We start from the raw sequence: 72,089 nt of genomic DNA on the forward strand, positions 1-72,089 counted from the left end.
CTATGATTTTGACATGAAAACGTTTCAGAGCCACGCACTGAATGAACAATGTCGCCCTCTCGCGGCCACTGCCCCGTGGTGCAGGAAGGAAGGAGTGGTGGTAGCAATGGTTTAATTTCTACCAAGTGAAAGCAAAACCTCGAAATACTGCTGTCAACTTATAAAAGTGTATACCAAGGTAACCTCTCCTATATGGACGTATCACTATTTCTGACAGAAAATGCACACTTTTTATAGTGTAAGGTAGTCTTCCCTCAAAGCTGCAATGTAACACAGCTCTGTTTACACTTTTATTTTATTCCTATTTATATTCAATATTTATTTGTACATACCAGTGCTGTGAAGTAACTAAGTACATTTACTCAAGTACTGTACTTAAGTACAATTTCGAGGTACTTTTACTTTAGGCTACTGGAGTATTTCCAATTGTCTATACTTTTACTTCTACTCCACTACTAGCCCCTACGGAACCTCTCCCTCCGCTATGTAGCTCCGAGATGAGGTCCCTCTTTAGTTTCTGCCGTATGTTGTTGGCCTTGTCGCACATTTTACACTTTACATGTTTCTTACCCCTTTCTGCACATCGTATCCAAAAAGTAAAGCATTTGCGCCACTCTCTCAGATGTTTTAAATTTTAGCTGGCAATAAAATCTATCCAACGAGTTGAAGAAAGTATTTAATTTGCCTCGGTTTTCATCCGGTTCCATGTTTTTAAGACATTGCGCAAGAGTTGTGCCCGTAGAGATAACATTACTGATTCCCCTACTGGTCAAATGTTGAATTGCATCTTCTAATGCAAAATATTTTGGAACCGGATGAAAACCGAGGCAAATTAAATACTTTCTTCAACTCGTTAGATAGATTTTATTGCCAGCTAAAATTTAAAACATCTGAGAGAGTGGCGCAAATGCTTTACTTTTTGGATACGATGTGCAGAAAGGGGTAAGAAACATGTAAAGTGGAAAATGTGCGACAAGGCCTACAGCATACGGCAGAAACTAAAGAGGGACCTCATCTCGGAGCTACATAGCGGAGGGAGAGGTTCCGTAGGGGCTACTCCACTACATACATCTCAGAGGCAAATATTGTAACTTTTACTCCACTACAATTATTTGAAAAGTTTAGTTACTAGTTACTTTGCAGAAATAAAATTATTACATTATAAAACATACATTAACCACTTTAGCTCTGCTTTATACCTAGGCTATTTGAAAATAGCCGATCTACAAGCCCATTGTGGGCTTGAAATCTAACAACGTTGCCCTCTCGCGGCCACTGCCCCGCAGTGCAGGAAGGAAAGGAAAGGGCAGAGCCACAGATTGGAACGACGTCGCCCTCTCGCGGCCACTGCCCCGTGGTGCAGCCAGGAAGGGAGGAGTGGCGGCCGTTGGCTCTGGTTGTTATGGTGAAGCTTTTCCCCTGAGGGAACAGAACAGCACTCAGCCAGCAGCTGATTCAGTTTCACACTGAGGCAGCAGACCTGCTGACACTCCGGCCAACACAACACCGACTCAACAGGTAAGAGCAAACAGAAAAAAAGACATGTTTGTTGTTTCATGTATTCCTTCGTCCCTCCATGGACCCTGTTTTTGCTCTGTCTCCATGTTCCTATGAGTTAAATGAATACATATTTCATCCGCTTATAAATAACATCGCCAACTCTCGCCTCTTATGTGGAATAAAAGCCTATATACATCGTCAAGCCAACGTCACAGAAAGCTAACTTAGCTGGTAGCGCCTGTCTGTAGGACATTATGGTTTATATTATACCTGAACGGTGTTAAGATGATTTTAATGTGTTAAATGTGTTTTATGAATGAATGGAAGCGGGTGGTTGACGTGTTTTAAACCACCTGTTGAGCGTGCGGTTGGCAGAGCGCTGGTTAATCTATCTGCTGCGTTCAGGCCAGAATAATAATCCTATGACACTAAATTATACAGAGTGTTATTTTGATGCAGCTCATTCTATTGCTGATTTATTTTTTACCCGACTGTCACTGCGAAGAAACACATCTCACGAATGCAGTGGTGGAAAGTAACTAAGTACATGTACTCAAGTACTGTATTTAACTTAAGTAAACATTTTTAGGTATTTTTTACTTTTACTTGAGTATGTCCAATATTCAATACTTTTACTTCTACTCCACTACATCTAAGAGGCAAATATTGTACTTTTTACTCCACAACAATTATTTGACAACTTTAGTTACTAGTTGCTTTCTAGATTTGAATTATTGTTACAAAACATACATTAACTACTTCAGCCCTGGCTATATATGGCTATTTGAAAATATACAAGCTCACAATTTTGAGCTTGTAGATCTGCTATTTTCAAAAGATGTACATTTCTTATACATAATGAAACTTGAGAAAAACTTGAGACATTCTGCATAATGAGTACTTTTACTTTTGGTACTTTATGTACATTTTGATGCCAATACTTTTGTACTCTTACTTAACTCAAGTATTTTTTTAACACCAGACTTTTACTTTTACTGTCTGTAACTGAGGATTTCTTCATTGTGGTATTGAAACTTTTACTTAAGTAACAAAAAAGTGAGTACCTTTCCCACCATTGCAGGAATGGGAAGTTGTTTATTTGACAGGTCAACTTGTATGGCCATGTGTTCATCGTTTTCACAATTTATAGCCCTCTATAAAATGTTGACATTTCCATTGAAGATGCCCGTTAACTAGGGCAGTGGTTCTCAAACTTTTTCATGTCAAGGACCCCCAAAATGATATGTATTTGACTCCGGACCCCCCATCTCAAAATGTGCCAAAATGTTTCAAAAATAGCAGATCTACAAGCTCATAGTGCGGCACTCGGTGCCACGCTATCTCAAAGTGGGGTCCGGGACCCCCAGGGGTCCTTGGGGGGTTCCAGGGGGTCCGCAGCAAAAGTAGTTAACATAGCATCACAATCATTTTAACCACTTTAACCTTTTATACGTTGGCTATTAAAAAATAGCAGATATACAAGCTCATAGAGCTTGTATATGAGCTTGTATATCTGCTATTTTTTCAAAAATCTTGAACATTAATGAACATTTTGAACACAAATCTTTGCTTCTGGGGGTCCCTGACCCTGGTACAACATATTTTCAGATGGGGGTCTTATCAATTTGGGGGTCCTTGACGTTTGAGAACCACTGATATAAAGGACCACTGTGGATCCCTGGCCTGGACCTCACAAAACCTCTGAACTAGTGGACATCAGAACTCAGTAGAGATTACAAATCATTGATTAGCAATGTCACGTGCACATTTGTAGCTGTATAGTCCATATAAAGGTCCTTGAGATTATCATAAAAACCTAGATTATACATTGCAACATTGTAGCCTATACTGTATGCACATTGTTGTTCACTGTAACCTTGTGATCTTTACAGGAATCCAAATCTGTGACGTCATCCTTAACAATAGAGACAATGTTTTCTGAACCCTGTACATCTTATTATTATTTTATTTTATTGAGGTTTAGTAAAAGTGCAAAGACCATAAACAATAGTCCAACCATATTAGGCTAATCAGTACAGAGAAGATTTCTTCCATATTTGAGATTCAATTCTCTCAGGGTTTTGGTCTCCTATAATCACTTGAACCCCAGCATCCATATTCGGGGCGGGGGGGGGGGGGGCATTAGCCAAAAATAGCTGATCTACAAGCTCACAACGCATCGTAAACTTGTAGATTTAGCAAGCTTTCTATGTTTTGGAAAGAGAGCTGGTGTAGAGGGATAAAAGAAGTCCAAGTCCAGAGCCAACTCAGGTGAAAACTTTGCTTTGTGCATCATAAATAAACTTCATTACACACTGAGCGCAGATTAAAATATATTCTTTATTTATATATATGTTATAAAATTATATTCAAATTGATTTCAGACACAGAGGGTTCATAGAGTACATACAAATCATCATACATCAAATGAAACAATAAAACAATAAAAAACATAAAATCAATATCACTTCAGATTAGAATCATAATGTGTTTATTGGACAGCCGTACCTCTCCAATAAACACAATGATTTGAATCTAAAGTGATATATTAATATGTTCAGTGGTGGACAAAGGACGTATAGAGACTCCTGATCAAATGTTACTCAACTACAAATTGAAAGTTGCTACAGTATTTCAAATTTGTACTTGAGTTACAGTACTGGAGTACTTGCTTTAAAAAAATTACTAGGGTATTCAAAAGTACAAATTACAAAGTACATTTAATTTTTTATATCAATGCATTACTGTATTGAAATTTTCCAAAAATATAAATAATAGTGAAAATAGCAGATCTACAAGTCTACGTGGGTGAGTTCCCAGTGAGTTAACCATTCAAACCCTCTATTAGTAAAACAGACCTGAGTTGCAACTTTGCCAGAAATAGACGATCTGCTATTTTTGCCGGATGTTCCCCACAGAATAGGGCAAGTTCAAGTGGTTAAATGAACTTATAAACCACCTTGGAACTCTGCCAAGTTGTTGTCATTTCATAAAGACTTGTATACGTCCATCATGCCAGAACTTCACCAAAGCAGTCTATATTTGGTGTTGTTTGTTTCTGTATTTGTGAAGTGCTGAGTCATGAATGAGCTGTCAAATTCCTATGTCCACTAAAAACTCATTTTAACCATCTCAGTGCTACCCTGTACCATTGTGCACAATATATCAGACAAAGCGTAGAGAGTAGGGCTGTAACTATTCATTATTGTTTGCTGCGATTATTCTGTTGATTATTCTGTAAAGCGTGTTTAATCATAATATTTATATATCAATTTACCACTTATGCGTTATTTTATACTTTGAACTGGGGACCCCCCACCCTGACAAGCACTTGGAATTGTAGGAGTTGAGGCATTACATTTAGTTTGACTCGGTTCCACAGATAAATATTTTGAAAATAGCCGATCCACAAGCTCACAACGCCTCGCAGCGCCAGGCGTTGTGAGCTTGTAGATCGGCTATTTTCACAATGTTTGCTTCTTTCTTATATAATTTGACAGTTTGGCCAATGTTCATTTGGTTCCATTTGTAAGCTCTCAGAGTTGCAGACGCACAAGGCTCCATTTGGTTCTTTACTGAAACATTTAATGGGGACTCCCTGGAACCCCTTCAAGGACCCCTGGGGGATCCTGCTCCAGACCAGGGGTTCTCAACCTTTTCAGGCCGCGACCCCCAAAATAATGATATTATTTCCCGCGACCCCCCGCGTGCGGTCCCGTTCGCGCGCGCGAAGGTTATTTAATTATAATAGGTTATTTGATAATTGTTTATTATCAAAACATTTTTGCAAAAAGTGGGTAAATTGAGTAAATTAACTGATAAAACATGAATTAATGATAACATAAAAAAAATATTTTGTAAAAAAAAAAAAAAGACTTGTATACGTCCATCATGCCAGAACTTCACCAAAGCAGTCTATATTTGGTGTTGTTTGTTTCTGTATTTGTGAAGTGCTGAGTCATGAATGAGCTGTCAAATTCCTATGTCCACTAAAAACTCATTTTAACCATCTCAGTGCTACCCTGTACCATTGTGCACAATATATCAGACAAAGCGTAGAGAGTAGGGCTGTAACTATTCATTATTGTTTGCTGCGATTATTCTGTTGATTATTCTGTAAAGCGTGTTTAATCATAATATTTATATATCAATTTACCACTTATGCGTTATTTTATACTTTGTCGATGCAACACGTTGTGAGTTTAAAAAAAAAAAGCTTTGACCTATTAGGCCTAAATCTTTTATATAATCCATTAAATCAATTAGTTCAATTTACTGTTGCAGCCCTAATCGTGTGTGTGTGTGTGTGTGTGTGTGTGTGTGTGTGTGTGTGTGTGTGTGTGTGTGTGTGTGTGTGTGTGTGTGTGTGTGTGTGTGTGTGTGTGTGTGTGTGTGTGTGTGTGTGTGTGTGTGTGTGTGTGTGTGTGTGTGTGTGTGTGTGAGAAAGAATGCGTTATCCTCCTGTTCCCAAATTACTTGCCAAATGAGTCTTATTAACTATGGGGTTGTGTAAGTATTTAAGCTGTGTGTGTATATACAGTATGTGGGAGTGTGTGTATATGTGTGATTGCGCATGCATGCATGTACATTATTATGAATGAAAGGAGGATGTTAATGTTAATATTCGCCACTCTACTCTACGGGCATTGTTTATGTATATTTGCATTTTCCCTGCATGTCTCTTCCTGCTCTGTGTTTCCTGAACGTGTCCCCCCCCCCCCCCACACACACACACACACACACACACACACACACACACACACACACACACACACACACACACACACACACACACACACACACACACACACACACACACACACACACTTCCTGGGTAGAGGCAGTGAGGGGAGTTCATGCAGGCTACAGCCTCTCCGTCTCCTCCTCATCCTTCCTTCTCTTACTCATTATTCCTCTCTCTCTCCTTTCCTCTCTTTCCTCCAGGCCTGTATCCTCTTGCTCTTCCTGTCCTCTGCAAGGTTTTCTTTTTTTTGGGGGGGGGGGGGGTTATGTCAAGGACCCCCCATAACTCTGAGAGTGTAACAAACTGAACCAAATCGACCCCATAAGGGTCCATTTGGTTCCATTTGTTACACTCTCAAGAGTTACAGACCTGCAAGGGTCCATTTGGAGCTACCTCAGGAACCCTGAGGGTCCATGAACCCCACTTTGAGAAACACTGGTCTCTATACAGTAGGTTAATGGCTAATTTATACTTTGTCGTCCGACCGCAGCGCACGGCGAAAATAGCTAATATTCAGCTGAAATTATGTTAAAGATCGATCTTTTTCGACAAGCAACGTGGCCGGATGACGAAGTATGAATTTGGCTTTACTCTCGTCTGATGTCAATTCTGTCCTGCTCTCCCTGATGATGGTCTCTCTCTCTCGCTCTCTCTCTCTCTCTATCTCTCTATCTCTCTCTCTCTCTCTCTGTCTGTATGTCTCTCTCTCTCTGTATGTATCTCTCTCAGCATGTAAAATCACAAATAAAATAGATTTTGAACATACAACATACATTAACCCCCCCCCCTCTCTCCTTATGTGGTCTTACTGAGATTGTTGAGTGATTATATAGGCCTTTACACATGACAGGACTTAGGAAGTACAACCCCTGCTCCTCTAAATCAACCCGCTAACCCCCCCCCCCTCCCTCCCTCCCTCCCTCCCACATCATTTAGTACTTTCCAGTAAATTAGTCTGCAGGGCCAATGGTTCAGATAATATGGATGGAGGATCATTCCAGAAAGCACCAAACTCAACTGTTGTTTGTTTCAGTGAATGCAGGGGCCACGTGTGTCAGACTGCAGCCATAGGTCAAACTGCTTTGTTAGGCCGGCGATACTAAACAGCTTTTATATAAAATGTTCTCACTCATGCTGCCAAAACAAGCTCTCGACTCGCAACTCTGAATGTTTTTGCCAAGTGTGAGGTTCATAGAAGGAAATAGCTTTGGCATTTGGTGCAGAGACAACTCGACTTTTTATATTGCAGGCTTACCAATGATATTATAGGCTGTATGATATATACATAGACAGTTAGACACCCGTTCAGTAATTTGTCTTCCATTTCACGATGTAGTTATAAATTGTATTATTGTATGGCTGTGTATGACAGTGGTTCTCAAAGTGAAGTCCAGGGACCCTCAGGGGTCCTTGAGGGGGTTCCAGTGGGTCCCCAGCAAAATGGGGGTTCCCAGCAAAATGAGGAACAGTTTAATGCCCCATTTTATACTTTGGCTATTCGAAAATGGCTGTGACAAGTTGTGAGCTTGTAGATCTGCTATTTTGGGAACATTTAGAAGTCTTGAAACATTTTGAAAAATGAACACAAATCTTCTCTTTATGTGGGTCCCTGGCACAAAATATTTTCATTTTCAAATGACTGCAGTTTTGTATGCTTAAGTAACTCACAAGTTGTAAGTTCAGTTTTCCTTCTAGGTACAGTAGGTACCACCCAGATTGTGTGTGTGTGTGTGTGTGTGTGTGTGTGTGTGTGTGTGTGTGTGTGTGTGTGTGTGTGTGTGTGTGTGTGTGTGTGTGTGTGTGTGTGTGTGTGTGTGTGTGTGTGTGTGTGTGTGTGTGTGTGTGTGTGTGTGTGTGTGTGTGTGTGTTCTCATAGAGGTCTTATTCATTCCAGTTGTTTGGGGAATGTTTATTTTCCACGGCAGCTAGGGAGCACTTCCTGTTATGTCATTAGGAAGGGTGCAGAGGGACAATAAAGGCTCATTTATTTAGTGCCCAATAAAGATAATGTTTTATATCAAGCGATGTTTTACAAAGGGTCATGCGGCAAAGTATAAATGAACCTTAACGCCCACAGATGGATAATAAAATATAAGATCCTTAAATCTCCTGTAACAATTCCTTTCACACGTTTATCCACTTAAACCCTCTAGACCTCAGTGAACTGGACCTGAATTACAACTGTAGATCTGCTATTTTTGGCTAATCTAATGTTTCCCAACTTCCCCCCAGAATATGGATGCTGGGGTTCAGGTGGTTGAAAAAAGGTAGCTTTTATAGATTTCTAAATGTGGATGTCTGAGTTGGTATGATTCCACACGGTCGGTCACACTTCCTCTTTTCTCAGTCTGGCTGCATGCATGGGCCAGACTAGGTCTTGTAGACAGTATATTTTGCCACCAACCAATTACGCTGTGTGTCTGCCAGACACGTGCATTTTGTAAAAGATGTAGGAGGTTGGAACTCACTGGCACACGTCTCTGCTTCTGCTGCCCACCACTGTCACTAATAACAAGGACAGAATGTTAGATATTCACAGCCAAGTATAAATGTTTTCACTAAATATGGGTATGTCACTTGTCTTTTAAAGTAGCCCATTGAGCTGCTATACCTCACAGGATTATACGGCAACAGTAGCACTTTTAAGACAAATTCACACCCCGTTGAATTATAGTACCTTGCTGTTTGACAGGACAAAAAGGCCATATTTTCTGCGTCTAGACATTTTTTTTGGGGTATAAATTAACCATTACTCCAGGTTTCCTGTTAATGAGTCAGGAAGGCTGCGCGGTGCCAGACAGCAGAATGACACTGAATGGAGCTGACACAGAGTCACACACACAGGCTACCCTGGCAGCACCTAGCCTGCCAGGCTAATGGTGCTCTCACTCAGGTTCTCATCCTGCTCCAGACCAGTGATTCATTTCAAGGACCCCCCCCCCCCCAGTGGCCAGTGGTTCTCAACCTTTTCAGGCCGCGCCCCCCCAAAATAATCCTATTTGAACTGGGGACCCCCCACCCTGACAAGCACTTGGAATTGTAGGAGTTGAGGCATTACATTTAGTTTGACTCGGTTCCACAGATAAATATTTTGAAAATAGCCGATCCACAAGCTCACAACGCCTCGCAGCGCCAGGCGTTGTGAGCTTGTAGATCGGCTATTTTCACAATGTTTGCTTCTTTCTTATATAATTTGACAGTTTGGCCAATGTTCATTTGGTTCCATTTGTAAGCTCTCAGAGTTGCAGACGCACAAGGCTCCATTTGGTTCTTTACTGAAACATTTAATGGGGACTCCCTGGAACCCCTTCAAGGACCCCTGGGGGATCCTGCTCCAGACCAGGGGTTCTCAACCTTTTCAGGCCGCGACCCCCAAAATAATGATATTATTTCCCGCGACCCCCCGCGTGCGGTCCCGTTCGCGCGCGCGAAGGTTATTTAATTATAATAGGTTATTTGATAATTGTTTATTATCAAAACATTTTTGCAAAAAGTGGGTAAATTGAGTAAATTAACTGATAAAACATGAATTAATGATAACATAAAAAAAATATTTTGTAAAAAAAAAAAAAAAAAAAAACTTTTTTTTTCTTTTTTTTTCAAATTCACCCAAAAATCTGGCGACCCCCCCAAATTATTTGGCGACCCCCCTAGGGGTTGCGACCCCCAGGTTGAGAACCACTGCTCCAGACTACAGTGTTGGCTTCATTACACAGTAAAGTCCTCAGCGTTTGATTGATTGATTGCATTTTTTATTAGGCAAAAGAATGTTAAACAACACAGTTACATTTATAATACTTTTGTCTAAAAGTATTATAAATGTCCTTGCGGACTTGTTTCCGTTGGGGTCCTTGCTAATCGTCCTTGCTAATCGTTAACCATGAGAGTCTAAGAATGGACCCAAATGGACCCTTATAAGTTCTTAATTTAGCTCAATCTGCAAAAGTGGACCCAAATGGACAGGTCCATTTTTACACTCAAGAGTTCAAATTATACTTAGGAGGATTGTACTATGTTTGACCAAAGAATGGTCCTGCCCAGACCCACAGTGAGGAACTGCTTTCAGAAGCTGAATTGTCATAACGTTGAGGTTTAACCACACAAACCCTAGCGTCCATATTCTGGGCATGTCCTATCAAAATAGGAGAACATCAAGGTGGAAAATAGGCAACTCACATTACATTGGCACACATTGTTGTGAGCTTGTCGATCAGCTGTTTTCAGCAAAGAGATTCAGCTGTTTTCAGCAAAGAGATTTGGTCTAGGGGGGGGAGTTGGGGCCCAAGTATAGATCCCTGGGGGACCCCGGTCAACAACATATAATTAAGTGGTTGTGGTTCAAAATGTAGGAAAATGCATCACTGCACTCCAGCACAAGTCTGTTTAAAGTCACCGATGTCCCCAGTAACAATATATCAGAAAGGCCTCGGTCTGTAACTTAGCTATGTGTGTATGTGTACATTTGGGTGTGTTCTTGGAGCCAAAAAAAAAACGTTTAACTGTCAGTGTATGGTCATGTATACCAGTAACCAGACTAAACTTCAAAGCCTATCCGCTCCATTCCGTGTGTTAATGGCTATTAGCAGAATGACCTGGAGGTCGTAGGTGGTAGATATATCAGGTCTGACATAATGTACATGCAACACAGCCAAGGTCAGGTGGAGCCCTTTGCTCTGAGGCGGGTTGGCAAACAGAGGAAACCGGTTTTAAATAAAAAGTGGTCACCACTGATGTGTGATTCAGATCACAAGAGACTCACATCCAGGATGTCAGCAGATCTCTCCTTTGTTTGAACTATTTTCTTTTTTTTTATGGAAGGATGCTCATTCATTTGTAATGAGAGATTGCTATGCAAAATAAGGTAAAAATAAAATTGCATCAAACAATAACGAGTAAGAAATGTGTCTGTGATTAGACTTGGATTGATACAAAATGTGGGTTTCTTTATCCCTAGCAGTAACCTGTAGGGTACTTTAAACGCAAGTATAGATAATACAAGAATGACAAAGTCATATTATAGCCTACCAGCTTGTGCCAAGCTAAAATCCTTAAAGTACTGACTCTTGCATCTTACTAAACAAAATCTTAAACTCAAGAGTTAAATTTAGCTCCCTTTCACATCTAAAGTTGACTTAAAAGGTCCAGAGCAAGAACCAAATTGTTCAATTATTAGATCATTATAGAAACTCTGCAGCTGCAATGAAGTGCTCAGGTCAGAATTATATTAGATAAGAATTAATAGATTAATAAGAATGACATTTGCTATGTCTCTGTGATTTGCTATACTGCTGTTTTTATTAGAAGCCTAGTAGTGCTACGTTCTTTTTGTTTATGTTTACAGTTAGATGGTGGATTGTTTGTGCCTGTAAGAGTGCATGAATGTTGCCCTTTTGCCCGCTATTTTTAGTTCATTTCCCTTGCTTTAGTTTGCGTGAAAAACGTATTGAATCATTTAAACGCTTGCCAGCGGGTGAAGAGTAGCGTGTGTCTGTGTCTACTGTAAGTTGGCGACGGTAAATTAGCGAGTGTTGCGCTGAATTCTGTGACCAGAGCTCTTACACCCGTTCAGAGTATGAGAAAGCATGGTGTACTGGCTTAAAGGACAGCCAATGAGGAGAACGTCATGAAAAAGTCCCGACTAGTGCAGCGACTGAATATGACTAACAAGGCCAGGGCAATGCTATGGTCTAGCTTTAAATACAGTAATGATAACATAGCAATGTTACAAGTTGCTGCAAAAGGGAACAAAGCAGACCGCTGTAACAAAGGGAAGTCTAGCAATGCCAGCTCCAGTAAATGCTCATTCAGGACAGACAATGCATAAAAGACCATGTAAAAATGGACCAAAACATTGAATAAGAAAGTCCATGCAACAGTTCAGTGACTTTCTACTAGCCCATTAAACTGAAGCCAAAAGGGCAACTGCTAGCCTGCTCAGCAGAATTTAAAAAGCATACTGGATCCCATACCATGCTAATTAACAATACACCACTCATATAGCATAATATCACCAATAGCAGCTTATCAGTTCATAAAAAAGTTTGTCACAGTTTTGAGCTTCACTACTCAAACATTAACATTCCAGCGTTTCTTCCAGCATTCTTTCTGATGCTGTGTAAGTGTAAAGACATTATCCCTCTAATACAACAGCTAAAGTTCCTAAGGGATTGCTGCAAGTCTCCTTCCCTTTCACCCTTCAAAGCCCCACAAAACGCCCAAATCATGTTTCCCTTTTCATTTGTTCACTGTGGTTGAAAAGTCTCTTCAGAGAGGAGATTAGCTTAGCGACACCGTGACTTAACCCCACCTGTTCTTCACTGAGTGCTTTGTCGATTGCAGGAGGCAAAGTCTAACCGTTACAAACCTTTCCTTTTGCCCTTTAAGAAAAGATGTAGATTAGAACTTGCTGGTCTTATATAAGGAAGATAAGGTTTTCAGGTTATCAGCACATGAAATGAATATGTTCATACCTATATCTGGCTCTCTGGTGTGTGGTGTAAACTCTTGTTTATCTTGGTCAATTTTATTTGAGTAATCTTTGTCGCTGGCCACCAATTCATGGGTCTATGGGGAAATGATAACATATTGCCTGAATCTAAGGAAATCCTTACATTGTTGGCACTGACAAAAGAAAGGCTAAGCACATAAAAATAGTCAAATGACACCAAGTCTGTCTGTCCCCGGAGCAGGTCTAATACATACATCATTATGATATTTATTTTAAAATAACTTAATGATTTTGAGTTTTTGCGTTGAACCTTCAACTCCTTTAGACTTCGCTCTATGTCTTGTCATCAATGCCAGTGTTTATGTGCCGGCTTGTCTTAATTAGTGACCTCAGCCAAAATTAATGCCACTTGACCTGCTGACACTATACAGTATCAGGCTTGTTTTATGCACCACTAGTCACATTGTCAGTCCAACAGTCGATCTGGGTGCCTTCAGTTTCAAGGTGTTCACACATTGAAAGGTCTATAAAGAGGCCTGTAACAGAACAAAGCCTTTCCTGCAGGTGCACAAGTGAAGATTTAGCAAGTCCAACAACATTTTTGATTGTACAAACGCATTCTGATCTGATAGTAGTCTGATAGTGTTGGCGAGCAAAAACAAGAAATGTAGCATGTGGACATAAACACAGACGGTGTTAGTCATGGTTTTTGCTGCAGGTGCAGTAGTCATGGAAAAAGTTGATTTGAATTTTATTGGCAAGAAATCTGGGAAACCTGTGTCTCAGACCCTCATGATATTTCACCCATTCTGTAGCACCAACCTGCATAAACGGCCGTCCACACCAAGCACTAACTCTAAATCGTTCACTACTGTAGTCATTATAGTTGTGGAATATTTACTAGATATAGTTTTAAAACTGTCTTTATGGTTACAGTTATAGTGCTTGGTGTGGACGGCCCTTAAAGCCTGATTTATACTTAGTTGTGTGAAAGTAAAATAAATAAAAAATGCGATGCGTTCATTGCGTTGTGAGGTTGTTGATCTGCTATTTTTGGTGTGTGATACAATGTACAACCAAATATAAATCAGGCAGAACACCTTTTTATGAGGAATCCTTGTAACCTAACCTAGCTATTACAAGTTCCCCATTGGTCTGTTTGCCTTTGTGTCAGGTGATTTACGGCGAGCTAGGGTCGTCTCGATACCAAGACGCCCCTTTTTGCATATGGAGTTAGGTTATGCGCGTTAATCCAGCCTACCTCTGCCACTGCCTTGTCAATTGTAAATTCACTCTCCCTATCTCTCTGAGTGTGTCTAGTTGACCTTCCTCTCAGCGCTCGCAGGCCCGGGACCTAAATAATGGATGAAGTACCTGGAAAGAGCGGAGCATGCAAGCCCCGTTGCAACCTGCCTGGCAGCAAGAGGGAGGGAGTGAGATAGAGGGGGAGGGAGGGGGGGGGCTCGCGCGACGGGAGGGTGTCGCGGTTAGAGAACTTTGCACCGAACTGTGGGCGCATGCTAACCGTTAAACCCACTTCCTCATAACGTGCCGGTGTCTCTCAAGTCCTGCCCAGCCAGCCAGCCAGCGCGCATGCCGGCGGCAACGCTGCACCACCTCTTACTGCAGGGCACGTCAATCATTAATGAAAAGCCTCCCACCGTCTCCGGTTTCCTCCAGGAGAGGAGTGGGAGAGGAGGGAGTTGGGAGGAGGGGGGTTGTAGGGGTTAAAGATAACAGGATTGGTAGCACGGTGTGTGTACATTATACTGTAACTGAAACACAGCACTCTCATTCTCTCTCTTTATCTTTTCTCTCTCTCCTTCCCAGGTGTGAAATTAAAACAAAAAGAGAATAAAAACCAAAGGGATGAATGAATCCGTGAGAACCCAAGTTGTTTTTGCACCAAGCCCTCTTCTTCTCCCGGAGACACGTCAACGGAGTTGAGAGAAACTTCTGTACAACAACAAGCTGCCTTATGGAATAACCCTGTAACCCCTGCGTCACTGAATCGAGCCTTGTGCGTCCCGGTGAATGTTCCCTTTTTGTAGCCCCGTTCCTGGTGGAGTTACACCTCTGCAGTCTCCGTAAGAAAGTGTGAGCTGGATCTTCCTGGCTCAAGAGGTAGCAGTTACTGTAGGATGTATACACTGTACACGCAGACATTCAACTGTGTCATGTCTGAGGATGTGTTCTCCTAGGTTCAGTGTTCTTTCGGATCTAAGTCGTGGAGATGTTTAAGCACCACTATGGATTGGACGGTGGTTCAGTCCTGGACTGAGGAGCAAGTAATGTCTCTCTGTGTCTCACTCCAGTCCAGTGGATTATAGGCCCAGATACCTACAGATGACATGGATGGGAGGAACGAGAGACGGTTTCACTCCACACCTTGGATGGCTTTGGCTAAGACTCGTACCCATCTTCTTATCTCGAGAGAGAGATAAGGGGACGTTGTCGGTACCTTTATTCTTGTTTTACAGGAAGAGAACTGAGTTTGTGGAACATGGAGACGAGAAGCTTACACTATTCTTCTTGCCGCTTATCTCTGGAACCATGGAGATATTTGTGACATGACCTTGTAACATTCATGTCATGCTTTGGATTGGTTTTATATTGCTTTGAAAATTATCGCAGTTTTTATTTCGACCACAGTTTTGAGTTGGACATAATTGGTACCCGATTGGTACCCACTCTCAGTTTTTGGCCTAACACAAGGACCCAGTTTAGGGGAACCGGGGTAGACGTGGAAAAGAGGGGAAGTGGAGGAGTTCGGTTAGGAGAGCACTGAGCGGCGGCGGCGGACTCGGTGCGGGCCATGGCGGCAGAGCACGGCGAGCTGCTGGCCGAGATGGCCACCGTGGGCCGTCTGAGCGCCACCGACCGGCTGAAGCATGCGCAGAAGCGGCGCACTCAGCAGCTGAAGGGCTGGAACCAGATGGAGAAGGACTCCGCCCGGGGCTCCAGAGCCAAGGCGGACAAGAAGAAGCCTCGCACCTCCAGAGTAAAGTTCCCCAACGCCATCACCCTGCTGGAGGCTGCCTCACGCAACGACCTGGAGGAGGGTGAGAGGCGCACACACACATACACACACACACACACACACACACACACACACACACACACACACACACACACACACACACACACACACACACACACACACACACACACACACACACACACACACACACACACACACACACACACACACACACACACACACACACACACACACACACACACACAGAGAGAGAGATTTGGGGTTTTGCTGGATGTTAAACTCTTTACTGTGCCACCATGTGAAACCCAACCTAACACTGCCACTTTAACCAAGCTAAAGCCTCTGAGGAGAACCCTGTGAACTGTTCAGCTCGGGCATTAGGCCTATAGATGATATTTAGTGAGAGATGCAGTAAAACTCTTGAGGTTGACCCACTAAAGGTATTAATGTGGTATGGCTTTAACCAGTTTCAATCTGGCGCTCCTATTTTGGACATGGCATAGGCTTAGAAGAAAAGGGTTCTTTTGCACACCTACTTGACGAGGAAATGAAGGGGGAGTACAGCACACTGTCTTCACTTATAAAAATGTATGAATAGAGATGCAACGTTTCGGTCACTCGGACCTTCATCAGGCAAATCCGAGTGACCGAAACATTGTATCTCTATTAATACATTTTTGTAAGTGAAGGCAGTAAAAATTGCCGTGCTCAGAACTTGAAGCGACACGTTGTGAGCTTCTAGATGGGCTATTTCCGCTGCATGACACCATTGTACGACAAGTGTGAAATAGGGCCACTTAAAACAAATGTCGCTAAAACTCAGATTCCAAATGAAGTGATGCATCATACAGATACAACATCGCTTTCAAACTTATCAGGTCAGGGCGTTTGGCTTTCAATGGCTTTATTGTCTGCTGTGGGATGAAGGCGTGTGCACTCATGCACATGTGCACACACAGATGCATGGATACACACAGCCAAACCCACATGATAAACTTAACTAGTATCTTGTTATGGCCGTTGAATATGTGCCAAGTATAATTTATGTTTATGAAGAAGAGTCTCTGCCCAGTGAGTCAAAGGAGTGTGTCTTTTGTTTTACAACCCACTAGCTACGACCAAAGATTTCCATACTAACCCTTTTCTGGCCCTCATCAGAAAAGGGTCATTTCGATGGTTAAGAAAGATTTTTAGGGCCGAACTGCTAGCTGAAAGGTTAGTGTGTGCATACCACAGGCTCTAATCATTAGAGCCTGTGGCTGTGGCTGTCAGACAGTAGAGTCTAATGTCTGACAGCGGGGCCCCAGTTCGATTCCCGGCCAGCCGGACCATTAGCTGCATGTCACTCCCCTACGCTCCTTCCGTGTTTGCTGTGCCTGCACCAGGGGTCAGCAACCTTTTTGACATGAAGCGCTTTTATTTTCTTAATAGTCAGTGTGCCATATCAACATTAACCCATTGATACCTGGAACGCATCTGTGTCACTTTAGATGTCTTTGGCTATTCAAAAATAGCAGATATACAAGCTCATAGCGCGGCACCGAGTGCCGCGCTACGAGCTTGTATATCTGCTATTTTTGAAAAATCATGAAAATTATTTTTTAAATATTTTTTTCCAATTTTTTTTTAGGATTTAATTTTTTTTAGACGCGGCCATTTAAAAAAAACATTTCCTTTCACATGACAGGACATTGTAATGGTCATTTGACTCAGAGCAATAACTTCTCCTAGCTCTTATTCATCAGAGTTCAGAGTTCGCATACCTGGACATAGAGCTGCGCGGTTGATTGATTGACGTCGCCTTGTCCGCTTGATCTTTGCAAGACCCCTCATGTTTACTTTAAGTGGCGCTTAACACTGGACGTTCAAACAACATTTCCAAGACCTAAACATATAACAAAATCGTATTTGTCTGTCCATGTGGGCTGGAATGCCAAACATCTATTTTAGCTTACTTTGTCATTTTTTCCATTGTTCTCTGAGCCTTCATTGCGAGCAGGCATGTGACTTACTGTAAGCCACAGGTTTTGAGGTGTAAAACTAAATATAATAGGCTGTGTGAATAGGATGAAGGATTGCGTGCAGGAGGTAAGAGGTAATTCGCTTGCCGACGCATTGGGAACCTAAATGAATGGAATACATTTAATTCATTGAATTCATTATTTAAAAAAGAGGGGGGAAATCTTCTCTCTCTCTCTCTCTCTCTCACACTCCAGTGATTACCCTCTCCCGTGCCAATGGTGGCACCTGTGCCTACGGTTGCATACTCTTGCTCTACACTGTACCTGTCAGAAATAAAGGCTCCAATAGAAGCCTGAAAAGTAATGTGTAAAAAACAACAAAAGATTGAGGTTGGGGTTAGAATTAAACATTTGTATTTTGGGTTTGGGTGAGAGGTTAAAGTTAAGGTTACTTTTTAGGGATATGGATTTTGAGATTAGTTGTGGTGGTTAGCCATAGCTTTAGCCAGCAGGTTGAGTAAAAATGGAAATTCTAATGAAGCATTGCCCGTGAAGACGCAAAGTAAACGTGTGCATGTGTTCTTTATAGTGAGGCAGCTGCTTAACAGTGGAGTCAGCCCAGACCTGTACAACGAGGATGGACTCACAGCCCTGCATCAGGTATACACACACACACACACACACACACACACACACACACACACACACACACACACACACACACACACACACACACACACACACACACATTTGTATTACTATACTTATGAGGATATCAATATTGACCTCTTAAGCCATTTTTCACCCTAACCCTTAAAGGAGAATTTTGGACTAAAGTTTTATTACCTTTTCTATGATGTTATGATATCTTAGGATGAATGGTACAGTAGAAAAATTTCATAACTCCACCCCTGGTCCGCCAGAGCTTAAAAGCCCTCTAAGCTGCCTCATTCACTTGAATGGGGAATCTCACTTACAGTTGAAGCGGATACGCCTTAGGTTAGATCACATATTTTAACACATTAACCGCGAAGAACGTAGTCCTACGGTCCGTTAAATCCAACTGTTAAGATCCGAAACCGTAGTCCTACGGTGCGGGTGTTTTTTCCTTTTTTTCGATTTTTTTTTTTTTTTCAATTTTCTAGGGGGACCATTTTCAGTGTAACACCACCGGAAGTGACCTGGAAGTAATTTCCTGTTTTTTGTTTCCCGTCGGCCTTCATTCTAAGTGGCACCACTAAAACCATTATAAAACCAGTGTAGTTTTTCCTCCTCGCATTTCCCATGTTAACATAAACGGTGAGAACTCAAACATGGCGGCTCCGCTTGACACGCCGTCTCGACGAGTACACAAAGGGACATGTGGAGGTTGTTTACAAACAGTGGATCGCGCAATCTAAAGGATTTTAACGGGGCCTATGGCGACTTGAAAAAAACAAAAAACAACAATAAAACCTTGGCAGTGGTGAGTACATTATGAGATTAGCCCTTGGCGGTGGATGTGTTAATAGCTTTTTTTTTTTTTTTTTTGGTGAGATCTGATGTTCATAGTGACAGAACACTATGCAACCAAAAAAAAAAAAAAAAAACAGAAGTCTCGCTAGACGAAATTGAAATCTCGTCTAGCGAGACTTCTGTTTTTTTTTTGGACAGTTCTGTCACTATGAACGTCAGATCTTTCACAAAAAAAACAAAAAAAAAGCTATTGAAATATGTGATCTAACCTAAGGCCTATTCGCGCACCTTTTTAAGCTGTGGCTGACCACGGGTGGAGTTATGAATTTTTTCTACTGTACCATTCATCCTAAGATATCATAACATCATAGAAAAGGTAATAAAACTTTAGTCCAAAATTCTCCTTTAAGCCTGAGTTATATTTCCAATAGTTGCATGCCGGTGTCATGCACCAAAAATAGTCGATCTACAAGCTCACAATGCGTCACGTGGTGAGCTTGTAATTTAATCGGCTATTTTTGGTACGCAACACTGGCACGCAACTAAGTATAAATCAGGCATAACTCCAACCCCAACCCCTAAACCTAACCTCTAAATGTCTAATCCTAATCCTAACCCCAACCAGAATCTTTTCCTAATGATAAAGCTAACTCCCCAAATCGTTTTAAACCATAAAACCCCAATTTATCTTGTGAGGACCAGAACAATATTTCTCAAATTCGACTACACACACACACACACACACACACACACACACACACACACACACACACACACACACACACACACACACACACACACACACACACACACACACACACACACACACACACACACACACACACACATCAGAAGTTGGCATTTACACTCTTGACTCTCAGTATCAAATGTACACAAATGCACCATTCATGCATCAAACGCATACATGCGGGACGCCGCTACCCGCACAGTTTAACGGTAACAATAGTGACTGAGGGAGGCAGGTCACCTTTTGTGCAGCGTGTGTTTATGTTGTGAGGCGGTCATGGCTTTGAGCACACTAAGTGCTGTTTGCCCTTTTTATTTTGTCTCGGCCTTGTACTTATCTGAAGTGCGTTCACATGAACACACAGATGCATTCCCACAATGTTAGTCAGAGGGCCAGGCCAGGCCGGCTGCCTGCTTACATTCCTGTTCTCTGGTCTGAAGGCAGATTTAGAGGGAACCCCTTCACAGCACTACCATGTTGAATGTATTAACCCATTGAGACCTGAAGCCGATTCTAAATCGATCTCCTAAATCTCAACAGTTTTCTGAAAAACGTTTGTTTCTATATCAGTGGTGCTCAATCTTTTTCATGTCAAGGACCCCCAAAATTATATGTATTTGGCCACGGACCCCCATCAAAATATTTTGTTCCAGGGACCCCCAGAAGCAAAGATTTGAGTTAAAAATGTTCGCTTTAAAAATATATATATTCAAAGATTTGCACACATTTTAACGATTTTTCAAAAATAGCAGATATACAAGCTCGCTATGAGCTTGTATATCTGCTATTTTTGAATAGCCCAAAGTGTAAAATAAGGCTTTTTAGCTCAAATCTAAAAATGACACAGTTCCAGACCTTAATTTATTAACCCATTCAATCCGGGAACACATCTACAAATGGGTTTCTGAAAAACGCATGTTGCTATAATATCAGTGGTGCTCAAACTTTTTCATGTCAAGGACCACCCAAAATTATATGTATTTGGCCACGACCCCCATCTCAAAATATTTAGTTCCAGGGACCCCCACCAGAAGCAAAGATTTGAGTTACGAATGTTTGCTTTAAAAAATTTATATTCAAAGATTTGAATCTCTTGCTCAGCAGCCTCTTTTATTCAAATTGACAATGTGTCAATTTGAATAAAAGAGGCTGCTGAGAAAGAGCAGTGTGCAAGACTTTTTGTTCATGAGAATATTTTTTCATGCTTGCTTCAGTTTTCACTGTCCAACTCACCTGCATCTGAAGTGGATTTGCGAATACTTCCTTTACATATAGCTAAAATCTAAAATGATGATGTTCTCAGATTGAATGGGTTAAAGGGATAGTTCCGTTTTTTAAGGGGGGGGGATTGATATGCACATAACAAGGTTGTTGTCCAGTACATCTACTGGTTAGCTGACCCCATTCATTATGCCATTAGCATCACCACAACATTTTTTGACAAGATTCCAGTGGACATTTCTCAGTAACCGTAATGGGGTGAAAAAACGGTTTTCAACTATTTGACAAGAATCTCTGGCATGTATGATATCAAACTCAAATATATAAAAAAACGGAACGCTCCCTTTTAAGGACGTCTTAACGCCTGATGTTTAACACCTTAACTGCCAAAGGAACAATACTGTTAGAGTTAGCAACACTCACACAAACGTGGTGCTTCGAAGCAGTGGACTTTTCCCTATGAAAACTCATGTTTCCACGGCAAAGGGCTGGATGTGTGATGCATTTAGCACAGTGGTTCTCAAAGTTGGGTCTGGGGACCCCCAGGGTTCCTTGTGGGGGTTCCAGGGGGTCCCCTGCAAAATGTGTTAATATAGTATAAAAATCCGTTAAACCACTTTAACCCTACGTATCACTCACAACACTCACAACGCATCGCAATTGAGTTGTGAGCTTGTAGATCTACTATTTTCAATAGTCTGTCTGCCTCATCTGTACGTATATGAACATTACATGTGCACTGCAGTCACATATGTCTTTCTCTGGTCAGTGCTGTATTGATGACTTTGTGGAGGTGGTGCAGTGCCTGCTGGATGCAGGTGCCACTGTCAATGCCTGTGACAGTGAGCTGTGGACACCGCTGCATGCTGCTGCCACCTGTGGACACACAGGGCTAGTGCAGCTCCTCGTGCAAGCGTGAGTGTTCATCAACTTCATACAGTTCTTTCTTGAACCTTCTTTCTTTCTTTCTTGCTTTCTTTCTTTTTCTTTCCGCTGTAAACGGGGAGTCTTTTTGGAGTATCTAGTTTACATACACAATGCAAATGTGGCTGCAATTTGACTTTCAAAATGTCTTGTGAGGAATATACATTACTGCTACTGCTTGAGTACTACCCTAATAGTGTGTGTGTGTGTGTGTGTGTGTGTGTGTGTGTGTGTGTGTGTGTGTGTGTGTGTGTGTGTGTGTGTGTGTGTGTGTGTGTGTGTGTGTGTGTGTGTGTGTGTGTGTGTGTGTGTGTGTGTGTGTGTTCTCAGTGGGGCTGACCTGCTGGCTGTCAATGCCGATGGCAACATGCCGTATGACCTCTGTGAGGACGAGGCCACTCTGGAGCTGTTGGAGATAGTTATGGCTGAACAGGGTCAGTAAAACAGGCTGTACCCTCGCTAAGGCTGTGTGTTTTTTTCCCAGCTGAAAACGCCAAGGCATTCGCCGAAAAACGCTTCCAAACACTGAGTGTAAAGTATTTCAGCGCGCAAAACAGACGTTCAGCGCCTCATCACACCGCTGGAGTTCCAACAAACGTGGTGCTTCCGTTATAACAATTAAAAACATACACTGTGCTCAGGGGGGAAAAAAAACGTCTTGGTGGACAACACGGCCCCTAAATACGCTTCGCCGTTCTGAACCACATGCCAACATGTCTAAAACACATACAGTACATCGCCAGTATTCTCAATAGGAATACATCCACATTATGCCTGAATATGTAGCAGGTGTGCTTCCTCTGTTTGCCTCCTTGGCCGTACTTACTCGGCTACAGTCAATACTACACTGAAAAAAAAACACAGAGGTGGAAATAGCGGCACTCCAAATGTAAATAAACTTGCAAGACGGTTGGCTCAAGTACGCATTTCTTTATTAGTCTTCCTGCCACTAATGGGTTTTGGCCAGAGCCTTCATCAGGGCAGATTAAAAGTCGGAGCAATAAAGGTACTTGAGCCAAATGTCTTGCATGTTTATGTACTTACTCTGTGGTTTCTTAAAACATCCACGTCATTTTATCGCTCCATGCCCACTCGACTGCCAGGCAGAGCTGCACTACTTCCCTGGAACAAACACTTTAGATTTATGATAGTTGTGAAGGCGCAAAACAACCCAGTAACCAGAGTTCACCACACATACCCACAGCTACATTTAGTAGAAAAGTATCCGTAAGGATATCTGCCTTCTTGCACTAGTCTTTCCTCAAAAGTGTCCAATTGAATGAATAAAACCATGCCTACACTCGTGTTATAACCAACCTTATGAATTGGACCAATTACTGAAAGGGGGACGTTGGAGAACAAGAAAGGCAAAAGACAATGTTTCATGTGGGGGTCTGTGCACACCTCCCAGTGAGAAGGCACAACACTGGCTTGTTGCTCCACAGTGATCCAGAAATAAATCCTAGGATGAGCCGGTGGACTAAGATCAGACTTAAAGGGGTAGTTCACCCCCAAAATGACATTCTTTATATCGATTAGTCACCCCATGGAGCTTGCAATATCCTCACGGCCCACCCATGGCTTAGGAATGCGACAAAAACAAGAAAATATCCATGAATTCAAGTGTCCATGGGGTGACTAATCAATAGGAAAAAAACGTTTGGGTGAACTATCCCTTTAACACAGTGAGGACTTTTTGATTGACTGATTGATTTGACTTTGTTAACAGTTTGCAAATGGTACAGAGGTACAGTTATACCATAATGCTAAAAGGATAACACAAAAAGCCCTGAGGCCTTGTTTCCATTGTGGTCCTGTGTATTCAATTAATCAAGACATAACTATAAAGAGTTCATCAATACTAGGAGCAGTAAAAGTATATTCACAGAAAACATTGGGCGGTCATTTCTTTTGGCAAGCTAGAACACTTGTCTACGTCCATTTGCAAATGGCAGACCGGTGCTCTTTTATAGTGGTTTTGAAGGAGGGTAGGGAGTTACACTTTTTGATGGCTGGTGGTATAACTTTAGAATGAATTCATCCCCATGTTTGTGCCGAATCTGGGGGGAATGAGATCAGTGGCGCTCCCTCTGGCGTTGTGCCCGTGGACATTTCTCACTTTTTTAAAGTAGTCAAACAGGTACATGGGCACTGGTCCCTTGAGTATCTTGAAGACCAGGCCCATTGCAAGTTCCTGTACTCTGTCCTCTACCCTGAGCCATCCCAAATACCATCGAGTAGAATAGCAAAAATGAAGCATGGAAACAAAGGCTGGTGGCATCTTGCGGCCAGAGTATTAACTTTGTGCGTGTGTGTGTGTGTGTTCTGTCTTTCTGTCTGTGTAGGGATAACGCAGGACCGTATAGATGAGTGCCGTGGGGCTAAAGAGACGGAGATGTTAACAGATATCGGGGCTCAGGTTGAGAGTGGAGCGGACGTAAATGCTCAGGACAATAACGGAGCATCTCTGGTGAGTAGAGGCACAAGGGAATGCATTGTATTTGTAAACAACAGGCAGCATCAAATGCATCCGGTATCATCAACAAGTATTTTAACTCTTGATTGTATTGTAAGGATTCGTATATATTCAGTCGTATTTGTGTGCGTGCACGTGCACATGTCTTGTCCAGCTCCACATAGCAGCGGCTAACGGCTACACGACTGTGGCGGAGCTCCTGCTGGAGCACAAGGGCGAAGTGGAGGTGAAGGACGCTGATGGCTGGACGCCTCTGCACGCCGCAGCCTGCTGGGGACAGGTTAGTTCGACATTCAACTTGTTGTCCCTAAGAGCAGTATGCCAGGGAACCCCATAAGAGAAGATTTGTGTTAAAAGGAATTCTACATTATTCCACATTTTCCCCCCCAAAAAAAGAGCTTGTAGATCGTATGAAATGACCTAAATATGAAATAGGGTGAAACCGATTGTTGATGCTATATTAACTAACATTGCTGGGGACCCCGTAGAAGGGACCCCACTTTTGGAACCCGTGCCTTAGATTTTGAATATCCATGTACCTGTAAGCAGGTCTGTGTCTGTGCATGAGGATTTTGAAAATGTGTCTGTTGTGCAGCAGAAACAGAAATGAGACAATCAGGTTGTTGCCAGTGGTTCTTCACGGAGAGAAACTCATTTAGTTAGTTTGTTTTATTTGATATTGGTGTCCAAATAACAGAGCGGCACCATACAAGTACGCACAAGCACCATTGTATTCAGTGTTTGTAAATAAACACCAATTTACACCATCTATCCATACATAGGAGGTTTTTTTTAAATATAAAAGAAAAGATAATTATTGGAATAAAGAATGAAAGAAAGTTTTATTTGTCACTACTCATACAGGTACAAGGTTGTTATGTTTATTCTGTGACCAGTGTTTCCAATGGTGCAAGACTAAACACGATATGACCACAATATGGTCCATATTGTGTTTAAAATATTGGTGTTCTTACTGTACATAACCAGTCCATGACATTGTTGTATTTTTTGTGTAGATCCAGATGGTGGAGCTGTTGGTTGCTCATGGGGCCAGTCTCAACACCAAGTCTGTCCTGGAGGAGACTCCTCTAGGTAGGTCTGACACCCCTGCTATATAGTATTTAGAGACCTAAACCCACTTTAGCCTCATTTGTGTAAGTGTACACCTAAAGGCCCAAATACAGCAGGAGGATGACAGCAGGGTTCCCGAGCGCTGGGGGTCGTATACTAGATGTATACGACCCCCAGCGCATTTTCAAAACATTTGGATGTTGATATCATCATCAAATTGCATAAGCTTAATAATACACTGATTGTACATGCTAGTGTACAAAACTATAATAGGTCTATATTCAAGTGAAAACACAGGCTTATTTCCAACGAAAATAGCTATTTGATTGTTGTTATCAATGAAATAATTTAAGACTTTGTATCATAATAAATCCCTACCAGGAGAGTTGCAGGATGTTTGTACTGTATGTCTCTCACACACACACACACACACGCACACACACACACACACACACACACACACACACACACACACACACACACACACACACACACACACACACACACACACACACACACACACACACACACTGTGCTCTTATGGTGTTCGTCTTATAACACTGTTTCAAATTCAGCAAAGAGATACAGTTATCGGCCTTGAACATGCAGCGAGAGAATCAAGGTTCTAGGTTTTCTATTATCACATTGTTGTCCAAAACGGTTATTTTACAGGATTCAAATTCAAAAATAGCAAAAATAGCCAATCATACAAGCTCAAAACACATCACATCGTGAATTCATTATGCGTTTTGAGCTTGTAGATGGACTATTTTTGCTACATTTGTGTGCCACTGTAGTATGACAAAGTAGGGTATTAAATAACGAAAAAACATAAAAAGTTAAAATATAGAGATAAGAAGTTTCTGCCCGACAGCGACGACATGCACTTACAATACAGCTGTGTTAACACTGCAGTGAAATTCTCTCTAAGTACATGAATTCTACTGCCTGCAATGTTGGCACAGCTGTACTGTAAGTGCATGTGACAATTAAAAAACAACAACTTTGGCAACACTTTTCAGATCCAGGGCAGGAAAGAAATGTAAATAAATGTGAGACGACAGTAACTTTTCTGTTCTACCCCAGATTTAAACCCGGGTCTCGTGTGCAAATGCTGAATTCTTACCACTGAGCTCTAATACTGTAGAGCCTGCTATGGGGAGAAATATTTTTTTTACCTCCGGGTCAAAAATCATGTGGAACCAGAAACAGGATTGTGTCAAAGGTTGTGTCAAACCAGACACAATTTCTAGCAAAATTACATCCAAAACGCACACTCAGCACAACCTATCCTCATCCCTTACAGGATCTATTCACACGCATTTTTTTCTTTTTTTTAAAGTTTTTTTTATTTTATATTTTCACATACAAGTCAATAACAAAAGGCATACAAAAACAGTGAATGTATGTTACCCCTCCCACCCCCCAAAGTTCACGCTCCGAAAGAGCCACAACCCTGGTATCTTATTGTACCATTAACACAAAGGACAATACAAACAAATAAGACACAATTGCAATGAAAAATGAAAACAAGTCAAAAAAATTAAATTAAATAAAGTATACACAGTAGAATATATGTATTATTAAAGAAATATTTAAAATGAATTAAAAAATACACAAAAAATATTATTCACACGCATTTTAAAGAAGAATCTTCTTCTAGTGCCATCACGCTGACACCAAACAACAGCAAACCAAATAAACATCAACAATGTGTCGTTGTGATTTGCTCATCAGATGTGTGCGCTGACGAGGAGGTGAGAGCCAGACTGATGGACCTGAAGCACAAACACGATGCCATTATGAAGAGCCAGGACCGACAGAAAGGAACCCTGCAGAGACGAGCCTCTAGTGCCGGAAGCCGAGGGTGAGGAGGAGGGACAGGGCAATTGTTTTTGGTAGACCTTATTAAATTCGGTTTCAGCTTCACCTACTGTAGCTGATGGCTGCTCAGATGGTCATGATGAGTAGTTTGTGGGGGAGTATTTAGGCGCCATGTCCACTGAGAACGCCTTTTGAGCTGAGGAGCGCTTTGGATATCATGTCCATAGTGTTCGCACACAGCTCGATGCCCGCACTGTTCCAACCTGTCAACCATTGAAGTGTTATTAGCACAAATAGCTTTGCTGAAACAAAGTAAACATGGACTCGTGGTTGTAGTAATGATTCAACCTCAGGTTTTAAATTACCGGGTTGTTGCATAGAATCAGGAGGATGAAATGACCGGCGCTCCTTTCCAAAAGTTGAAGTATTTCCAGCTTCAACGCCCAGGGCACTGCACCAAAAAACGCTGGGCTGAAGCGTGATGGTCTGTGCTGGGAAGAGGAGTGCACCAGCGTGTCTTTACCTTAGAAATACATGGAAGACTGGCACTGCCAACTCAAAAGGAGTTCTATGTGGGCACGGCCCCTTAGCCTAAGGGTTAAGTGTCTTGCTCAGGGACACTTCAAGTGGGTGAGGAGAGACGTGGGTGAGGATAGACGTCACCAGTGTTTTTTAACATTTGGTTCCATCGATATAGTTCAGCGATTCCCAACCTGTGATCCGGGGCCTACTGGTGGGCCGTGAGGATATTGCAAGTGGGTGCCCAAATCATTGGCGAAACACTAAGATGTTAATGATAATATTATTAACATAAAAAAAGCAATGTCAAAAATAATTTCATGGTATTTTTTTATTTGAAAGCTTGACAAATTAGTTTTCATTATGATGCAAATGACTTGGAAGTATACCACATTAGTTCCATTGATCCAAGCCGGAACACAATTGATCGTTTGATCATTAAATTAAACACGCTCTGAAAATGCACATGACTCATCCATCTGACCACTTCTGACCACTTAAGACGGCAGCCGAAAGCTACCGTCAGAAGTGATCAGATGGGTGGGTCGTGTGGGCTGCGAACGCTTTCCAGATTTTCAAGTGGGCCCTGATCCAGAAAAGGTTGGGAACCACTTTTTCTTTTACAATTGTAAGTATCAGTTGCCTCCTCATGTCCCTGATGATAACAACAGCATGTCTCTAATGCATTATGCAGTAAGGTGGTGCGGCGTGTGAGCGTCAACGAGCGCTCCAGTCTGTACCGGCGGGAGCATCACAAGGAGGCCATGGTGTGGAAGGAGCGCGGCCGGCAGCCCGAGCCACAGGACGACGACGAGGACAGACAGACGGACAACGAGCTGCACCAGCACGCCACCATGGTCAGTGTGTGACACAGTGACACCACGACACAGCCTCCCTGAATGTTCCAACCTTTGAACGTCTGGTTTAGAACTGTTGCCCTGTAGACAAAATATTGAAAAGTCTTCGCTATAAGTTAGCTATTATTATTATTATAGCCCTTATTTAACAGGTAAAAATATATTGAGACAAAGTTATGTATATCTGCTGGTTCCAGATGTTTTAAACGGTGGTTCTCAAACATTTTCACGTCAAGCACCCCCAAAATGATGTATTTGGCTGTGGACTGAAATATCTGAAAATATTTGTCCCAGGGACTCCCATGAGAGAAGATTTTTTGAAGTAGATGGAAAATGCAGAGGTTTAACTGTTAACTCTTTGACTGCCATATAATAAAACATTGTTTGCTAAGCCACTGCCAGTGATTTTTCGAAAATCCCGTCATTCTCGTCATTGGCGGTCTGCACCTTAGCAAAAATTGACAAGAAATCTCGTCATTCGCAGTCAAAGAGTTAAAAACTGTTTACTGGTGTCTGCCTGAAACCCCTCAAGGACCACTGGGGGTCCCCGGATCCACTGGAGAACCACTGGTTTAAAACATTCTACCCTGCTGCTTTGATCTGGCCCGATCATGTTGAATGCTCTCCACCATCTCCAGGTTGCTAGTGCCGGAGCCATGTCTCGCCTGGAGGACGGAGGGTTATCGGAGAGGAAGATTTCGTCCACCCTGGGGAACGGAGCGACGGATGTATCGCTGGCCTCCGCCGTCCCCGGGGAGCTGTGGGTGGGCGGAGGCCTGTCGGAGCGCAGCGCCTCCTACGAGCTGTGTTCTGCGTCGGCGTCCGGTTCTCTCGCCGGAGAGGGAGGCGGGTCGGACAACATGAGCCGGGAGAAATCCCACCACACCCTGGCCGACCTGAAGCGCCAGCGGGCAGCCGCCAAGCTCAACAAGTACCCGGCGCCGCCTCCGCCCTTAGCCCCTCCCCCAGAGGAGGAGCCTTCCGTACCACAGGGGGGCGAGGGGGTGACGCCGCCGCCTCAGACCCCACAGGACATCCTAAGCACTGCCAGCACTGAGCGGGTGGCCACCCCCAGCGTGGTGTACTTCACTCCAGCCAGTGGAGACCCTCCACTGTTGAAACTGCGAGCCCCCGAGGAGGACACTCCCAACACCAAGGAGCCCTGCTGTGGACTCATGTAGACGCACCGTAACAAACTCACCCTTTACACACAAACACAAAGAACCCATGTTCACAAATGCTTTATACTCTAAAGCAGTGATTCTGAAACTTTTTCATGTCAAGGACCCCTAAATTAATATCTATTTGGCCATAGAGCCCCATCTGAAAATAATTTGTGCCAGGTACCCCCATACAATATTTGTGTTCTTAAAATGTTTCAAAGAATATTACAAAAAAACAAGATTGTTGGAAAATAGTACATCTACAAGCTCACAACGTGCCATGTGGCGACACGTTGTGAGCTTGTAGATCAGCTATTTTCAATTAGCCGATATATATCGGCTTAAAGTGGTTCAACTGTATTTCATGCTAAAATAACTTATTTTGCTAGGGACCACCTGGAACCCTCTCAAGGACCTCTGGGGGTCTCAGGACTCCACTTTGAGAACGTCTCTAAAGTGGCAAAACATTTTTGAAACAGACATTCTTCTGAACAGCTTTTTTCTTTTTCTTTTGTTTTGTGTTTCATTTCTCTTCAAGAGAATTGCCACATTTCTTATCACATGCTACTGAAAGTTTGGCCTGTGCTGCATTTCAGCAAATATTAAGTTTGTTCTTTGACCATTTTGATGATCATTTCCCCTCTCTGAATTGGCATCATTTTCATTTTAAAAGTGTCAAGAGTCGAGTTGTTTTGCATTTTTTTGAGTTGACAATCAGACCAAATGAATGAGGTTTGCAGTTTATGATTGACTGAATGTAATTAGAGGGATGTGTATATACTGTAAACTCTACATCCAGAAATTGAAGTTAATTAAAGCAGGGATGAAGGTTGGTTATTTTTGTAAATGACTGATACAAAAGGTACCTGATCTTCATTTATTTATCCTATTTATTACAGAAATGGGTAGGATGGTTGAGAGATTCCTGAGAGATGATAGTTTCAGTTTCTAGTTGGTCTGCATTTGCATCACATTTACACACAGATGTAAAGTAGTAGCATTTACATGCTTGATCTGCCTGATATTACATGTAGTTGGATATTATGTTGGTTTTGTTTATTTAAATAAGAACTGATTCAGGACTAATAAAAGTCTACATTTTGATTGTTAATGGCGCAATTTATTAATGAAGGGTTTATCTCTAAATTATTTTTGACAGATTCTATATTGAAATGTTTGTTCAGTGTTCAAACCGTCAAGATAAGCTCTGTTGGCATTTCTGTTGATATGTTTATTTCCTGTGTCCTATGGCTAAGGCTTAGAATCAAATTATTTATCCCGTCTGTTGAGGTTGCTCAAGCTGTATCGCTGGTAACCTTCGGCACAAAACATCTCAAGTGTGACAGATGTTATCAAAGATTCACAACATTATACATACATGTCACTGTCAAACCAAGTAGACATAATGACAAGCTTGTCAAGTATTGGTGCCTTAGATTTGGCAGACTTTGCACAAAGTTCCACATGGAGGTGGGGTAGAGCAAGGAGTCAGCAAAAAGCCTCACTCACATTGAGAACATAATACAAAAAGACCCCCTCAGCTGCTAAATTGCACCCTGGCTGTCTGAACTGGCCCTGAGGCTTAATCTATACCACTCAACGTCCATGGGGTCCAAATGGACCCTTAAGGGTCTGTAACTCTGAGAGGGTACAAATGGAGCAATTCTTTAATCTTTGGGAAACCCAATTTACACTGTACAATTCTCACTGTTTACGGGTCCATTTGTTTCTATTTGTATACGCTTTCCGAGTTACAGACCTCTAAGGGTCTGTTTAGACCCGCTGGTGGTCTCAGGACCCGACGTTGAGATCCAGTGATCTATATACTTTATCGCATGATTCTTTTGACAAAAATGAACAAAATGTATTTTTTCAAATGATAGTGTTAGAGCAGGGTCATGCGACAAAGTGCGAATTAGCCCCTGATTTTTATTTGGTTGTGCATCATGCTTGCATTGAAAATAGATTTACAACGCATGTGTTGTGAAACACTTGGTGCGAGACACCGGTGTGCAACTAAGTATAAATCAGGTATTACTCCATATGGATAACCAACTGACACACTGATGATGATGCACTCTTTTTCTTTCCTGGTCACATTCCAAATTTTGCCTGTTTATGATTTGTACTGACGTCTGTATAAAAGAAAAATGTTTGTCATGTTTTGTGTTAATGATTTTTGTATTGATTCTTTTTTTTTTTTTGTAATGTAAAATGATGTTATATTACCTGGTCTTAAAGTGTGATATTGTAACTTATTACTTGTACTCTGGCTATTATTGGAGCTAACACAATTGTGACATTAAGGTCAGAAGCTAGAGAAGTGAGCTTGTGACATGTCACTTTGTCATTTTGAATCCCTGGACCAGGCGGTAAGAGGTGAGACGTGAAGTGACACATGCTCTACCCTCCCTCGACAATAGTTCTGTCAATGTGCCTTGCTGCCCTTGAGCAAGGCACACAACTTCCATCTGTACCAGGTATAAGGCCTCTTCACGCGGATAGTAATTCATTTTCATTTGGAGGTGAGAGTTAAGGTAGTGGGGCGTGGGCAATCTGACAGGCGTAGCGACAAGCGGGCGTGTTCCTGTGAAATTCATGCGTACGTAACGTGTTCCTCCTGGTCTCACGCACAAAGCCCTCTACTGTGCTCATTATTAGCCAGCAGCTCCTACTAGGTGTGAATGTGTGTGTATACAGTAGCAGATCTATTGTGAGCTTGTAGATCTGCTATTTTTAAAAGATTTTTTATACATTCTGAACTTGTGAAATGGGGCATTCTGCACAATTGAGTACTTTTACTTTTGGTACTTTAAGTATATTTTGATGCTGATACTGTTTTACTTTTACTCGAGTACATTTTGAATATGGGACTTTTACTTGTAACAGAGTATTTCAAGTAAGTGTCTAAGGGGAGTAACATAACATCAGTTACTGTTGTGATTTTTTTCTCACCTCAACACTAATCTGAAGCATCTGCAAATATATATTTAAAAAAATATATATATAAACAATTCATTATGTCAAAGAGGAGGGAAGGTGGTTTCTTTAGTTGTTTATTTTCAACAAAAAGGATTTGGGGAACAGAAATTGACTGCACATGAACAGGGAAGATGTTGGGAATGTCTACTCGTTGTGGGTAAACCCTAACATTGCACTTTACACTTTCCAAGCATCTTGGCTGTCTATCCAGCAAATCACCTGTCCTTGTTTCTGTTTTGGATTCAATCGTGTGTGTGTGTGTGTGTGTGTGTGTGTGTGTGTGTGTGTGTGTGTGTGTTTTTGTGGATCTACTGTATGTGTGCACCTTTCATACCTGTAACCAGTGATGGAAGAAGTACTCACATGTTTTACTTAAGTAAGAGTATCAATACCGAAATACTCCGTTACAAGTAAAAGTCCGGTATTAAAAATGTACTTGAGTAAAAATATACTTAAGAACTAAAAGCAAAAGTATTCATCCTGCACAATATCCCATTTCACATGTTTCAAAATGAATAAAAATCCTTTGAAAATAGCAGATCTACAAGCTCACAACGCATCACAAAGCGACATGTCGTGAGTTTGGCTATTTTCAAATAGCCATGTCTGAAGTGGTTAATGTGTGTTTCACAAAGTAACTAGTAACTAAAGTTTTCAAGTAATTGTAGTGGAGTACAATATTTGCCTCTGAGATGTAGTGGTGGAGTATAAGTAAATTGGAAATACTCAAGTAAAGTACAAATACCTCAAAATTGTACTTAAGTACAGTACTTGAGTACATACATACTTTCCACCACTGCGTGTAACTGTTATGTGTACAATCCTATGGTACAATCACATCAAGGGTGAAAATCCTTCTATACATTCAGGAAATCTCTGTGAGTGAGTGAGGGGGGGAGGGGGGTTGTAAAAGTATACTGATCATCTACAACCTGCTGTAGTTGCTGAACATGTTTGTCTTGGTGTGTCAGTATTTCCTAGTTCGAATTAACACTTTTGGTGCAACTTAGACACATCATCAGTGATGTATCCTGGGTTCACTGGGTGTTTCGGGTCTCGCAAGTCGCAACATCAGTCACCCTCGCCCAGGCGACCCAGCCGGGGTTGATCAGGCCCCGGCTTGTGTCTATTAGTAGCTTGTGTGGTCCCCCACAAGGATCCCCCCGCTTGATCCATAGCCATCTTGACGCCTTTCGCAGGGTGTTCACTCTCCATTCCGACATCTCACCACTCCGACTAGTGGCTTCCGCGTGCGGTTAGGCTTAGGGTTAGGGTTAGGTATAGGGTTCGTCAACGTCGGAAAGGCGACATGTCGGAAAGGAGAAATGCACCCCTTTCGCAGCGTCGGCAATGTTTTGATGGCTCTTCTGTTGTGCAGTCTCTCCTTGTTGGCAGTAGGCCACATGGCCCGGCGATGTTCTGAATGCCTGGCTGTAGGCCACATGACCCGGCAATGTTGCTGTTCTAAATGCCCGACATAGGGTGGGGCTTGTGGAGCGTGGAGGGTCTGAGCACTGTGGGGTGGCTCCTGGCCGGGCTCCTCCTGCGTCTCACCAGGTAGGCCTACTGGACCTGTGCGTTGCACCACCTGCTTCCCCATCAAACATTTCATTTGGCCTGGTGGATCTTCAGGCCATGCTGGTTCTTGCAGACTTTGCCACATGTACAGACTGCACTCAATAGGGTTTTCCGTAGCTTGTTTGTGGGTGCGCCCTCACAGGAGCTGAATTTTGGTATTTTTATACTTTACTGGAGTATTTACCATTTTTAGTACTTTTACTTCTACTCCACTACATCTCAGAGGCAAATATTGTACTTTTACTCCACTACAATCATTTGAAAACTTTAGTTACTAGTTACTTTGTTGATTTTGATTATTATTACAAAACATACAGTATCCACTTCAGCCCTATATTTACTTTGGCTATTTGAAAATAGCCGATCTACAAGCTCAGCTTCTACAGATCTACAAGCTCAGCTTGTAGATCTGCTATTTTCAAAAGATTTGTATACATCTGAAAACTTGTGAAATTGGACATTCTGCAGAATGAGTACTTTCTACTTTTGGTACTTTAAGTACATTTTGATACCAATACTTTTGTACTTTTACTGTAAGTAAATCTTTGAATTCCGGACTTTTACCTGTAACAGAGTATTTCTACATTGCACATTACAAAATTTGAGTATTTTTTCCACCACTGTGTACAATCCTATGGTACAATCACATCAAGGGTGGAAATCCTTCTATAATTCAGGAAATCTCTGAGTGAGTGAGGGAGGGAAGGAGTACCCCATTCATCTCGAGAAAAAAGTAAAAGTATACGCCGTTAGTAAAAGCATATGAGCCTGATGATCATTTACAACCTGCTGTAATTGCTGAACTGTGTGGACATGTTTGTCTTTGGTGTGTCAGAATTGCTCACAGCAAACACATCCCACACGACCTCTCTCTTAAAGGAACATTTCACCTTTTTTTTTTAACCTTATCTCCATAAGACTGACTGACAGATGGTACCATTTCTGTATGTCAGAGGTCAGGTGGGCTGCTGTGCCAGCTCATTGTTAGCTTGAAAATTCACCTGCCGATGGCCTCACTGGGAGGGATTTCAGGCTAACAGCCTAGAACAGTCTTTCTCTTTCTGGAATGTTAATCATGTAAAAAAAAAAAGAAGCCATGGTTGTGCAACAAATAAAATCTCCTGCAATCTCCATATTTCTCCCATGCAGAAAACTACCTAATTTCCCCGACCGTCTGCTTTCTTCAACTACGACTTGAAATTGCATCAAGGTCATTAGGTGCAAAGACCAAACAGCACTAACGCACAACTGGGATCTATAACCATCCATCCATCCATCCACCTTCAACCGCTTATCCGGATTCGGGTCGCAGGGGTAAGATTTCCAGTCTTCCCTTTCCCGAGCAACATTAGCAACTTCCTCTTGGGAGATCCGAGGCGTTCCAAGGCTAGTGTGGAGATGTACAGTAATCCCCCCATCTGGTCCTTGGTCTGCCAAGTGGTCTCTTCCCAGTGGAACGTGCAGCGAAGACCTCCCTCGGGAGACGCTCGAGAGGCATCCGTACTAGATGCCCAAACCTCCTAAGCTGGCTCCTTTCCAAGACAAGGAGCAGCGTTTTTTGACCGTAGGTGAGAGAAGGAACGAAGATTGCCCGGTATATCGAGCTTTGCCTTCATCTATAACCGCACATAATAAATTGTATAAGTGATACATGTTTATGAATGTTTGCAAAATGGTAAATAAATCAGTATTATGTTAATTTATTGCATAAGACTCCGATGACGTGAAGAGACATATAAATTATCCTTTGTTCTCCTTTGTTTTTTGTTATATAATTCTGTGGTGTGTGTATGGCAGGGAAACAAGGGTCAATTATGTCAACCGACAGTCCGACACAAATCAGAATCTCCCGTATTTTAAAAACTCAAAGGTTGTCAGGTGTGCATGATGTATGGAGATAAGGTTGAAGTGTTCCTTTCCTGTTTTGTGCCATTCCAGTGTATTTTGGATGTGGCCATGGAAACACTTTAGCCTTACAAGCCTTATGGAATTCACGTGACATTGGGATGTGTTATTTTGAAAGGCTGTCTGTTACCAGTGGTGGAAGAAGTACCGTACTCAATACTCATATTTCTACCTAAGTAAAAGTAGCAATACCACAATGTAGAGATGTTCCTGTATTCAAAGATTTACTTGGGTAAAAGTACAAAAGTATTGGCATCAAAATATTCTTAAATACCAAAAGTAAAAGTACTCATGCTGAATTTCACCAGAGTTTTGTAATTTGTAACAAAAGCTTTCCAATAATTGTAGGGGAGTAAAAAGTGCAATATTTCCCTGAGACAAATGTATACTCAGGTAAAGTAAAAGTACCTCAACCAGTGGTGTTACTTCACACCACTAGATATTAGTCTGTGATGTAAAAGGAGACAGATAACCTTCATCATGTGGTGTGGTGGTGGCCCTCCCCCTTGTACGCACTGTGTAGTAACGTCACAGGAGACATCACATGTTTGTACCCCATTTGAAATGGGATCAAATGTCTTCTCCAGACTCTGTCCAAGACGTCATGCGATTACTAGCCTCAGGTACCCATGTACTTCCTCTCCCCCTCTCCTTCATTCTCTCTCTTCCTCCCGCTCTTTATTTCCCCTTCAAAAACATGTCACTCCTTGATATTTTATTTCTCTCCCTAATGTCTCAGCTAGAGTCTATATATAGATTCTGCATCAGTCGGCAGAATATGAATAAAAATGCAAGTATATGTTACGGAGGCACCTTGGAACAGATTTGTTTTTAAATACAATCCCCTGCACTCACTCTCGGTCCATGATCAACTGCTCCCTCTGTGTACTTGCACTGACAGGTGGCAGAGTTCAAAGGCCAGTCAACAGAGATTCCTTTCTCACTTCTCCATTTAATAATCCAGTCTTCTTACATAGGTTGTGAAATCTTGAGTGTAACTCTGAGAGTGCACTCTCTGACTTAAATTAACAGATTTTACTTTGTCTGTCTGCACATGTTGTATTGTTTTGCAGGGGTGAGTCACCCCTGCAAATCAATGAAACATGTGCAAACCAGTCGAGTGCTCCAGTATATTGTATTTTGGCAGTCTCTCCTGAAGTGCCCAGGTATTATTTTCTCTGAAGAAAAATGTATTGTCTGTTAAATTGGCATAAAATAGAATTTTGCCACAGGCACTGTGTGTGTGTGTGTGTGTGTGTGTGTGTGTGTGTGTGTGTGTGTGTGTGTGTGTGTGTGTGTGTGTGTGTGTGTGTGTGTGTGTGTGTGAGTGTGAGTGAGTGAGTGAGTTGTGTTTACAGTTTTTAAAGGGACAACAGGATATGATGATGGGTTTTCCACAGTGATTACAGAGAGGCCCCAAAGTAATTACACTGCACACAATATATTCATTCAACTATTTTAAAGAGTGACAGTAAAAGTGCACATTGCTGCCTTTGTCTATTCGATGTGAACCACAAAGTTTAATTTCATTTAAAACTTCAAGAATATTTGAGTCTGGGTCCAGTAACTTTTTTTTTGTTGCTACTTATGAATGCATCCATCTTTGACGGGGGCTAGGTAGGTTGTGGCAACATGGAGTGGCATCTTCTGGAAGTGGGCCATGACATTTGTGTAACCTTAACTTTGGCTGGTATAGAGTTACAATACCGGGTGGAGGGGAGGAAAATATGGTGTCCAGCCAGGCTGTACAGTCAAGTCACAGAACAGTTTTAGACTGTTTGGGCATATGAGTAGCAATTCATATCACACACCAACAGCTGACGAGATCACGTCAAAAGTGCCATGTTTGACATTCACTTTGATTTGGTGACATACAATTCCATGACTCCAGAGTAGCAAATTCATGATTATAGTTTATTATTTTAATGATATGTTTTATTAGATGATGATTTGAGTTATCATGGTCAACATTTTACAGAACTTTGTTGAGACTTTACATGTAGGTGATACAACATAAATACAGTAAGATTAATAATATTAATAATTCATAACACAAAAGCACAAAAGACTAAGTGATAATAATGATAATTGTAATAGAAAAACAAATCAATCAAATACATTATAAAAAAGTATAAAAAGGTGGGACATACATCCCATATGGTTACAATTAAGCTTGAACACATCCAGTTATACTGACGTCATGATAAATTACATAAAATCTGAAAATCCACAAGCTAGAAATAGCAAATTCATGGTTTGACTGTTCTGCAAAGGGAAATAGATGAAAGTAACATACATGGTAACATGGTGTTTCAGGTTGTTTCAGGTTGCACTGTAACTAAAAATACAGCTTTTGGGAGATGCTGACGACAGAGACACTCAGGTCAGGTAAGGAAAAGATGTAAATGTGTTGCACAAGATTGAAATTAATACATTCTCCTTAGTGCTAAAAGCAATACATTTGACCAATTCCCCAAGATGTACACTTCTATTTAAATATACTGAAGAGAATAACATGTAATAGTATTACTTACTTAGTAGTACTAGCAGTAGCCCTGTACAGATACTTGTGTTCCCCGCAGCGATTTCTGCAGTAGAATTCTATAGGTCACCAATCACTGTGTGTGTAAGTGTAACCTCAGAGGAATACAAGAACGCTCGCCCCAAAACACGCTCACCCCGGGTCAAATCCGGCGACGGTCGTTCGCCACCAGGTAGCTAAACGTAACCTCAGTAAACTATGCCTAAACCTAGCCCTGGTCCAGAGCGTTAGTGAGTTCTCTCTAACACCATCCGCACTGCGAACGACGCTGTACAGGATCAATGCACACGTGCATTTCTAACGCCCTTCCAGGTGTTCTACTCTGCTCATAGACCGAAAAGTCCACTGCCGTGCGAGATCTCCGTCTTTAGTAAAAAATAAACAAAACCATTTCGCTACTCATCGAAACAACGGCAGTTTTGAGTTGTTGAAAGTCTATTCTCCAGGGTGGGAAGCCTCTCAGCACCCCACCTTCTTTGTAGAATACACTTTTTGGGCAGAAAATAAAATATGTCCACCAGACAGAAATCATTTTATTTACTCCACTGCGCCCTCTACAGATCTGGTCGGTGGTAATGTATATAGACCAGATCTGCAGAGGGCGCAGTGGAGTAAATCAAATAATTTCCATCTGTGTGTAATTGATAGAAAATAAGTCATTTTTTTGGTGAACTACTCCTTTAACCTCTGTAAAACTATGGCTAACCGAACCCTAAACGTCTTTCTAACCCTATAATACAATAATACAAGAATCACTGGGGTTCTTGAGCGGTCCGCGGAAAAAATGGGGGCGAGCGTGTTTTGGGGCGAGCGTTCCGGCTATCACCTCAGATTATTTTCTCAAAATGGATCGCAACCAGCTGGTGTGTCCTTGGAAACCACGCTGACTGCCGCTGGTGTCTCTACAATGAACACAAGCGGGGAAATGGAGCCGACCAAGTAGTGACCACTGAAGGCGTGGTGTCGGCCGTCGGGGGAGTTTCAAAGTTGGGTAACAACACGTTCTGAGCAGCGAGGAGAAAGAGAGAGACTGTGTGACCACACACACACACACACACACACACACACACACACACACACAGCTCTGGTGACAGTTGAGTTGAAGCAAACTTCTGGAGACGCGTTGTACACAGGCAGCACATTGACGACTGGGAACTAGCAGCTACGGGTAAGAAGTTAGAACCGATACGAACACTAGCCAACTTGAACTTGTCACTGTGCAGCATGCTGTGTGGCTTTTGGCGAGAGGGATATGCCAGACTTTTTTTGGTCATTTTTATTTTTGTAAAAAAGAAATGTAATTATTTGTTTTCACAGAAACGTATGACATAAATGTATTAAAATAAAGTTATCTTTATATTAATAATGTCTCAAATCTTTCAGATATTACAGTGTGTATATATCGTGGAGCGGCTGCAGAAAGCGGCCACGTCTTGAAACGAACTGAAGCATGTCTTCCTCCGGGGTGAATGGAGTCCCGCACCGTGGGGGTAGGGTTCTGACCGTTGACAACATGAACCCCAACGTCCTGCGGGTGGAGTATGCTGTCCGCGGTCCCATCGTGCAGCGGGCTGTGCAGCTGGAGAAGGAACTGAAAGAGGTACAAAAAACAGTCTAGGCTGTGAATGCAACCTGCTCTTCCAGTTACATTGTCACCAATAATTGCAGGTGCTACATTGTTCAGGGTCATTTACTATAATTACTAGTCACTACTTAGTATTAAACTGCCTTTAATTTGCCATCCTTCAATCTGTGCGTGTGAGATGGACAATGCCAATTGGCTGAGCAAAAAAGTAGCCTACCTGCTGAGTTGTTTTTAATATTCAGCTGTTGACAGTAGGCATAAGGCTGGTCTGCTATCTTGCATGCCACATGCTGGACGAGTAATGCATGACATGACACAAAATGATGGGGATGCACATGGGTTGCTACTTTGCTCCCATGAAATAAACAACCCCACTTGCCTTGACAATTGTCCTAATAAAGAGTTAATAAGTGAGCTTGTAGATTGGCAATTAGAAAATAAATAATTATGTATATTTTTGTGGTTAATTTGCCATCATCCATCTGTGCATGGCTGACAAAAAAGTACCTGCTGATTTTATTTTAGTCAGCTGTTATTTACTCGGGTTGGTTCGCTATCTTTTCATGCCACATGTATATCTTGCATGTCACATGGTACATGGGTGATGCATGATGTAACACAAATAAATGGGCGTGCACTTGGTGGCTCCCTTGAAGGTAAAAACAGACAGAACTTGTCTTAAATTAAAAAGTGATTGATGGTGAGGAGGCGCAGACAATATATCATTTATGTTGAGTGAGGGAACGCACAAACACTCCCTGGGTGACAGCGATAGCTCAGCTGCCTCCACAGTGCTGCAAAGTCAGCTCCACACTGATCGATTATATCCACCATGTTTTCCCCTAGAGAAGCCAAGCATGAGATGCACATGCTGTCTCATTGAAGAGCTGTGACGCAACCTTTGGATAACCCCTTTTTCAGTGGCAAAGTGTCCTGAAAGACAAATTAGATCAAGTAAGGGGACAAACAGTCATGTACCTTATACGATTGTAGCTATACATGCAGGGTAATCAACTGGCAAGAATCTACAGTGCATAGCTGGTGTGCATGTCACTCACACTGCTGTAGCCTGAGGTCTCTGTAGAGACTGTGACTTCAAATAATGCGACCTCGCTCAACTCAAGTCTCAACAATTAGTCTCTTTTACTGGCTGCATGGCTCAAGTTCACATAGGCAGGAAGATCACCAGCGCTTACGGAAATGTCCTATATAGGTCAGTGGTTCTGGTTAATTTCAAGGACCCCAAGTTTGGTGTGAATTTGGCCACGTACCCCCATAACATTTGTTGGTTCCATTTGTGCAGTCAGAGTTACAATCCTGAGTGTCCATTTCGTTCATTTAGCTGGGCACCCCCTGAAACCCCCTCAAGGACCCCTGGGGGGCCCCATGACCCCTCTTTGAGAACCAGTGCTTTATGTAACGTTTTATTATTTTGATGCTGCCCGTGTCTGTCAAAATAAAAAGTACCTAAAGGACATTTCCGTGAGTGCTGGTGAATTTTCTGCTCTGTAGAAACAGTGTAGAGTGGATAGGCCTACAGATTTTGTGCCCTGAGAAACCAGTCTACAGTAGATAGGCCTACATTGTTGAGAGGTTATTATGTAAGAGATGAAGCTCTCCCCCGTGCATGTCTTCTTTTGTGTGCTCTCTCCTCTCTCCCTCCCTCCGGCCCTCTGTAGAGAAGAGTCCATTGAAGTGAGCCAGAGTCCAGGCTCTTTCTTTTTGTAGGAGGGGATCATTACAAGCAGCTCCTGTTCTGTAGAAAGATCATGAAATTCTTGGTAGTCGCACCTGTTTTTCACTCCCTCCTCTAGCAATAAATGGAGGACAAACTGCCTCTCTCATTCAACGTTAAAATTTAATGAGCTGCTGCCGTAAGCGTGAATTTACTTTATGGGGGCATTGTGATAAAAGTTTCATGAGGAGATGTTATACAGAATTATGCCAAAAAGACAGCCACCGTTATAAAAAAAAAAATCTGTATGTCCAGGTTGGAACCATGTACTTTCATGTTAATTTCCAATAGTACGGTACAGTGTGTCAGTACGTCTTACTTAAAAAAAAATATATATTTCATCAACGCCTATACCCTAGGTGGGGTTGGGGAAAGGGCCTACTCTGTGCGGAGTTTGCATGTTCTCCCCGTGTCTCCTAGGGTAGTTAATACCCTATCAAAAACATGTAGTAATCCTGGTCCCTATACCGCCTCCCCCCATGACAGCCGGGGCGCCTGATGGAGGGGAAGGGAACTGGTTGGAATAATGTGTTCCTTCCACGTGCTACGTCCTACCGGGGAAACTTCCCCCTGTCAAAAAATCGTGGGATAAAAAAAAAAATATATATATTTAGCCTAATGTGTGTACTCCAAGAAGAGACATATGCGTTCAATGTCACAGGTCTTATCTGCAGGCAATTTGCAGTGCCTCCTGTCTTTTGGCATCACACAGAGGTCAAAATGTTGCCAGTGAAAACAACCCAAGCAAGCAAAAATCATGAGTGTTAATTTATACTGTGAAAGTGGGAAAATTGATCTCTAGGGGTGACAATGTTGCTGTGCAGAACGTGACGTGGATCCCTTAGTTCTCTTAATAGGGCTGGAGGTGCTCCAGTTGCCTTGTCAGCTGAGAGGCTGCTTGCCTGCTTCCTGTCAGGTCTGTGTCTGCAACACGTTTACTGAGGGATCAGCACATTGTGTGTGTGTGTAATCTGTGTATGTGTGTACATTGTGAGGACCATTTTCCTGTTCCTCACAAGAAAGTATAGCAATACAAACGTGTGTGTGTGACTGCATGTGCGTGCGTGTGTGTGTTTGGCTCTCTGAACATGACCTTATCTCAGTCATCAGGAATGACAGGGACTGCACTGCAGCTACCAGATAAATCAGCCTTGGACAGACCTGGACGGACCTGTGGCAACCTGATATAGTGGTGATTGTTAGAAATAGACCATGACAGACATAGCGGACATTATAACAAAGACTTATTGTGTGAAGTTTTTACGTGTGTGTCTCTGTTTTATCAGATGATGGCGCCACGTGTTGTTAGTCTAGAGAAGTCCCAATAAAGGCAATCTCTTCTGCAAGAGTTAAGTGTGTGCTGTGTGTACATAGCTTCAGTTTAGGTGCATACATACAGTAACAAACCAATCATGATTATAGTAGGGTAGGTCCTATGTGGACTGGTGAACAGGATGTCCTGGGCAGGTTGGTTGGCGTCATGTAATCGGTGCTTGCCGCTGACTGAGCAGGACAACACAGGGCTAAGCAGGGCAGGGGACAGGGCTGGCTGCTCTTGTCACCCAGAAAACAGCCACCTCTTTGTTGGATCAGAACAAGGATGTGAATGAGGGGAGGGGAAATGTGGTTGCATCGGTGACTTAGACCTTTTGTACAAACAAATACAACTAACGCTAATGCAAAACAACAACAACCCTGCGGTTCTTGTTCCGGGGTTGATGTAACGACATGCATATATGCACAGAAATGCAAATATTGACTCGGCCTGAACTCTAAAATGGTGTGTGCACACATTTAGAGTTGGCTGGCTTGACGTGTGGGCCTGCAAAAACCTGCTGACTCCACATGTAAACAAGATACAGGTACAGTAAACTGACTCTGCAGGACTGTTTGCATGTTGGAGCATACTGTATACATACGTACATTACATAAATACTCTAGGGACTAGGGAGCTCCTATAGTTCAGTGGTCATCATACATCATCATATGCATGTAGCCACAGGTGCCTGCCAGTGCCCTTGAGCCTGGCACTGGCCTTAGACCTTGAGCTGGCCCCCGGGCACTGCTCATTGCCTGCCTGCTGCTCCTGATAGTTAGGATGGGTCAAATGCAGACTGCAAATTACCCAACGTGGATCGCATGGATCATTAAAGTATAAGTAACTCATTGGAGGTGAGCAGATGAATATGGGACCACTTTAAGAGATTACAGAACTTGATACAGTAACCAGTTTTAGTCGGCACCTTTTTATTGTTTTTTTTTGTTTCCTATTCAACCAGGTTTAGACTTTACCTTAAAGACCCTAAATACTCATACAGGTATTTTCAGTTACTTTGGCTATTTACACCTCTCCTCAGGGCTGTTTGCACCTCTAAGGACGGGTCTATTTACCTTGTTATCATTCTGTTTGTCTCATAGGGTTTTGTGACACAGAAGGATCAGCATAGCTCCACCTAGCTTGAACCTGTAACATGTAATCAGCAAGAGTAACTGAAAACACCTTTATGAATGTTCTGGTCCTTTAATTACATATTTTTTATAATGTTATACTTTTTGTATAGACAAGGAAGAGCAACAGTAAAGCAAGATCCCAGAGGCGATCCCAGGATGCTGTGACCTTGCGGTCGATGCACTTAGGTTCAGCCACCAGCACACCCCAATTACCTTTATACCTGATTGGCTATCGTCTGTCCCCCGGCTTGACATTAGTTAATAGCTACCCAATAGTAAATGCTAGGCATGCAATTCGGTTGTATCAATACAAAATAATCCAATCAAGGATATAATAGAATTAAAGTCAACGATTTCACGTAACTCCGCTGGTCAGGCCCTATCTCTAAAAATCATCTTGTTTTTCTTTGCACAGATCAGGATAGGAAAGTTAAAAGGGGTTAAACAATAATAGAAGTCAAGCTTGTAATGAATGATATACTAATCATTTTACAGTATCTCTCTCAGACAGCTGTAGAACAAACATAACAAATGACCTTTCAGAGGAACACAGGCTCCAAGTCTAAACATTGTCCGATAAGGCTCATATAAAAGTCACATTCTCAGGTGTCCCCACCTGACCTGAAAATAAAACACAGATTTGATCATGAGTCAGGCACTCTGCAATGTGTAACTCCTGCCGCCTGAAGGCAAATTCATACATTGTATGCAAATGTATACTTTTTCACGTCGTTGCTCGACAAAAATAACCCCCCCCCCAAAAAAACAACGATTTTACAGTGGCGTGGCCCATAGGAGGCAAGCTGTATAGAAAAGGGTCTCGCAGACCACTTGATCGCAGACCAAATTTCTTGCGCATGCTGCCAGTAGGCCAAGGAAGTACATTTTCACAAAATAATTCACATAATTGTGATTGTTTTTGTGTGTGAATACTGTGCCCATTTTGTGAATTCCGCAAGACGGATGTCATCAACATGACGGCTCCACAGATCCACAGGGAAGCCATGCCGTTATTATAACCCGTCTTGTTTTTCAGTTGAGCGACACAGTTATGTGTGGTGAAGTATAACTTAGCCACATGATGACAGTCGATGAAGCCACTGGATGGAAGCTATGCGAGCCACAAAATGTCACATTTGCATTTTTAATCCAATATAAGGAATAAGGGGAATGGTCTATCAGCCAGCAGACCCAGAGACTCCAAACCAAACCTTGTAGGAGCCAGTGAGATGAATCAGACCATGATTCAATGAAGATAAATAGCTGGATAAATACCGGTGTATATAATGAAACGTGTCTGAAAAGAAGAGGGTTGAGAGTTGGGGGTAGAGGAAAAGCATCTATTTGCTTACTGTGGAGTACAATTTATTGGTAATGGGGAGTACTCAGCATATCGTCGGTGTCCAGCCGGGACCAGCTAACTCCATTTTCAGTTTTTTTTTTTTTTTTCATGAATTAATGCTATTGAACCCCCTTTACATCTGTGTAAATTTGTTTTTTATAATAACCTATGAAAAGTATTAAAAAGCGCTTCTGACGAAAACTCCCAACTCCATTGGATCCTCAAACTGTCCGTCAAAAACAAACAACTCCCCCCTCCTCTCATGCTCTCCACTGCTGCATACTATATATACAGGGTTTTTGCCAATTGTCAAATATAAATACTACAGATTTAAAAAAACGTAATTCAGACTTTTTTTTTGACCAATTGTCAGATATAAATTTGGACAGTTTTCACTGTGTAATTTCAGCGTTAAACCAATATGCAGGATGTGACTGAATATCACTCATGTCAGACTGCATTCATGCTTTGCCCTCCACCTTTAGTGAACAGTCATTTGCCCACCTTTAGTGAACAGTCATTTGCTCTCGGCTCTGGTCACCGTTTTGCGGGGTGTTTTCACCAACCCAGTGACTGGAAGGTTTAGGCAACACACAACACACAACAGTGTAATAATAAAATGTTGATGGATAGGTAAATGCAACTGTGGATGTTATTGTTAGTGCAGTAGGCTACAGATTTGATAGGCTACAGATTCTATTATTCATGATTTTTATTTATTTATTGATATGCCATTTATTTATTGTTGGTGTGCCATGATTGCTTTTGTTAAATACATTTACTATTGAGTATTGAGGCAGAATTGTTTGTTGTACTCAACTGTAGAAGAACAACAGTGGTAACAGTTAGATCCATGGATGTTTCCAATGCATGTTAAAATAAAAGTTGTTTAAGTACAGTATTCAGCTTGATCTATACTTAGTATATGAGGATGGCGCACACCATAAATAGCTGATCTCCAAGCTCACAATGCGTTGTGATGTGTTGTGAGCTTTGAGATTCATTGTCAGCTGTTCTTATCAATGATGGACAAAACCTCCTAACTCCACTCAATGATGGACAAAACCTCCTAACTCCACTTGAGCTGGATTTGGGTAAAGTGGTGATAATATAATGACACATGCAAGTATCTGATAATATATAAAGTCACAATACCAAGTTTGATGAGGCAGTATTGCTTTGTTTTAAAAATATAAGGTTTTCTTCATTTTCTGAAAAAAATATATTTTGTTTTTCATTTCCTGAACAATTACCATTTTGGAGTTAGCTGTTTCCGGCCGGACAGCAGAGATATGAGTCTTTTGCTTTGATAAAAACAGAAGATTCTGTGTCCCTCGCTGTGGTACGTTAAAACCAACCCAAGCCCCTTCGCGTGTGGTCACTGCCCGTTCCATTGCTGTGCCAAGCTCTCTCTGTGCTCGTCTGTCTAAAACACAAGACTACTAATGAGATCGGAGGGGTGTGTGTACATGTGTGCACGCGTAACCATGGGCAGCATCTGTGTGTGAGATGAATGCGTACAAGTCTCCCCAGTTTGAATGCGAAGGCAGGGGATCTCAGACGTTTTAATTTCAAGGACCCCCAGTTTGGTATGCATTTAGGCTATGGACTGAGAGGTCTGTAACTCTCAGAGAGTTACAGACCTGTAAAGGTCCATTTGGTTCCTAACTATAGTGTCAGTCATTTAGCTGGGAACCCCTGGAACCCACTCAAGGACCCCTGAAGGACCCCAGACCCTAGTTTAAGAACAACTGTTGTCAGATTGCGTGATAACAGACACAGGGAAGAGGTTGTTTTGGTCCTTTCTCTCCAAACGGTTTACATTGCAATGTTTAAAGAGCCTCCTTATGTACTGTATGTGGCATATGGTAATGGCTTGCCTTTGTCCTACAGCAAGACATTCAGACATAGTTTCATTGAATCTTTTCAAACATTGTATTTGTTCGCCAGTGCTGCAGATTCCTGGACAGTGGTTGCATTTCCACTGATGTGAAAACAATGTTTGATTGGCAAGCGTGGCCCAGTTTCCCCCATGAAACTCCTAAAGTAAGAACACTTGAGAGTTAGAGGAATTTCTGTGGTCTTCGCTACTCTTCAGCCATTATCGGTATAAGGGTTTTGGAACCTGGCTCACAGATTAGCTGAAGTGAAGTTTGTCCTGTGTTTGTACTGCTTGCTTAGTACATATACTGTAAGTTCAGTGTTAACTTTAAAGAAGTACTCTGGTAAGTTTAGGTTTCAAACTGGGCAGCTTGCATGTCCAGTTGTGGATGACCAAGTCAATCAGTTTTGGACATGCATATCATTGGTATTTTTACTTTTCAGGATGCCGTGTTACAATGGATCCAATGTAGTTATTTAGTCACAAGCTCTTGTTAATTCTTTTCGTTGGTTAAATGTTTATAAACCCCACAGACACACTTAACCACTTTCATGGAGATACAGGGTTTCTGCCCGACAGCGATGATTCTGTATGTTACTTCACTTCTATGCCACTTCTCAGATGAGGACTATGCAACGTTCGGCCCTGACAATGCAGGCCTACACTAACCCCAATTATGAAATAAGACGTACTGTAAAAGAAACCATAACCACATCACAGTTGGCCAAGACGTGCTTGCTTAGTGACTCACAGTTTAACCATGGACAAACACCAGTGGTGTAAGGTAACTAAGTACATTTACTCAACTACTGTACTTAAGTACAATTTTGAGGTATTTTTTACTTCAAATTTTCAGTACTCTCAAAGGCAAATATTGTACTTTTACTCCACTACAAATATTTTAAAACTTAAGTTACTAGAGTTACTTTGTAGATTTTGATTATTATTACAAAACACAAAGTAAGTAAGTAACCACTTCAGCCCTATATACATTTTGGCTATTTTCAAAAGATTTGTATAATTCTTATACATTTGAAAACTTGTGAAACAGGACATTCTGCATAATGAGTACTTTCTACTTTTGGTACTTAAAGTACATTTTGATACCAAGACCTTTGTACTTTTACTCAAGTACATTTTGAATTCCGGACTTCTGCTTGTATTTCTACATTGCAGTATTAAGACTTTTATTTAAGTACAAAATGTGAGTACTTCTCCCACCACTGACACACACTGTAAGGCCAGAGTGCACACCGATGGAAGTAGTATAACAGCTGTTATGAAACTATGCGCTTTTCTTTTTTCTTTTTTATATCAGTGACATTTTACAGAAGGCAAGACAAAATATGCATAACAATAAAATATATCAGTAATCAATCAGTAGACAAAATAATACAAATAGAATCAAATCTTATTGATTAAATTATTTGTTTGTTTATTTCTTTCTATGAGTATGGCAGAGATGAAAGCAGGGAAGAAACTGAAAGTGAGATAAGACGTGGTGTGTGTGTGTGTGTGTGTGTGTGTGTGTGTGTGTGTGTGTGTGTGTGTGTGTGTGTGTGTGTGTGTGTGTGTGTGTGTGTGTGTGTGTGTGTGTGTGTGTGTGTGTGTGTGTGTGTGTGTGTGTGTGTGTGTGTGTGTGTGTGTGTGCGTGCCTCAAGTCTGACGGTTATCAATCTGGGAACCCATCGTCAAAAAAAGGAAAAACAGACCGTTTTAAGCCATTTCAGAGTGAAGCAGCTGTGTCCTGACTTGCCCATCTGTCTCTCCTTTCTTGTACTGGCACGATTTCAATCCTTGCACACATGCTTTTTTTCTGCAATGAACACCCTCACTGAGCAGTTTAATAAGTAGATAACAGAAACTTACTCTTTCTCTCCTTATTTTCTCTGTCTCTCTCATTTTCACTATATCCCTGCCTCCTTTCCCAGGGAGTCAAGAAGCCTTTCACAGAAGTCATCAAGGCAAACATCGGTGACGCCCACGCCATGGGCCAGAAGCCTATCACATTTCTCAGACAGGTTGGAACACGGCTTCCTTTCAAGTCACACAATAGAATCCATATTAGAGTCATGCTTAATAAACCTGCAATGTGGCATGTTATTATTACTTGCATGAGCATTGTGTGTGTGTGTGTGTGTCATATTCTTGTTCTGGCTCTCAGGTCTTAGCTCTGTGCTCCTACCCTGATCTTCTCGAAGACAACAGGTTTCCAGAGGACGCTAAGCAAAGGGCACAGCGAATCCTTCAGGCATGTGGCGGAAACAGCTTAGGTCAGAGCATTCTCCGTCTGCACTTCCATTCCCCCCGCCTCCCCCCCTTGATTTTCCTATCTTCCTATCACAGCATCATTCACTCTATCATTCACCACATCAGTGATTCCTAACTATGGTGCAGTACTGGTGGTTGTCTATGCTACCGCGGTTCATGTGGTGTCCTTGTCAATCTGGTGCTCTTTAATTAGGGACTAGAATGCCATCTGAGTGGAAGGATAAACAATCAGCCGCACTGTCTCCAACAAATAGGGATTGGCGCCACTGTACTACATAACTAAACCTAGTACCCTAGTAACTCTTTCTGTTTAGTATCTGTATTATCTACTAGGCTGATCAGCGTCATATTTCTTGTGTACACTCACACTGACAGGAGGCCATGGACTTTCTGTCATATTAGTTAACAACTGTAATTTCATTTATTTATTTTTTAATCTTTGAGTAATCATCCCTCCAGGCTATGGGCAATCACAACTCTCCTGTCCCTCTGACTTATGGGACGTACCGGACATGCTAGGTCGCTGACACAAGCCAACATTACATTAACACAAAGATATATTTTTTTTTACGTGAAAACATGCCCAAAACGAAATCTTAATGTTTGCACACATTCAACTCAGTCCGATCTGTCATAAGTCAGCCCCAATTTTAGTGTGGCGTGCCGATGCTCTGCAAAGCATGCATGAGAAACTAATAGCCTAATATAGTGTCCTCCTGAAACTTCACAGACATATACAGTTGGCAAACGAGCATGCTGGAGTTGAAAATATTTTGGGTGCTTTGATCGGGACACCCTTACTGAATTCAATGTTAAATCCATATTTTAACATTGAATTCGGCTTGACATCATCATGCATGTGTATGGATTGAGAGACCAATTTCTCTCACTGTATCTCTCTCTCTTACCGTCTTATGCGGAATGTCACACACGCGCACTCATTCCTGAGACTCTGCTGGCAGGTCTGTCACCTTTCAGATACAGCTGTGTACATCTCAATCTAAATGGCATTACTGTTCCATTTCATATACAATTGACTGTCAACTTGTGTGCAAGTGTGGGGCAGCGGACACCCGATATTAAATTAAAAATCAACGTTTGATTGAGTGGTGACACAAACATTATTGATACAAGGCATTAACAATCAGGCTTTGGGTGGGCGGGGTAGCTTTCGGAGATAATTTATTTTTCCTGTAATTTGTGATCGACACCAGTCCATCCTCTGGCCTAAACTTTTATATTGTTTTACTGATGATGAGTATGAATCCCATACTTCCAAGTGAGGAGAAGGATGGGCGGAGACTGATCTCGGGCCTAGCGCAATTAAAAGGAGGGGTATTTGATTTTCATGAGGGGGCACTCAAAATCACCATGGAAAGTGCACCACGCCACACCACGGACGCACAAATAAACGCAGGGAGCAGAGCACTCTCGAGGGGCCTTAGTGATATCATATTAATTGTTACTTAGAAGCCAAGTCCAGCTTGTTCTGAAGAACACAAAAAAAGAAAACGGGATGCCAGTCACTCTACAGTACATGCCTTGATTGGTGAATGGTTCAGCACCACCACCAATGGACAGCGCCTAAGCAGCATACAGAGCAGCCACTGTCTCAGTCTCCACAGATGGCAATAGGCTACAGTATATTTATAGTTAAGCCAGCAATACTATGTCAGAATTAGAAAGCACCTTGTGTTCTGGAAAGTCCATACTGCTGCTAGTGACAACATCACCTCTGTAACTGCTAGGTCCTCTGCTGCTAGCTGCTTGTTCTGCTGTACTTTTTGCGTAAACTTTCTTCAGTTCACTGGCGGAAATTTATCAGGTGGTGGTGGTGGTGGTTTAAAAAATATCTCTGTCATTTCTATTGTCGTTGTCTGTGTTTTGTTCCAAGTATGAATTTTGAACTATCTGACGTCTCTCTGGTTTGCATAGAGTTTTGCATATCAACAGTCCAGTCAGTGCTGTGTGAGTCAGCATCTGAGCGTGTGTTGTCATGTGCTTTTCAGGAGCTTATAGTGCTAGCCAGGGAATAGAGTGCATCCGCCAGGACGTTGCTCGTTACATCCAGAAGAGGGATGGTGGAATTCCCTCCAACCCAGACAACATCTACCTCGCCACAGGTGCCAGCGATGCTATAGTGGTATGACTGTACACCTCCTTCTGACCATGTTTGAACTGAAATCATTCACTAATTAGGCCAGCTTTCTTTTTTCACGGTTATTTATTTACACCAGTGGTTCTCAAACCAGTGGTTCTTTTGATTTCAAGTCAACTCCATTTACAGACCTGTCAGGGTCCATTTTGACCCCACTTTAAGAACCATCGATTTATACATTTTCATGTTTATTTGCACAAATTAGGGTGACAGTGGCTCAGGAGGTAGAGCGGCTGCTTGGGAATCGGGAAGGTTCACGGTTCCATCCCCGGCTCCCCCTGGGTTAATGTCGAAGTGTCCTTGAGCAAGACGCAACTTTTCTATTTGTCTCGTTCAAGATTTGCTCAAGTTAATCATTGTCTTAACTTCACTGTAGGCCAGATTTCTTAAAGAACTTATGCACTTTTTTCCCATTGTACACACAATGTTCACTCTGCCTGTAGTTCTTTGGCCGCCCAGTGATTTGTCCCCTTCCATTGTTGATTATGATTAATAATTATCTATCTATGAATTCCACAAATATCTGTATGCATAAATGTATGCCTGTAAGTCTGTTAATCCAATCGGGGGCGGGGGTATTGCTGAGGACCCAAGGAAAAGTCAGCTCAGTCGATCAGATGAGCAGTTCTCCAGAACCAACACGCTCTGAACGGGAATCTTGTGTTATGCTTTTGTGTAACTGGTCCCATGAAATAAAATATTGATACACAATGTACACACGTTCTCTTCTCTTTCTCCCAGACCATGCTGAAGTTGTTGGTGGCTGGTGAGGGCCACGGGCGTACAGGGGTGATGATCTCCATCCCACAGTACCCGCTGTACTCCGCCGCCCTGGCTGACCTGGGCGCCGTGCAGGTCAACTACTACCTGGATGAGGACAAGTGCTGGGGCCTGGATGTCACTGAACTCAGGAGATCCCTCGCTGCCGCAAGGCAACACTGCAATCCCCGTGCCCTCTGCATCATCAACCCTGGAAACCCGACTGGTATGTGTGGTGTTTTGATTGTCACACATACATGCAATACAGCAGGTAGCAACATTGCAGGCAGTGGGAATCTTGTACAGAGCGCTTCTTCAACAGTGTGGATGCAAAATAAAATAAGTTAAAAAATACATAACAAAAAAATAGGAATAGATTTGCGACAAGACTTACTCTAAATTAGTGGTAAAGTGAACAATGCAGTGTGACAGTATGTGGGTGTAAGTGTGTGTGTGCAACTACTGTATTTGTAATTATAAGTGCACCAAGCTACAAAATGTCAGTCCTAGCTAGTATGGATGTACAGTATGTTTTTTAAAAGATTGTGAAAACTACTCCTTAGTTTACACTTCAAGTAAGATTTATTTTTCTTGTTTTATTTATTTATTTTCAGTAAATAGATATCCATTATTCTAATCTTCAACCTGTGGTTGTCCTGTGTGATAGGTCAGGTCCAGAGCAGACAGTGCATTGAAGATGTGATCCGATTTGCTAAAGAAGAGCATCTTTTCCTCATGGCTGATGAAGTAACTTCATTCATTTCTTCACTTATTATATTAGAGGTTTTATATGTCACTGAAATGTAGAACATATGCTTCATTGAAATAGGCATATTAGACAATCAGCTGTCACTACTTGAGTCGTGGGAAAGTGAATGATGTATAATTTATCTTGATAATGTAAAACATATCCCACATACCCCACATAGTAATAATAATAATAATAATACGGAATGCATTCAAATTATTTATTTGGTACATATGGCTTCCCTTCCCTTTTTTTTGTTTTTACAATTAAAACATCTTTTGCCGTGTCTATTTCGCATCGCCATAATATGTCTGCTGCAATGTTTAACACATTCCAGTAAATCCTAATAACAGAAACAAAATTACATCCACAGATATTTGAAAACGGTGCAGAATACAAAACAATTATTATTGTGAAATAATCATTTTAATACTTTTGTCAGGTTCAAAGTTATTGCTTTGTTTGGTCAGTTCATGGCAGCCATTATTCATGCAGTCTCTGTTTTCGTTGGGAAAGGTGTAGTTTTCCCATAACAGATACTTGGAGTAAGGCGCCACATTACAATGGTGAAAACTGCGTGAGCGCTGCCTTATAGACATAATGCAGGGAAATAAGGAACCTTATAGTTGTTGTGATGACGTGCAGTGTAGTGTGACATCTAGTGGCTGACTGTTGTCTTTAGCAGCGGTTCTCAAACATTTTCATGTCAAGGAACACCAAATTGACAGTGTACAGTATTTGGCCGCAGACTCTCATCTAAAAAACGTTTGTGCCAGGGACTCCCATAAGAGAAGATTTGTCAAATATTTTTGCATATTCTTCTAAAATAGCAAATCTGTGTGAAGAACCACTGTTCCATATAGCACCTTAACCCATTAAGACCGGGGACACATCTGCGTCGCATTTTAAGATTTCTTTGGGCTATTCAAAAATAGCAGATCTACAAGCTCATAGCGCGGCACTCGGTGCCGCGCTACGAGCTTGTAGATCTGCTATTTTTGAAAAATATTGAAAAAATATTTTCCAGATTTTTTTCAAAAAACTGTTGAGATTTAGACATTTTTTAAGAATCGCCTCAGGTCTTAATGGGTTAAATGTAGTGAATCCTCATGACTGTATGTTATTACCTCTCCACGTCAGGTGTACCAGGATAACATCTACGCAGAGGGCTGTGCCTTCCACTCCTTCAAGAAGGTGCTCTTTGAGATGGGACCAGAGTATTCGGACACCGTGGAAATGGCCTCCTTCCACTCCACCTCCAAATGCTACATGGGAGAGTGAGTCTCTGCGGCTGAACTTGCACATGAAAATGTGAGAGTACACAGTTAAATCTTCAGTGTTTATTTAACACGGAAGACTAACTAACTCCATTTGCACGCTCTTTGGAGACAAATTAACGCTGAAGATTTTCTGCACACAGCAAAAATGGCATAATATAACCATGCTTTTACAGAAACTAGTCAAGTCACCTTTATTTGTATAGCACGTTTAAGAACAACAGGAGTTAATCCAAAGTGCTTTCCAGTGAGGAGAAGACAATATCAATGACACATTACAGAGTTCAGAGATAGCTCAAAACATAATAAGACACAAATAGCCAAAAATACTAAAATCAGAGAACACTGTAGGAGCCAAAATGTATATTTTGTTGTTGTTTGGTTTTCCCACGCTTTGTTTTGATGTCCCACTTCCTATAGCAATTGAGTGATTAGCTCCTGCTGTGTGTCTCAGGCAGAGAGCGAGAGAATGGGGGTGAACTAGGCTCAATATTTTCGGTTGACCGTTTTATACGTTTAGGGCATTTAGCCTACATTTGGAGTCTTCAGTTTCATTCACCTAATCTTCAGTACAACATTTTTGGACATTATTATTTTGTGTTAATAAATCACCTTAACAGCAAGAAGTTTTATGGTTTTGTTTGGAAACGTGTCAGTTCCTGCCGAAGCTCAGCCTCATAGCACTTACTTCTAAATGGTATTGAATATTGGAAAGAAGTAGTCGCTACAATAAACACTTTAATGGAAACGCATTAACAGAAACAAAGACTGGCATATATTTAAAAACTCCCTTCTGTGTTCTACATTGAACAATAAACTAAAACTATTTATAAAAAGTAACCCCATACCAAGTATTTGCCTAAAAGTAAAGTTTATTTATATAGTGTAAGCTTAGTTCATTTGTTATTATATACTGTGTATCATTAAATCAGGATAAATGAAGTAAAATAAAAATAAAATAAAATCAAGCTATATAAATACACAATCTAGCCTAGCGCATGGACCGTCCGCTCAGGTTTTTAGCTGCGGTGGACTCGGGATGGAGTTACTGTACCACTCGTCCTAGGACATAGTAGCATCATATAATGGTAAGGAAAAGGCTAGTCTTTTCCTTACCATTTCCTTAGGAAAAGGCTTCTCTTTTTAAATACTGCTATTACTACTTATCGAGCTGCTTGGCCACCCTGTCTGTCTGATTGTAAAAACACGCAAGATTTGAAATGATGTGATGCCATGCACGAGATGGGACGCTATTCAGTTTTTCCTCTTTGTCTCCTTCACCGTGACAGTCCTATCTCAGAGCTAAATGATCACGCAGGATTTGAATGTGTGCACATACAGTACAATAGCAGTCTGACTCTTTTGTGGGTGTGTTAGGTGTGGTTTCCGTGGGGGCTACATGGAGGTGATCAACCTGGATCCTGAGGTGAAGTTGCAGCTCACCAAGTTGGTTTCGGTGCGTCTGTGTCCCCCTGTCCCGGGACAAGCTCTGCTGGACCTGGTGGTGAACCCGCCCCAGCCTGGAGAACCCTCCTATGAAACATTTATGAAGGTCCGAATATGCACAGTTGCACACTACTCTGTGTGTGTGTGTGTGTGTGTGTGTGTGTGTGTGTGTGTGTGTGTGTGTGTGTGTGTGTGTGTGTGTGTGTGTGTGTGTGTGTGTGTGTGTGTGTGTGTGTGTGTGTGTGTAATTCATGGAATTTATTTGATTTATGAAATTCTTTGATTTTGTTTTGACTATTAAACACTTTGACGTTGTCACTCCACCAGGAACGGAATGCTGTGTTGGCCAACTTGAAAGCAAAGGCCCAGCTGACTGAGCAGACCTTCAACCTGGTGCCTGGCATCACCTGTAACCCTGTCCAGGGTGCAATGTACACCTTCCCCCGCCTCACTCTACCCCAGAAGGCCATTGAGCAGGCCAAGGTCTGTACTATGTGCACCCTGTTTCTTTTGGCTTTGTTTATTAGCTCTGGGTGTTTTTTATTGTTTGTTTTTTACTTGGTCTTTAAACCCAAGCACTGACTCACTGGCCTGCTTACCTACACAAATCCACATCTGTGTTTACGATGAATCTTTATTTTTGTCATAGATGTCATAGCAGCAACAGCAGAAACATAGGAAAGGTACAGAGTCGAGAACCAAACCATAATACATAAGAATAAATGTAAAATACAAATGCAACATATATACTTAGATTCTGACAATGGACATCTGCACTGGTCTCAAGGAGTTAACCTGTACATCATCAACCTGTCAATAAGTGTAAATGTACAGTCTATCACCAGTGATTATATGCATAAATACATCTATCAATGAAATATGAATGTATATATATATATGTATGTATGTATGTACGGTGTGTATAAACTGACACAAGTAAAGTACAGTGTCAAATAAATGTTTATTATAGTGCCAGATAATTTTATTATGGTGCCAAATCACCAGATACTTTACATACTAGAGCAGAGAGCCAAGGTATGTCAACTGGTCTTCCAACTGGTCGTGAGTTTGTGTTTTATAAATCCATGCTGTGTTTGGGTGTGTGTGTGTGTGTGTGGGTGTGTGTGTGTGTGTGTGTGTGTGTGTGTGTGTGTGTCTACAGAAGGAAGGCCAGGCTCCAGATATGTTATACTGCATGAAGCTGTTGGAAGAGACTGGTATCTGCCTTGTTCCAGGGAGTGGCTTTGGACAGAGAGAGGGAACTTATCACTTCAGGTAAGCCCACCGCCATTAGAAGCTTTAAATTAGCCTCCACTAAAGTACCATTTAAACAGCTTGGTGCAATCACGCTCTCATTTCCTAAGAGCCAATGAAAGTAATATATACTGGTAGTGACTTAGGGTGGGGGCGAGGGCAGATTATGGAATTTTCACAAACACCCAGAGTTTATAAATTATTTGGCAAGTTTTTGTTATGTAACCAACGTCTGTTACAATAAAAAAGTGATTAGTTAAGTTACTGAGTTATCATTAGCAATTTCACACTTTTCTCTTACCTGTACTTCTCTCCTTTTTGTCTAGAATGACCATCTTACCTCCAGCCGAGAAACTGAAAGTTGTATTGGAGAAAATCGGGAAGTTCCACCAGCAGTTCACACAGGAGTTTTCATAACAACTTTTCTCCGTTTTTCATCAGCCTCAGAATATCTATGGTAGAGACTGAAATGTCCACCCTCCCTACCTCCCTACAGTATTTCAGGTGCCTTTCTTTCCGTGACTGAAGCAGGCCAGTGCAACACTACCATCTTCAGTATGAGCGTTCTCTCTCCAGTGCCCTTGCAAGTTTGTACCGACAAACTATTTAGTGCAAGTCTTATATATTTGTGTAGACCTAGTGATTTGTATGTGAAATCTAAATAAAAGGAAAACAATATAATTTTTAAGCCTTCTGTACTTGATCTTGTGTGGATGTATAATACTTAATGATGTGGATATCAGGATCCACATGGGAACAGTGTGGCTCCAGTGTGGGTCTCAGACTTCATGTGGACAGATCTACACCCTCACAACGTGTCGCAACCCAATGTGTTGTGAGCTTGTAGATCGGCTAAAAAATATACATTTTGTAGTAATGTTGGTCCAAAGATTTTAAAGATAAATACCACAATGAAATAAATAAAAAACTACAATTAAATAAATAAATGGATTTATTTATTGCATTACTTTTTTTTAATTTCATTTATTTCTGTGTTTTTAATTTATTTAATTGTGACTTCATTTCAACGTTTATGTATTTTATGATGCCACTTTTAGCTTTCGTCAAGTCCAGGTCAAAAAAGGTAACATAAATATTGCAATGAAATAAAATAAAAAAAAAATATATATATATATAAATAAAAATGTAATTAAATGAATTAAAAATGCAATTAAATAAATAAATGTATTTATTTATTGCATTGTTTTCATTTTATTGTGTTTTTGATTTATTTCATTGTGACTTCTCTTTTTTTTCATGATGAATTTTCATGGTCTTTTTGATCTATTTCATAAGGTACATTGGTCAATTTCTTTTATAATAAATACCACAATGAAATGTATAAAAAATGCAATGAAATAAATCAAAAACACATTGACATAAATAAAAAATGCAATGAATTAAATACATGTATGTACTTCATTATCTTTTTTATTTCATTGTGTCTTTTATTCTTTTCATTTTTGTATTTATTTCATGCTGTCTTTTCATAATAATACATATATTATGTGTGCAGTGTGCTTTTTGCAAACTGAAAAATGAAATTATGAGAAATGTGCATCAACAGAAGCAGCTATTGCATGCAAGCAATCAAACTCATGTGTCACATACTCCCCCTTCTTAGAAACGCTAGTTTTAACATTTCAGTGCTTTTTGAAAATATTCGGATACATAATTGCTTGCAGCAGGATTCTACATGAAGCAGAGGAGCAGTTGAGAGACACACTGCCGTAGTCGGGTCTTGAACCTGTGACCTTCTGCTCACCAGACAGTCACTGTGCCCATTCACCTATGGCTGCCTCTTTGATCACAGTGGTTCTCATTCTCAAACATTTTCATGTGAAGGACCCCCAAATATTTGGCCGTGGACCCCCATATGAAAAGATGTAGTGCCAGACAGATTTATATTTAAAACTTTTTAGAAAAAATGTCAAGGAACCTTCTTTTTTGTTGTTAATCAAAGCACACATGCTTGAACGTTTTACTTTGAAATGTTTTGTAGTTTTTGAGATATTTAACTTTTAAAACGTACATCTGAAAACTTTGGCACCTCACTGTTCCTTCTTACTCTCAGCTGAAGTTTTACAGAAAGACATTTTAAGTGATCATTGTTGCCTTCTATGGCAGTGGTTCTCAACCTGGGGGTCGCGACCCCCAGGGGGGTCGCCAAATAATTTGGGGGGGTCGCCAGATTTTTTGGTGAATGTGACTTTTTTTTTTTTTTAAACAAAATTTTATGTTATTATTAATTCATGTTTTATCAGTTAATTTACTAAATTCAAGATTAAAATATTTCATTATTAACATTAGGAAAACATTTTTAATGTAATATAATAAATAAGTATCAAATAACCTATTATAATTAAATAACCTAACCCTAACCCTAACCCTAAAACCGAAATAAAGCAACCAAAAAACGGGAAAAAAACAAACCCAATCCGCCCAGAACCGCAAAAAAAAATCACGCGCACATGCGGGGGGTCTTGGGAAATAATATCATTATTTTGGGGGGCGCAGCCTGAAAAGGTTGAGAACCCCTGGTCTATGGACTCAGAGTCTTGTCCTATTGCTATATTGCTGGATACCCGAGAGGGTGACATTGAATTTTGCAAGAGGGCATTGGTATCATATTCACTTGGAATTTCTTCCTGTAAAACTTCAGCTGGGAAGAGTTTTTTCAGACATAACGCCCCACCTTTACTATCAAGAAACAGAGGAGGGACACAGTCCCCCAGATGGTCCTCCGTGTACATTGATGGCATGGGACTTGAACCTGCGAACTGTCTGTAGCAGAGGCAGAGTGGCCGGTAGAGCAGCAGGATGGCAACAGTGAGGTTCCCAGTTTGATCCCGGTCTCCCCCAGAGTTAGTGTCAAAGTGTCCTTGAGCAAGACGCTGAACCCATAATTGCTCCCTATGAGCAGGTTGGTGCCTTGCACGGTTTTCTCCACCATCGGTGGGTGAATGTAATGCACATTCTATGTAAAACTCTTTGGATAAAAGCGCTATATAAATGCACCATTTACTTTCAGCAGCATGCAGCATAATGCAGCTTTAAATGCTGAAGTAGCAGCAAAGAGATTCTATGTTCAAATCCCAGTCCTCCTGTACAGTAGATCTATGCTGGAATATTAGAACTTAACTTTACTAACTGCTGGCTAACATACAAAAGAACGCCTCAAGAGTACTAAGAGACACAAGCTGTGAGAGACTCAGTGGTAGTGTAGTGGTGTAATGATCAGACTCTTAGCACAGAGATTCCATGTTCAAATTCCTGCCCTCCTATAGTTCAATGCTCGAATTTTCATGGCTAAAATACAAAAGAATGCTTCAATAGTCCTAGACAAGAGCTCTGCGAGTGCCTTGCAGGGTGGTAGTGTAATGGTCTAATGTACTGACTTTCATCACAGAGGTTTCATGTTCAAATCCTTGTCCTCCTATAGTTCAATGTTGGAGTACTTTGGAATGTTCAAGGCTAAAATACTAAATATCAACTCAAAGCATTAGAAGACACCTGCTGAGGGCCCAACGATGCCTTGGTGCAATGGTGTGATGTGCTTGATCGGTTGCCTCTGCTACAGACAGTTTGCAGGTGTAAGTCCCGTTTCCATCAAGGTACTGGAGGACCACCGCACATATCCCCCTGTTTCCTTAGAAGTAACGGTGGGCGGTTATGTTTGAAAGAACTCTGTCCAGTGGACTTTTTATGGAAATAAATGATTATATTTTGTGCCACCGACCCCATAAGTGAAAAATGATTCCAGATTTATTCGACAAGCTGCTTGTTAACTTGTCTTCTAACATCAAGATAAATATTGTTTAGCGTTGTGAGCTTGTAGATCTGCTATTTTCACAATGTTTGCCCTTTTTCTGGTATTTTCTCATTTATTAGTGTGGTTGCCCTAACAGGGCAACCAGACTATTGTTATCCTCCGAGGCCATAACAGTTTATTTTGAACCGCATCTCCTCCCACAATTTATTTTTCCCAATTTAGTGCCATATGTCAAAATGACCGGCTTCACCGGGAATCGTGTGCTTGTATTTTGCTAAGAGATTGGTTTCATAGTTTAATTGATATTGATTTATTAGTGCATTACATGTCCCCATCCACTTTAATGGGAAAATGAAAAAACTCCCATTCAAGTATTTATTTCTCAGAAACCGTAAGGGCTAGAGTTTCAAGACTTGGAGGGGTGGTTCATGATTTAGTCCAAAATTATTGGAAACAAAATTACACCATTCGGCCTCATGGTGGCGCTATAACAGCCCACTTTACGTTTTGGCCTATAACTCTTGAACCGTAGGTCGTAAATTAAAAATATTTTTTCCCTAGATTCCTTGGGTCATGACGCATTTGTGTCAGGATAGATTTTCCGCCATTTTTAATTTTCATCAAAACACACTTTTAGCTCCTCCTCCCACATATTTTGTCCAAATTTTCTATGTCAAAAATCGGTACACATGATCTCTGGGCCCATGCGATAAACATATCCAAACGGCATTTTGATAGTCCTTACCGTTCGTCCGTAAATGGCTTCCAAAGTTAGTGGGAGGGGCCTGTTTTACCAAAAATGCCAGAAATCACGAACGAAAAGTCCGGTGAATCCCAAATTTGAATCACATGTTGAGGATGGTTTACTCAACAAATCCCCAAAAGCATTTCCATTTTGACCCATAGGGGGCGCCACAAATGCACAAAATGTAACCGAGGCAAAAACATGATTTTTTGGGGGGATCAGTCCTCTCAAAATGAAATAAAAGCGATATCAGGAGTGACGTGACAATACGATTGGTCTGTTACATTTGTGGGAGGGGCCTATTTATTTAGTGGGAGGGGCCTATTTCCTAAAATCAAAACGGCACGTATCACGAAGGCAGGATCCGATCGGCACCCGATTCGAATGGCACGTCGCACGGCCTCCGACGGTATTCCTCCCGGCGTATCCCTCGAGTCGTGATATGGTCGGCGCAACCACACTTTGCAATTTCCCAGAATTGCGACGCGTCTAGTTATGGATGCTATAAATCAGTAGAGACCCCCACATTAACGTATGCTTTATGGCCACGGACCCCTAGGGACCCCCTGGCCCAGGGGCCCCCATCTGAAAAATATTTAGTGCCAGGGACCCCCAGAAGAGAAAAGTTATGTTAAGAAATTCAACATCATTCAAAATGTTCCAAACATTTTCAAGATGTTTCAAACATTTTTAAAAATATCAGATGTACAAGCTCGCTGCGCCACCTCGAAGTGACGCGCTGTGAGCTTGTAGATCTGATATTTTTGAATGGCCAAAGTATAAAATATGGATAAAGTGGTTAAAATGATTGTGATGCTGTATTTTAAATTGAATTGATTTTTTTTTGTTTTAAAACATACTGGTTTTAAATAAACAATTTATTCAAATATGTAAATATACACGATTCACATATGCAAAGTACAAAAGTATTCACATTAAAATATACTTAAGTGCTGAAAGTAAAAGTACTCATTTTGCAGAATATCCCATTTCACAAGTTTCCAAATGTGTAAAAATGCTTTGAAAACAGCAACTACAAGCTCACAACGCATTGTGAGCGGTTGATTTCAAATAGCCTAAGTATGCATAGGACTGTAGTGGTTAATGCATGTTTTGTAATCATATTAAACATCTATAAAGTAACTAGTAACTAAAGCTTTCAAGTAATTGTGGTGAAGTAAAAGTACAATATTTGCCTCTGAGATGTAGTGGAGTAGAAGTAAAAGTATTGAAAATACTCAAATAAAGTACAAATACCTCAAAATTGTACGTAAGTACAGGAGTACATGTACTTAGTTACTTTACACCGCTGCTCTGCACAGGTGAAGATGATTTAGTGTTGATGAGTAAAAAGCAGTCTGTGGGGATCTATTCACTCTGCAGGATGAAGATCCTGTCAGAAAACGCAAATGGTTTGTCCATGTGACGTTCGTTTGAACGTGTTCAACGCACCGGACAGTAGGCGGGGCTTTAAACCGGATGTGAATACAGACTTAAAAAAGTCGCATGCGCACTACGCCTGCTTTCAAACATTTTAGCTTGCACCACGTCGCGCCGCTCTGCTGAAGGTAATGTTTGATTTTTATCTAAAGTTTAAACACTCACTGTGTGGGGGTTTGTAGATCTAACCCTGCCATATGTTCATGTGTGTTTATAAATCTACTTTAGTCTTGGATCAAGACGGCCCGTCAGGGATTGTATTATTTATGGTGATCGAGTCTGATGTTTGTTGGTAGTTTTAAACGGATCATAAATCCTCATAAATGAACCCAATCCAACATATAAAGTGTTTAAACACAAAGACACGGATGTTACCCGTCCATACGGGTCTGTTGTGTTCCGTAATATTACGTAGAGTTTAATAAAGACGCGTCTTAGTCCCGTGTGCGTCTGAACGCCGTTTAGTTCCACATTTAGGGGTGCTCCTTCCATTCCGACATCTCACCACTCCGACTAGTGGCTTCCGCGTGCGGTTAAGGTTAGGGTTAGGGTTAGGTATAGGGTTCGTCAACGTCGGAAAGGCGACATGTCGGAAAGGAGAAATGCACCCCCACATTTACATGGACATTTACCTGCTGCAACAGCCACTTTACCAAATAGTTTGTGGTTCTGTGTTTAAGGCTCGTGCGTCTATACTTATGTATGCATTGTAAATATAAAGTGATTATCTTAAAGCCACAGATGTTATCCGTACATACGGGGTGTTGGTGTTCAGTTAATGTTCAGTATAGATTAATAAAGAAGTGTTTTAATCCCCTCTGTGGATAAACGTCATTGTATTTCCTGGATTACATGGGGTGTAATACCGGTGTTCACCTGCAACAGCGCCACTTACACCCATTGAATGATATATACAGTGATGTTCAGACAGACCAGATTGAAACATTTATTTATCGAATAATGCGGAATATTACCGAACATAAAGGGTCTGTATGGTGGGAAAACATCTGTGGCTTTGGGATAAACACGTTATATTTAGAGTAACATATATTTATCAAGATGTTTGAGACTTTAACATGGAACCAACTAACAAACACTATTTTTGGAGAGTGTTAAGAATGTCAAAGATAGGATAATGATAATAATGTCATTTTATCTGTACAGCACTTTTCACATTTCATACTTTTCATCAAATATCTAGAACAAAACAAATGTAAAAGCCTAAGGATAGAGATTAAACTGAGCTAAATTGTAACATAAGATAAATAACACTCAGGCAGGATAATAAGTAATCTAAACTAAATATCGATATCAAAATCGATAAGAAATCTGAGTCTTGATCTAAGGCTAAGATGAAACTATAATATCGTCTCTATCGGGAGGAAACCATAGAATGTCCCAAACTGTTACTTTTCAGGATTAAAAAAATGGCAAAAGTAGCAGATCTACAAGCTCAAAACGTGTTGCTTTGTGCCACGTTTCAAGCTTGTAGATCTGCTACTGTTGATGGTACTACTTGAAAATGTGTCCACATTTTTCAATATGTTTTTTTAAAGCGAACATTTTTAACACTAATATTTGCTTCTGGGGGGATTCTACAAATGTCTTCTAAATCAGTGGTTCTCAAACTTTTTCGTGCCAAGGACCCCCAAATAGACATTTATTAGCCCGCGGACCCCCATTTGAAAAGATAAGCCAGGGACCCCCATAATAGAAGATTTTTCTCTCTAGCAGTGATTTTCAACCATTTTAAATTTCAAAGACCCCCAGTTTGACATGCATTAGGGCTACAGACCCCCATTTAATGGCATGTATGTCTCTGGGACCCCAATTCATATTGTAAAATCAATGTTAATTTAACTCAGAGTGTACAAATGGAACCAAATGGACCCGTTAGGGTCCATTTGGTTCCATTTGTACACTCTCAGAGATACAGACCCATAAGGGTCCATTTGGTCCCTGTCCATCATTTAGCTGGGGACCCCCTGGAACCCCCTCAAGTACCCCTGGGGGTCCCCGGACCCCACTTTGAGAACCAATGTTCTAAATCATACGTTTTTTGAAAAAAACGTATGTTGCTATAATCAAACTTTTTCATGTCAAGGACAAGGACCACCCAAAATGATATGTATATTTGTTCCAGGGACCCCCCAGAAGCAAACATTTGAGTAAAAGAAATTCAGAAATTTTCACAATTTTTCAAAAAATAGCAGATATGCAGGCTCATAGCGCCGCACTCGGTGAGCTTGTAGATCTGCTATTTTTGAATAGCCAAAGTGTAAGATAATGGTTAAAGTGTTTACACTGACGCGTTCCCGGTCTTAAAGGGTTAACACTATAGCATACATGGGCAACTGGCGGCCCGGGGGCCACACGCGGCCCTCACCTTAACTTAATGCGGCCCGCAGGTTAATAGTGATATATGTTATTGATTTCAGCTGTTCCAATTCCAAACATGCAATCATGACCCGCTTTAATTACTCCAGTCTATATTATTAGTTCAATGACTTTATATCCAATGTATTTGTATTTAAGTTCATAAAGTTAACTTAATTATAAGCAAATCCGTTTGAAATTAAATTAAAAAAAAAACTGTCAGGATTCCAATTCCAAAATAGCTGATCTACAAGCTCAAAACGCGTCGCGATGCGACGCGCTTTGAGCTTGTAGATCAGCTATTTTTTGCTACTTTTGTGTGACATACTAGAATGACGAATTTAATTTACAAAAAAAGTAAAAATATGGAGATAAGAGGCGTCTGCCCGACAGTAACAATAATATGCAATGTGTCCCTCTGGAGTGAGTGTGGAAATATAGTGGCCCTATACACCATCAAAGTTGTATCACCCCTGCACTAATAGCCTACTTAAAAACTGTATTTTCTATTATTATTGTTATTATTATACAATATATTAAATTTAATGTTGGTATATATCTGTGTCTTGCAGGTTAATCATGTGACCTTCTGCAGAGTGGACTAAATGTACTTCATACAGTGAGTTAAAAACGCTGAGTCATGGCTCCTAGCTATGACTCAGCGTTTGACTCACTGTATGAATGCTTCAGGGAAGGTTCAAAGGATGGATGGAGTCATCAGGAGATAGCTGGTAATAGAGTGTCTGTAACTCAGGACAAGGGGCTTGAAGATGGAACCTCGATGGCGTCGACGCAACAACGAGGCTCTGAGAGCTGAAACGTATAACGGTGCCAACGAACGTTCTCCGTTTGAGATACAAGGCGTACGGTGCTCGGGACGTGGTGCCATACAACCTACGCGGCTCTATTAATACCAGCTATCTTCAACCACGCGGCGGGAGGCCCCGCACGGTACGTACCTGGATCACACCTGGCCAGCAGTGGTGGAAAGTAACTAGGTGCATTTACTTGAGTACTGTATTAAGTGCAATTTCAAGGGATTTGTACTTTCCTTGAGTATTTCCAAATTTCAATACTTTTACTTTTACTCCACTACATCTCGGATCCAAATATTGTACTTATTACTTCACTACATTTATTTGAAAACTTTATTTTAGTTACTTTGTAGATTTTTACTATAATTAAGAAAAACAATTATTAACCACTTCAGCCCTATATACATTTTGGCCATTTGAAATTAGCCGATCTACAAGCTCACAATGCGATGCGACGCATTGTGAGCTTGTAGATCGGCTATTTTTAAAAGATTTTAATATATTTTGAAAACTTTTGAAACGGGATATTCTACATAATGAGTACTTTTTATTTTTGGTACTTCAAGTACATTTTGATACCTGTACCTTTGTACTTTTACTCAAGTGAATTTTGAATTCTGGACTTTAACTTGTAACAGAGTATTTCTACATTGCAGTAGTGATACTTTTACTTAAGTAAAAACAAATCAGTATTTTCTTCCACCACTGCTGGCCATTATAAACTAGGGCTGTGTCACCATTACAAAATGGAAGTTGACGATTCATTGTCACATGATTGATGAAATCAAAGATTTAATTGTGTTTGACGTTGAGCATGGGAACATTATGAATACAAATGTAATTTATTTTTGGCTTTTAGGGCTTCGTAAACAAAATTGCACAAGGTAGATATGACACATAATATACATCATTTAATTACAACAAATACATTCATAGTGGGATTAGCAGAGTGGAAATAGCCAATCTACAAGCTCAGAACGTGTCGCATCGCAACACGTTTTGAGCTGGTAGACCTGCTATTTCCACAAAATGTTTGAAAATATATGAACATTATTAACATGGTAATGATTATGACGATTATGCAAAACATAATTGCAAATTCAAATAATTGCAATTAGGCTATTGCGTAATAATTGTGACCGGTCTAGTATAAACCCTAGGGTTTATACTCATGGTAACTGATGACTGGTATCAGACATCACTTTGAGAGCCACTGGTCTAGCGGCTGAGAGCTGAACCAATACGTCTGTGGTTTTATTTTCAAGCCGAATCCCAACCCTCAACATTCTGCCTCCTCCAGTGTTATGGAGAAATTGGTGACCTGGCAAAAGATGTGTCCATCGTGTCCATCACATGTCAAACATCCAAAGTAAATCACTGCTGTTAGTTCATGAACAGAGTTGCTCTGTTCATAAACAAACGGTTGTTATTTACATTTGGACGTGGTGATGTTTTTGTGAAGTCCACGAGATGGTCGCATGTTTTCTGAAGGTCACCAATTTCACTGTAACACACAACCATGCTGGAGGTAGGAGGCACAAACTGGAGTTTTGGAATCAGCGGCCATATTGGAAATAAATCGGGCCTCTTCCTCATTTCCCTTCACAGGTGTTACCAATGATGCTAATGAAGGCTCTGTTCCAAATGGACCCTTACGGGTGTGTAACTCTTGAGTGTACAGATGGAAACAAATTACAGTCCATTTGGTTCCATTTGTACACAGAGTTATGGGTGTCCTTTGAGAACCACTGTGCTACACTAAATAGAACAGAGCCTTCATTTGTATCATTGGTAACGTGGTAATGTGAAGGAAGTAAGGAAGAGGCCCAATCCTTGGCCAAATGAATATTCATGTGGGGGTCCTTGATATGAAAACATTTGAGAGCCACTGTCTTTAGTTGTTTCTGAAACTTGATGAAATGATAAGCATTGTAGACTTTACTTGAACATGGTGTTTGATACAGGAATAGACGGCACCTCTTTGCTAAATTGGCAATGTTTCTCCCAAAATGTAAAGCAAATGAAGAATTTGCAAAATGTTCTTAAAGCAGGGGTCTTCAACAGGGGGTCCGGGACCCAGAGTTACTACAGGGGGTCCGCCAAATCTTTTTTTACATTAACCACTTGAACCCTAGCATCCCTTTGCTGAGGAGAACTTAAGCCAAAAATAGCAGATCTACAAGCTCACAACGCCTCGCGCTGCAAGGCGTAGTGAGCTTGTAGATCGGCTATTTTTTAGCAAAGAGTTATAGGTGTAGAGGGAAAAAAGAGCAGCAAAAGTTTATCCCAAACACAATTTTATACAATATAGAGGGGGTCCCTGCTTCATCTCTCTCTCAGCTAGGGGGACCTTGGCCTGAAAACGTTGAAGACCCCTGTCTTAAAGGGATAGTTTAAAACAGTGGTTCTCAAACTTTTTCATGTCAAGGACCCCCTAATTGACACTTATTACCCCGCGGACCCCCATTTGAAAAGATAAGCCAGGGACCCCAATAAGAGAAGGTTTTTACGGCTCTAGCAGTGATTCTCAACCATTTTCATTTCAAGGACCCCCCAGTTTGACATGCATTAGGCTACGGACCCCCATCTAGTGGCATTTATACCTCTGGGACCCCAATTCACATTGTAAAACCAATGTCAATTTAACTCTGAGAGTGTACAAATGGAACCAAACATTTGGTTCCATTTGTACACTCTGAGTTACAGACCCATAAGGGTCCATTTGGTTCCTGTCCATCATTTAGCTGGGGACCCCCTGGAACCCCCTCAAGTACCCCTGGGGGTCCCCGGACCCCACTTTGAGAACCAACGGTTTAAAACACTTTTTCCTATGGATTAGTCACCCCATGGAGACATGAATTCATGAATATGTTTTTGTTTTTGTCTCATTCCTAAACCAATAATTTGATGACCGGCAGCGGTTCCGGTAGGAGACACAAAGAGTCTCCTTTGTGCCTACCGGTCCATAATTCAAGGCTCCGTGGGGTGACTAATCGAAAAAAAGTATGTTTTTGGGTGAACTATCCCTTTTTAAGTAATGTAAAGTACTACGCGGCCCGAACGTCTAGCGTGACGCGTCGTTCACTTTGCAGTGCCACCTTACAGGCACCTCACAGTGTGAGAGAGAGTTTTGTGCTCTCCTAAATCCACGGCAGGCTTTATAGGTAGGATGTGATGTCATATTTATAGGTAGGATGTGATGTCATGCTGTCGTGAGATTACGTCACACTGGCGTTGTGTCCATATTCGGGACGACCGTCTCATCGTGATGTCAGATTACGTCACACTGGCGTGATGTCAGATTACGTCACACTGGCCACATACAACGTTCGTACATACTGACAACCGACATGGCGCAGGATTCAAATTGTATATATAGATACATGATGTGAACATGTACGGGTGGGTACATCATTATCAGACCTAAAACGTATTGTTTTATGCCCACAGTGGCTGTAGGCCAGTCAAGCATCTTCAAAGCATGTACTTAAAGGAGTAGTTCACCCAAAAAAACACTTATTTTCTATAAATTGCACACCCCATGAAGCCTTGAATTCATGATTTAGTTTTTGTCTCATTACTAAGCCAATCATTTGATGACCGGGTGTATTTCCGGTAGGAGACACAAATAATTTACTTTGTGTCTCCTACCGGATACATTAGCCGGTAGGAGACGGGAATCTAATTATTGGCATAGGAATGCGACAAAAACAAATCCATGAATTAAGGCTTCATGGCGTGTGCAATTGATAGAAAATAAGTCATTTTGTGGGTGAACTACTCCTTTAAGTTACTTAATTACTTACTTTGAGGAATAGAAATGGCCAATTACACATTGAAGTGCCCACTTTTCCCGGGTGCCCACTCTTCTAGTTACAAAAATGTTGATTTATTTTCAAACATGTTCAATGTTCATGTACAATACAATTAAATCCTTAATCACAATTATTTTTGACAATTACTCAAGTAAAATGCCATAATGGTGACACTGCCCTGTCAGTGACCAGCTTATGGCTCTACAGACCATCTTGGCTTCCAAAATGTCACCCTGTAAGGCCTGCTCAACTCAACGTTTTTGTTTTCTTTTTTGTGTCTTTACAGAACACGAAGATGACAAGAAGTAGACGTCCGTAAGTGAAGATGGCAGGAAGGTAGGAACCTTTTGATTGCAGCTGCTGCTTGTTAAGGGGGCTACATGCTACATGCTACCATACCATGTATGTGGTAATTTGCGTCGTCTATCGTTTCACGTCATTTGCATCGCGTCATTTGTGGGTAAAGCTTCATCACGTCGGTCCACATCACATAGGACCATGTGCCTTTCTGTGATGTGGATTAATGTGATTTTATTTATTGTTTCACGTCATTTGCGCCCAAAAATTTGATCACATCGGTCCACATCACATATGACCATATGTGGTCGTAACTTCTCCTCTTTTTCTCTATTCTTTGCTTTAATAAAGCAATAACAAGATTATTTGTTTTTATTTACTTTTGTGTCTGAGTTATTTGATCGATTTTTTATTTTTGTCTATCTTTCTTTTCACAAACACATTTCTTTCTTCTTGCCTGTCTATTGCACTAGTTCTTCACTAGTGGTTTGTGTGTACAAATGTATGTGATGTGGAGCTATGTGATTTATGTCTGGTATCATTATGGTAGCATGTAGCCCCATTAACACTGTGTTAACAGTCATCTATGCTGTAGGTCTGTGCAAACTAAAAGAGAAAGCAAATGATGTGCGTGGTGTCATTTGCTTCTTAGTGTTTTTTTAATTTCTTCTCCTGTTTGAGTCGTGGCTGCTGTTCAAGGTAAGTGATAGTAGTGACACGGTCTATCATTGGTTGTCGGGCAGAAACCATATATATATATATATATAATTTTTTTTTTGTCGTAAAGACATTTCTTTACTTGGTCATACCGTGTGACAGTGTCACATACTAAAGCAGTACAAACAGCCGATCTACAAGCTCACAACGCAAAGATCATGACAATTATATTGGATCCATTGGAACACAGGTTATTTTGTGTCCATTTTCAAAAGTAACAATTTTGGACATACAAGGTTTCTGCCTGACCTCCATACTTTAACTTCCCCTCTTTTCTCTTCATTA

The 72,089-nt window shown here is 41.2% G+C and overlaps 2 protein-coding genes across 2 annotated transcripts; both read left to right on the plus strand.

The window, feature by feature from the left end:
* Positions 1 to 1,440: 1,440 nt before the first annotated feature.
* Positions 1,441 to 32,131, plus strand: ppp1r16a (protein phosphatase 1, regulatory subunit 16A). The gene is made up of 11 exons (XM_084048598.1): positions 1,441 to 1,518; positions 14,523 to 15,754; positions 18,244 to 18,314; positions 21,848 to 21,993; positions 22,333 to 22,436; positions 24,348 to 24,472; positions 24,633 to 24,758; positions 25,495 to 25,570; positions 27,287 to 27,416; positions 28,587 to 28,749; positions 29,388 to 32,131. The coding sequence occupies exons 2-11, from the start codon at positions 15,508 to 15,510 to the stop codon at positions 29,928 to 29,930; spliced, it is 1,731 nt and encodes a 576-aa protein (XP_083904724.1). The 5' UTR covers positions 1,441 to 1,518; positions 14,523 to 15,507; the 3' UTR covers positions 29,931 to 32,131.
* A 7,562-nt stretch (positions 32,132 to 39,693) lies between these two features.
* LOC311038714 (alanine aminotransferase 2-like) lies at positions 39,694 to 59,126 on the plus strand. Its single transcript, XM_084048295.1, has 12 exons — positions 39,694 to 40,087; positions 40,303 to 40,519; positions 49,846 to 49,935; positions 50,079 to 50,187; positions 52,195 to 52,328; positions 53,085 to 53,328; positions 53,770 to 53,849; positions 54,991 to 55,127; positions 56,505 to 56,679; positions 56,901 to 57,056; positions 57,736 to 57,848; positions 58,154 to 59,126. The coding sequence occupies exons 2-12, from the start codon at positions 40,370 to 40,372 to the stop codon at positions 58,242 to 58,244; spliced, it is 1,479 nt and encodes a 492-aa protein (XP_083904421.1). The 5' UTR covers positions 39,694 to 40,087; positions 40,303 to 40,369; the 3' UTR covers positions 58,245 to 59,126.
* The last annotated feature ends 12,963 nt before the right edge of the window (positions 59,127 to 72,089 follow it).

The sequence above is a fragment of the Gymnoscopelus microlampas genome (genome assembly GCF_963454915.1).
Source record: "Gymnoscopelus microlampas genome assembly, chromosome: 22".
Classification (NCBI taxonomy): Eukaryota; Metazoa; Chordata; class Actinopteri; order Myctophiformes; family Myctophidae; genus Gymnoscopelus; species Gymnoscopelus microlampas.

Excerpts from the sequence above, each read along its gene's own strand:
- ppp1r16a (XM_084048598.1), top strand. The coding sequence starts at position 15,508 with ATGGCGGCAGAGCACGGCGAGCTGCTGGCCGAGATGGCCACCGTGGGC. Across the intron at positions 27,417-28,586 it reads TCTAGTGCCGGAAGCCGAGG|TAAGGTGGTGCGGCGTGTGA; the intron begins GTGAGGAGGAGG and ends TGCATTATGCAG. Across the intron at positions 28,750-29,387 it reads TGCACCAGCACGCCACCATG|GTTGCTAGTGCCGGAGCCAT; the intron begins GTCAGTGTGTGA and ends CACCATCTCCAG.
- LOC311038714 (XM_084048295.1), top strand. The coding sequence starts at position 40,370 with ATGTCTTCCTCCGGGGTGAATGGAGTCCCGCACCGTGGGGGTAGGGTT. Across the intron at positions 55,128-56,504 it reads TCCAAATGCTACATGGGAGA|GTGTGGTTTCCGTGGGGGCT; the intron begins GTGAGTCTCTGC and ends TGGGTGTGTTAG. Across the intron at positions 56,680-56,900 it reads CCTATGAAACATTTATGAAG|GAACGGAATGCTGTGTTGGC; the intron begins GTCCGAATATGC and ends TCACTCCACCAG.